Source organism: Camelus dromedarius, chromosome 6 (assembly GCF_036321535.1).
Source record: "Camelus dromedarius isolate mCamDro1 chromosome 6, mCamDro1.pat, whole genome shotgun sequence".
In the NCBI taxonomy this organism is placed as follows: Eukaryota; Metazoa; Chordata; class Mammalia; order Artiodactyla; family Camelidae; genus Camelus; species Camelus dromedarius.
Genome location: NC_087441.1, coordinates 59,946,913 through 60,008,721, shown reverse-complemented (window position 1 = coordinate 60,008,721; position 61,809 = coordinate 59,946,913). Strand labels below are relative to the sequence as shown.

Here is a 61,809-nt window from a genome sequence, read left to right as displayed (position 1 = left end):
CATATAAAGTCCTGAAATTAGTTAAAATCTTACATTTAAAAATAAATAACCTAGTGACAAGATTAAATCCTAGACTCTAGATAAAAAATTTGACCTATCCCCCCATTATGTTTGCAGCTGCAAAATACCAGCTGCTATACAGAAATTATTTGTGTATTATTCATGGGAAGAAAGAAACAAGCAGTCTAGTGGCCACTTTATCTTCTTTGACATTAACTTTTTCTCTATGAATCCTGAACAAATGGAGGTAGGCAGTGTCCCTACACTAAACTGCAAGTACCTGAGTAAATATATTATCTTTAAAGGAAATGATCACAGATGTGTAACATTTGCTTTATTTTACAGACAATCTTACCCTAAGTATCCTCTCTTAAATGGCCTAAGAAACAATTCCATAGCAAAAGTGAACCCCAGAATAGGTATGCTCAGAAGATAACTTTCCAGGCTCTCAGCACAACTGCCAATCAATTTCCACTCAGTCACAGACCCCATTTTCACTGAAACCTATAATCTTCTCCTAATTCTATTCTCTGCTTTCCCACTAAACATTATCTTAGTTTAGCATATATCTTGTCAAAGACTTGTCTTCCAAAAAGGCAAGCACGGTGTTCAGGGAGGGCTGTATGGAGCCCAGCCATCCCCGAGCTCTGAAGTCTGATGGTTGTGTGACCTTGTGCATGAGGTCAGTACCTCTCTGCATCTCACTCACTGTACATGCAGTGGTATTGACCTCATAAAGCTGTTGTGATGGGTGAATTATGTAAAACTATAGAGCAGTGCCAAGCACACGGTAAATAATGAAGAAAGTTTGAACTATTACCATTCCAGTTTTTCCATCAAAACAAACAGTATCCTTCTAAGCAGACTAGGGATTACAATGGAAAACCAAATCAGAGGTAAATTAAAGGATTAAGCATGTTCAGAAACATTACCTTATAGCCTTTTACTAAGATAATGATTAAATGCAGAGTAAAGACACTATAATCAATTCCTAGTTAGTATTTGGAATAACTACATATGTATGTGTGTAAACTCAAAACATTTATTTAGAAAATACAAAAAATTTCTATTAATATTTGTCTTGCTCTTTTTTCAGACTATCCTTTCAGTTTTTAATAGTGCCACATAATTTTATAACTAAATTTTATTACAACCAAACACTTCAAAGAGTTGTAGTTTTGAAATAAATTTTGCTATGGTTAGAGAAAATCTATTCAGAAAGTACAGTATACATGAATTTATGGTACTTGTCCAAATATTACCAGAATATAAATTAGTTTGTAAAGTTGTTTCTTACACATAGGATGTAAATTACAAAAAAAAAAGGAATTTGTATTCAAAAACAAATAGAAGCAACATTAACTCCTATATGCTAAAAATATGCTTAAGCACTCTACATACAAATATTAACTGTATGGGCTGAGAACTTTTAATTTTCATATAATTCAACAAGGTACACCAGTAGAGCTCTATAAATATATCCCCTATAATTATCATTTGCAAAACCATTTTAGCACAAATACTACCAAAACCCTCTGAAAAACGTAAACTACAAACACATTTTTAAAGAAACTCTCAGTTTTAACAACTACAAAAGCAATGAGTATCAATAAAGTTATTTGGCTTAAAAAAATGAAGGGCAGTGTAATGTAAATCCCAATACTGCAAAGTTGTTTTTTGAGAATGCAGTCTTGAGTTTCTTAATACAAGAACACTTAAACAGTTTCAAAAATAAATAAGACTTATTCTATACAACTTAATGTCTTGAGCTAGAGCTCTAAAAAGAAAATATTAAGCAGTAGATGAAAAGTAGGTAAGTAGAATTAATGGTATAAAATGATTTTTATACAAAATGTACCACTCTTCAAATGTATAAGGCTTAATATGAATATTTTTGGATTATGAGCATTATACACAATTTTTAGAGTAGTTTCAAGCCACTCAAAACTCAGTATTTTTAAAACATTTTGATATTTATGAAGTGAGTGAACATGGTACAGGATGCAATTTAATGTCAACTTCTCTATACTGTTCCACCCAGTAAAAATAAAACTTTTGAGCTCAGGAAAGAATATATCTTTTTCATGTTTGATGTCTACATAATTCTACTTTGAGAAATGTCAGAATTTTGTAATATGAACTAATATCCATCAGGGACTGGCCCAAGTTTAAAGAGAAAACACAAAGGAGACAAAGAGTTAAACAGTTTTAAGTTTGCACTATGCAATAATACAATTACTTTTTACATGAAAGTAAAGTGCTTTAAAGTAAAAAATATTTTTGTAAAAGTTATTATTACTAATACTTAGTATCCAAGTAGAATTTTCTCAATTAGTTCCATTTTATCTATTTCCTTTGAAAAAGTACCCTTTTGCCACAATGTAAACAAAAAATGGTCCATGAAATGGGACATTACTCACATCGTAATTTGTGGTGTGGGCCCTTAAATTGAGACCAAATCTTTATTAACCCAAGCTAAAGAGATTTTATTTCTTGCACATGCCCAAAGTAACTAATGTCAACTCACATTCTCTGTAAGCCTTGAAGAATTTTTATTTAACATAATGAGGTTTAATAACTTATATTAAAGACTACATAGCACTCTTCTGTTGCTGTTCACCAACTGTTTTTATGACGATAACTCCGAGATCTGGAATGTGATCGAAAATGAGAGTGTTTTGCTGTTTGTGCTCTAGTTTCAGAATTGGTGTACCCTTTGGGAGATTTACATGGGGATCTTGCTATGGAGTCAGAATGTCTTCCATGTGATCTTGATTTTGTTCCTGAGCTAGTCTGCTTTTGAGGTGAGCTTGATTGTGATTTTCCTATCGACTTGGACCTTTTTTGTAAGGACTTGGACCTTGACCGTCCTCTAGAGCCAGAATTCCTTCTTGGAGTTCTTGACTGCCTTGCTGAGGTAGACCGCCTTGGTAGTGATTTGGAGCGGGATTTAGACTGACTGTAAGAAAATCGCCTGTGTCGAGACCTGCAAATATCCATAATGTTAGAGTATATATTTCACACCAAAACAGTTAACAGGTTAGGAAACAACACTTTAGGGAACTTACATACTTTATATAGTATTAGTTATGTTTTTATTGGGTAAGCTAAAAGAAACTATTCTTAATTTTATCATGCATGATTTTGGTTCAAACATAAGTACTAGTTTGTAATATTTGACCAAAAGATTTCTACTTTGTTAGATATATCTTAAGTTGAGTCAGTTCTGAAAAATATATTTGCATATTTAGTCTAGGTTACCTAATTCCTAAGAGGTACAAAAATCTGAAGGGAAAAAAAGAGAAAGAAAATAATTATTTAAAGTTGATCAAATAATGTTTATAAAAACAAAAACCTAGAAACAACTTGTGTGCGTGTGTGTTTTGTTTTTGTTTTTGTTTTGTAGGAAGAGGTAGTTGGGTATATTTATTTTTTCAGTGGAGGTACTGAGGATGGAACCCAGGACCTCAGGCATGCAAACCATGCACTCTACCACGATAGCTATACCCACCCCACCAGATGCAGAACTTCTGAATCTTGCCATGACAGAGCAGCGTGTTCTAGACTAATCTTCCCATAGAAAAGAGCCACATATAACAGCTAGACAACATTTATAAAACAACCGTTAGGAGGCATTGGAGAATAACTAACACAACCATTACTGAGGGGTAAAATCCGTGGCTTTTTTCCTAAGACATTTTCCAAATGCCAGCATGGGGGAATTGAGCCTAGTTAGAAAATAGCTATTTGACTAAGAGACAGAGGCTAAAATTCAGAGTCATCAAATGGTTAGGACTTGGGAGACAAAATCCCAGAGATGAGGAAATTACAGCCCCAAAACCCCCTAAAATCTGCCCACAAATTCTCCTCAAGTCACTAGCTATCTTCTAGTTGCTCAGACACAAGACAAGACTCCAAAAGGTCAGCAAAGACAGCAGCTAAAATTTTCTCAGATACACATTGTGCTAAGAGAGGCTGGAATTCAAGTCCCCAAAAGATCAAGGAGCCTTGAGTAAAACCCAAGCTTTCAATTAAGAACCCAGAAGGGCCTAATCCTACAGGTAAGGATCATGCCCTAGAAGTAAGGGTAAAGCTGGAATGGATCGGCCATAGCAATGCCTCACGCCAAGCCTTGACAGGATCAAGGTGATCTGCCAGAAGAAAACAACATCCTCTGAAGAACATCATCCAAAACCTCTATAATTTTTCATCAATAATGGACAACATCCAATAAAAAAATTATGATGTATGTGAAAAACAGATAAAGATGACTAAAAATTAAGGAAAATAAAAGACGAAGAGACCCCAATTTGGATACTGGCATCATTCAGAAAAGAATTTTTTAATTATGATTAATATGTTCAAGAAAATAAGAGGAAAAGATAAAAAAGATGAAAAAGAGAACTTCATCAGAATATCAGAATCTTTAAAAAGAAACAAATGGACATTTCAGAACTGAAATTATGATATCTAAACCTAAGAAGTCATTAGATGGACTTAATAGCAGTCTAGATACAGCAGAAGAAATAGTGAACTGAAAAAAAGATTAGAAAAATACTATAGTGAAATACAGTGAGAAAAAAAATTACAAGAAATCCAGAACAGAGCATAAGAGTTATGCTGTGCATAGTCACATGACCAGAAGGAAAAACTGAATAAGGCAGAAGCAATAACTGAAGAGATAATGAATTTTCCAAAACTAATAAAAGGCATCAACTCACAATTTCAAGGACCTCAGTAAACCTCAAATAGAATAAATTCAAAGAAAACTATGCTAGGCATGTCACAGTGAAATTGCTGAAAACCAAAGTCAGAGAAAAATCTGAAAATCTGCTAGAGAATGACACATGACCTTCAAAGGAGCAACATTAAGACTGTCAGCTGACCGTGGATATCAAAACAATGGAATGATATTATTAAAGATCCTGCCAACTTATAACTATCTCCAGCAAAAATATCCTTCAGAGATGAATATAAAATAAAGATGTTTTCAGACAAACAAAAACTGAAAGAATTTACTCCATTAGACCTGTATTCTAAGAAATAGTAAAAATGCTTTAGGATGAAGGAAAATAATCCCACGTAGAGCCTAGAACTACAGAAAAGACTAAAGAGCACTGGAAAATATAAATATATTGATCTAGAATTTATTTTAAAATAAAAGCACAGTCTTTTTTTTTTAAAGCACAGTCTTCTAGATTAAGACAAAAGTCCTTGCTCCTCTAAGAGTTCACAGTTTAGTGATAGCACCAAGCTAGTTTGTTTCCACATCCACTAAAAGCAAAAGAAGAGACCTCTTTTTTAGTCCAAGGTAATACATCATACATACTCAATATACCTACAGTATATGTTAGACTTATATATATATTCTGATCCATACACACACACACACAATCTGATCCTTATGAACCTTAAGAGCTAGGTAAGATATGCATTCTCTATCATGTAACTTTACAAATGAAAAACACTGAAGTCAGAGAGGTTAAGCAATGGTCTCATAACTAGTACAAAGCAGAACATCACTGTCTTCAAGAAAATGTGGTTCTTTCTACTCCTGATACTCCATGATGATTGGGACAGTTGACAGACTTTTTTTCCTCCAGCCCAAGCAGTATACTTTACTGCCACTACACAACAGACAATGCTGTAAATATTCACCTTTTTTAGATCAATCAAGAGGAAAACTAGTTAACTAAGCTCTAATGCATTTGGAAACAGCTTATATTCTTAATAAATCAGATGGGCAATTTTTTTTCCTTTTCTTTTACAAACTAAGTCTTTTTCACCAAGGCCAGTAGATACTATTCAGTAAGTTAGGACAGTACTGCTTTAGGCACCATTCATTAATCTATAGTAATGTGAGCTGCTGAACATCACTCTCATACTATTCATGTCCTTTGTGAAGCCAGAAGCGGTACCACTGGAATTTTTGTGGCTTTCCTATACCATGGCATGTAAAATCTTTCTAATCTGAATTTCTTCTCACCAAATTTTAAGTTCTATAAACATAATTTGTATTTGAGTATATCAGTGTCAAAATACCAAACAATCAATAGGAAAATGGCTTTCCCTTAGCCATGGGACAAAATGGATTATTCTCCATAGATCCAAGGGAAGTTTACATTCTTATACTATCAGAGAAAGTATGATAAAAAGAATCAAGTTCCAGAATGATATGACTATTCCTATTTCTACATCAATCCTGGTGATAGCTCAATCCTGACCTGGGCTCTCCTGGCTCATAAAAGGAGCTTAAGGCCTCCTCCCACCTTCATGCCTCCCTAAGAATGAGCCAAAATCAAAGCATTTGGTTCACACCCAAGGAGAGGGGCCGAACTGACATGTAAGATTCTAGGGCTCTCACTAGGCCACATTTTCTAGCAATCAGCATTCTTGGATATGAAAAAGTCACAGAATGTGGACATGGTTCTCTCTTCCTATCTTTTCTTTCCACTTGGCTGGAGGGATTCGAGCCAGAGCACTTCACAGCCTTGTTTTTAGAATTAGGGACTTGGGGCAAAGACTCTCTGTCTAGCTCTGGTATGTACACCCCAGGCTCTTAGAGTTGAGGAATGGAGGGATTGGAGTGAAAGTGAGCAGCTCTAGTAATCAGCTTTGACTTGCCGCTCTGATACATAGCTTAGGTGTACTGCATGTGGTCCAGGAGAGCCAATTTTTATTACTTACAGAAAGAGGATCCTAGTGTAAATGCTGACCATTCTTTAAGAACTGGCCTTAAAATTCTACATGCCTATGAAAAACTTACAGCATTAAAACTAAAGATAAATAGTCAAGGTAAGTGTTTAAGAATTTAAGCTAATACAATTCTACTAACACAATTTTAGTTATTATTTAAATAGGTTCACCAAGTAATTAGTTTCCTTTATGATTTACTTTTAATCTGACAGAAACAAACTCTTGCCTAGCAAAATAGATAACTTGCAAGTATCTTTTTCTGAAAAATCTACTAGTTTCATGTCTTCTTCCTATAATACTACCAAACTTAGAATTTATTCCTGAAAATAATTTACCTTTTATAAATATACTGATTTATATTAACTTTAGTCAACTTTCTTTCACAAGTGATTATATTATATTTTTAATGAGTTTTTAATCATCAGACATCAAGATTCTTAATTCTAGGGTTAATTTAGGGAAATTTTATTTATTTAAAATTCCTCATTTTATTTGTCAAGTATTACATTTTAAAATTCTTTGCTTTCTCCTCAGTGTATATTATCTTTCCATTAAAATGGTTAAAGTTAAGTCTGTCATGAAATGAAACACTGGATGGTGTCTAATAAACCCAGGTTAAAATAATAATACATAATAAACAGAGAATAGCATATCCTTCTACAAAACTTGACTCTCTATGTATATTAAAATAACTCTGGTGTCCTGTTTTTGAAAACTCTTTTAAAATGTTTTCCAGAAAAAAAGCAGAAAATTAAGTTTTGAATCCTTGTGTATTTTGTACTCACTCTTTAAGGCTATCAGACCGCCGTCTATTTCTCCCCCATGAAGAACTTCTACTTCGAGTTCTCCTTTGGCTGGGGCTTCTCGATCTCCGGTGATCGCTTGGAGAACAAGGGTGACGTTCTTTTGATTTCATTTGGCCTGGTGCTAGAATATGAAGTTCAAGACTTATAATTCACTATCAATAAATAACCATTCAATAAATAAACCATTCAAATAGTATTATTTTCTGAAAGATTTTTAAATAAAAAAATCTGTCATTGCTGAAACTCATTCTGCTGAATAAACAAGATCTACTATTTGGTCACACTTACTTTTGCGATCACCTTGTGCAAACTGTATTTCAATCTGACGGCCACAAACCCACTTTCTATTGAGGTTATAAAGAGCATCTTCAGCATCACGAACATCTTCAAATATGACTAGCTGTTAAGGACACTTTGAACATCAATATCAAGTAAAAATATTGTTTTTAAAAAATTATTTACATGTAACATGAAATTAATCAGAAAAACAAGTTTGAGTTACTAAGCTCACATCTCCAATATAAAATGAATAATCAGGTAAGAAGTTACTTTTATTACCAAATGATCTATTATGATTCAAAAGAGTAAATCTAAAAATTAAAAAAAAAACAGAAACAAATGTGTAACTACATTTTTAATGTATTCATTAGTGTAGCTGTAGTATGTATGTTTAATTTGAAACATGTTATGAGGAAAAATAAGTCCAACATTGGCTAGTATTATTAAATAAACTGTTTAGGACTCACTCCTTTCTTTCAGATAAAAGATTTATCAGGTTTTTCACTGAAAAAAATCAACATGCAGAACTCTTTATTCTGAAATTAAAATTACTCTTTCATTAAAAGGCTTTTTAATTCATTTAGGAGAAATTACTTATAAACAAAAGTGCAAACACGTAAGTGAGCTAAAACATTACATTCTCAAAACTGATATGGTCCTTTAAAAATGATCATATCTAACTTTGAACCTACTGCTTTAAAAACACCTTTATGTTTTTATTACTTGGGATAGAATTAGAAACATAATATCCCACTAAACTCCCTTATCTATATAAATTATATGTTTAACCTAACTAAAAATGGAAATAAACTATATAAAATGACTAAATAGCTGTCAGGAAGTTGTTCACTTGTTTAGTTTTTTTTTTTTTAAATAGAAAACAGAAAAAGCTCAAGTACTGCAAAACAAAATGAGACTTTGGCAATTACCTCCATGTCACTTGATCTTGACCTTGACCTTTATTCTTTAGGGCTTGCAAGATGGACTTTATAAGAGACGCAGAACCAACAAAATCAGACTTGGCTTTGACTCTGGAACTCTGAGTAAATGTAGGAAAGCCGAAGTCTCAACCTGGTGTTGGCTTTGTCTTTTGCTTGATAAAGACTTCCCCTCTTCCAGGTCTTTATACTGTGTCCACCCTCCCTTTTTACTCCTTGATGCTTCAACTTTAGGTGTCTTTTGTCTCGCCTGCTTGGTTTATGCTTGAATTCTAGCTAACAGGTTGGTTCAAACTGGGGGGCGCTTGCCAGCTACTGTGGACTGCTTTAGATTTTCTGAGATAAAGAAATAAACACATTTAATTAGGCAATATTAATCTCATAACACATGCTTCTGAATACACATATGTATATGCACATGTATGTAATCTATTCACACACAGTAAAATAAAGGATATTGAACATAAGCAAATCCTCTTGGGCGGCGGGTGTAGAAGTCAAGTGGAATGTAAACGTCTACTATAGGGCCATATCGACCAAATTCACGGCGCAAGTCCTCAGGCCTGAAGTGTTTTAGAAATAAGGCAAAGAAATATGAATAGCTGGATTAAAATACTGTGCCTACAGAAGACCCACTTAAAATCTTCAAAAGAAAGTGTATGATCCAGATTAGCACTATCTACAATCTCTCTGGGGTTTAGAAAAGAAGGAAAAAGAAAAGGATACAAATTCTCAGCTCTCACCTCTGGAGATTCTGATTCAAGAAGTCTGGATTGGGGTTGGAAATTTGTATTTTTACCAGCACTGTAGGTGGCTGTTATGCTTAGTCAGGCTGGGGAACCACTGACCCAGCATATCCACTTTTGAAAGTTAATGCTATTGCAAGACTTTTCAATTGTCAATATAAAGAGTTCTAACTATTAACTATTTCATTAAGAACATATTCATTTGCCTCACTATAATTTCACATTTATGTTAACTGTTTTCAGATAGCAAGAATTAGATTCTAAAGAAGTCCTAAAATTATTTCTCAGGCTTTAAAGAAAGATGGACGTTTTACTAGTAAACATAAAACAAAAATAACTACCATATTCTCAAATTTGACAAGTATTTTTGAGTCACTTACGTGACTTCTCTGTGATAGTACTAAAGAGGGGATACCAAAGAAATACATAGCATAATATTTGTCTTCATGGAGCTACAACTTAACTGAAGACACAAAATACTTGGAATTAAGAGCTCGCCGTTACAGTGTGTTTATATGCCAGCTACTGTTAACCTTAAGACCACTTAATTCCCAGAACAAGCCTACTGTTGTTTATAGATGAGGGCACAGACAGATGAACTCACCTAACGCGACCGAGGTGAAATCAAACTCCCAGTCTGACACTAGTCTGTGTTCCTAACCACTGAACCCTACTGCCTCTTGAAGATCTGAGAAATCAGCATCAAGCTATGAGCACAAAACATGGCTTAGAAGATGTAGCATATTTCAAAACACTGTGCAGAAAAAGACCCAAATGACTGCAAAGCTTCTAACTTGGGCAAATAAAAGAAAGATGGTGTCTATGAAGAAAATTAAATAGCTGGAAAAGAGATTTAGGTTGAAGAGGAAGGAGAGAGGCAAAAGAAGAAACTTTCAGGTTTAGAAATGCTAAAATTGACGTGATGCTGGTACACCCATTCTGTAAGAAACTGAAAACTGCCACTATACAAATTACACTAATTAATTTTATTTTCCTTCATGACTAGAAGTTAGTGACTAAAGCCAGATATGTGGATATAGGAGTTATTACATAAAGATTCAGCTAACACTGACTAAGCTGAATACCAGGTGGTGCAGCCGATGTTATGACAAGCTTTATTATACTTTTGTTATTTATTATTTTATTTCATGTACTACTCACTATAACATGTTTAAGTGTCTGCCTTCCCTGAGAGACTGTTAACTTTAAATTTAGAGGAGAGTGACAATGTTTTTCTTTCATTTATTCATTCAATAAATACTTATTGAGTACATACTATGGGCCAGGCTCTAGGAATTTTTTTTTTTTTTTTTGTATTTTTGGTGTGACCTATTTTGACATTCAGAAATGTATAGAGATAATAAAACAAACATCCGTGTATCCACCAACAAGATTTATTATATCTCAATACTTGCCATATTTGCCATAATTTTCAGTATTTTTAAAGAAATAAGATATTATATCTTTCTACCTTAGAAACAATCATTGGTGTTCATCATTCCTCTGTATAACTTTGTACTTCTACTACAAATGCATATAAATGGTATCAGACTCCCCATATAATTTTGCACCTTGCCTTTTCCTCCCATGAGATTTCACCATGTAGCTCTAGTTCACTCATTTTAACTCCATATTGGTATAGTTATGAATAAACCACAATTTATTCATACATCCTTCTGTGGATGAACATTTAAGATGTTTCTTTTTAATGCAAACTGTGCCAGAGCACACATTATGGTGCGTGTGCTTCCTAGAGCTCTTCTAGAGTTCTCTGAGATCTATCACTAGCAATGCAATTGATGGGCTGGAAAGTATACATATCTTCAGCTTCACTAAATGTTTTCCAAAGTGGCCAAATCAACTTATACTCCTCAAGATATGCATCAGAATTCCTAGCGATGCAATTCCTTATTAACATCTTTCAATCCTTACCATTCTGAAGGACACAAAGTGAATGGGTATTTCATTATTTGAATTTTAATTTATTTAAACAACAGTGAAGTGCAATATCTTTACATGCTTATGGGTCATTTATTTTGTGTTAATACCTAGGGGTGGAATTTCTGGGTTAAAGAGGACATATATATTTAATTTTTATGAAAAAGCCAAACAGTTCTGTAAAGTCGTTTACTGTTTTATGCCAAGGATGTGTAAGTTTCAGTTGTGCAAAACTTTGTCAACACTTGGTACTGTCAGTCTTTTTAATTTTAGCCATTCAAGTGGGTGTTGAGTGGAATCTCACTGTGGTTTTAGTTTGCATTTCCCCAATGACAAATGGTGCTGAGTATTTTTTCATGAGCTAATTGGACATTTATATATTTTTCTTTGTGAAGTGTTTGCCCATATTTAATAGTAATGTTTGTCTTTTTATTATTGAGTTGTCAAAGTTCATTATTATCCTGAGAAAAAGTCCTTTGTGAGATGTATGTTCTGTGAATATTTTTTCCCAGTCTTTGGCTTGCCCATTTACTTTCATAATGGTATTTTTTAATGAATAGAAATTCTAATTTTGATGAAATCTACATTTATCAATTTTTCTTTTATAGTAATTACTTTCTTTGTTCTATAAGAAATCTTTGCCTATCACCAAGTCATAAAGATATTCTCCTATGCATTCTTCTAAAAGCTTTACAATTTCATCTTTTACATTTCAGTTGCTGAACCAGTTCAAATTATGTGAGGTAGAGGTTGCAGTAAATTTTTTTCCTATATGGATATCCAGTTGTTACAGCACCATTTGTTAGAAAGACTTTCTTTTCTCTAATGGCTTTAGTGCCTTTGTCAAAAATCAATTGACTCTATAAGTGTGGATTGTTTATGGCCCCTCTGTTCTGCTCTATTGATCTCTTTGTCTATCCTTAGGCCAATATCAAACTGTCTTGATTACTGCAACATTTTAGTAAGTCTTTAAGTCAGACAGTATAAGTTCCAGCTTCAGTGATCTTTTTCAAAATTATTTTGGCTATCTAGATACTTTGCATATTGATATATTTTAGAATTAACTTGTTAGTTTCTTTAAAAAAAAAAACCTTTGATCAGGAATGCTTTGAATCTATAATATAATCAATTGGGAGACAACTGATAACAATATTTTGTCTTCCAACCTAAAAACATAGTATATCTATCAATTTATGTTGGCCTTTGATTTCTCTAGGCAACATGTTGTAGTTTTCAATGCAAAGATTTTCACAGGGTTTTTTTGTGAAACTTATTCCTGAGTATGTTTTTTGATACTAAAGTAAATAAAATTTTTTTAAATTTCATTATTTGTTTGCTGTTAGTATACAGAAATATAATTTTCTCTAAGTTTACCTTGTATCCTGATAGCTCACTAAAACTCATTATTATTTACTATAGCTTTGTATAAACAAATGTCATCTAAGAATAGGGACAGGTTTTACTTCTACCTTTGTAATTTTGTCTTTATTTTTCTTGCCTTGTTGCACTGGTAAGGACTGCAATAATAGCTGAATGGAGGTTGTGAGAGTGGATATCCTTGTCTTATTCTGATCTTAGGAGGAAAGCATTCAGTTTCATCACTAAGTATATTATTAGCTATAGGTTTTTCATAGATGCCCTTTATTAAACTGAGGAAGTTCCCTTCTAATCCTAGTTTGCTGAGACTTTTTTTTTTGGTGGGGGGGAGGTAATTAGGTTTATTTGTTTATTCTTGGAGGCGGTACTGGGGATTGAACCCAGGACCTCATACATGCTAAGCATGTGCTCTACCACTTGAGCTCTACCACCTGCCCCTCCGAGACTTTTTATCATGAACCTGGCTGAATTTTATCTAACACTTATTCTGTATCATCACTGATATCAATATTCATGTAGCCTCAGACACAGTGTAACCAAAGAATGCTACTAAGCCTGTCCAACAAAGTACTTGATCAATGCTCCCCAACCTAACATGATGTTAAGCCTCAAAATAGCAATGTTTTATTTGGGATTTGGATATTACTTTGTTCCATTAGCAAACTATATCTGAAAATTACTCTACACAGTAAAAAAGCAAAGATTTAAAATTAATATTCTTCTGGATCCACATCTTGCTTCACCAGTGAAAAGAAATGTGACACAAATTATAAAACTGTAAAATGTATTTTTAAATCTGTCTTTAGTTCTTGTGCTCCATTTCATTACTAACAAATTTTATGCTAACCTATAATGTGTTTTAATGTCTTGTGCTTTATCATATACAAAATGGCTACTTCAAAGAAACATTTAAAATAAAATTTGGCTTTGTTATAAAACTAACATTAAATAAAGTTTGGAAACAGGATAAAGAAAACCACTTAAATGGATTTCTTCCCAGGCTCATTTTCTATATATAGTTTTTTCATTTCTTTGATTTTTATATAACTGAAATCATACTGTATATATATAATTGTAAACCATGTTTAACATTTATTCCAATGATTCTCTTTATAAGCATACTAACTGTCAAAGCTAATATAAAATGTGTCTAGGTGTCATACTGCTATTTAACCTATACTACATGCCACCTGGTTTAAAAAAAAGCTATTAACTGAGGTTACATGCGATGATTTTACTTTCATAACACTATTCAACAGCTGTGCAGTTTTAGGCAACACCTTTAATCTCTCTAAACCTCAGATTCTTATCTGTTACATAAGGTTATTGAAAAATTTAATAAGGTAATATATGTAAAGTTTTTAGTACAATGCCTAGCACACAGTGAGTACTCAACAAATGTTATCAATTATTACAGTTTCATTAATACAAACCTCCTAGATTTTGAATGCCACCCTCCCAGTGACAATGTTAAAAAGTGGTGGAAAAAAATGGAAGAGGAAATCAATAAATCTCAGAATCAGTCTTGGTTATCTAGTTCAGCGGTCACATCACCTGCAGATACGTTTTATTTGGCCTACACAATGTTTAAACATTTTTTTAAAAGTGTTGAAACTGTCAACATTTTACAGCTTTTATATCTACAAAAATGGAAATTTCATATGATTCAACTTAATAAATGCCAACATTTTGAAACTGAGTTTACACACACAAAATACAGCCTCCTGACTTCTTTTGAAAATTAAAAAGATGTGGCAACAAGTTCAAATGTCCCCCCAGTAGTCACCAGCCGAAGCTTAGTAGCAGCCACTGTCCTTTTGAGGTGGTATAAGTTCTTTTCCATTTGCCACAGTCCACACTATCCTATTGTCCCTTAACCTGACAACTTCACTTATTCATATTACCCTGGCTGGCCCCTGTGGCCATGAGAATTGGAAACCTTTCTTTTTTTTTTTTTTTTTTTTTTGGTAGGCATACTAGAGAGGTTTTATCTTACTCAGTATTCAAGTGGTCTGTTTAAATGTGGACATTTTAAAAAATCTTACCCAAGTTATGAATTTTGCTTGTTCATAACATTGATAAACAGATTGAGAGAAGAAATATAAACACAGACATCTTTTAGATGTTAATTAAGGTACATTAACTCATAGTCTCTAGTTGTGACATATATAATAGTAGGGATCAAATTTTAAAAACCTTAACATTTACTTCTCAGATGTAAATGATGATTACTCCTGATGGCTCTGGAGTCAAGGGCTCCAATATCTTTCTAGTCATGAAGCCCAGGTAAGTCATTAGAACTCTGAGTTTCAGCCTTCCTTTATGTACAATAACACAATTTTGAATACCTAAAAAGACTGGGGGGGGAGGGGGCTGGGGAGTAAATTAAGTGAGCCCAAAGATACGAATATGTCTATTAGTGCCCCGACTCCCTTCATTCCCGGTGGTTCCTATTAAGGGAGAAAGACACTGCTAGACGAAGAAGTCAATCCTTAAGATCCATGTTTAGGTACTATGGAGACAATACTCCAGTGGGGGGCAGGTGGACTGAGAGCATCAGAATCGACCAGGGAAGTCTATCCAAACCATTTTGACGGGTGTTTATATTGCACTGAGAACTTTAAAGAAAAGCATATCTATCTCATTCACTGAAGTTATCCTTTGTATGTACGATAAAACTGTGCAACAAATAAAATTCAACCAGCACCACCTGTAAGTAGACCAGACTGCTTACTACAGGCAAAGGGAGTCACAAGGCCCAAGGTACGCATTATTCTATAACGCGTTCTCACCATCCCCAATTCCTTCTCATCTAGGAGGTAAGGCGCGCGGCTTTATCCGGGCACGGCGACAAAGGGGCCGAAATGTAGGCGCCTGCCCGCGGAAAACACTCACCGCCGGAGGCGGGGAGGGACCCGGGTTCCCGGGCAAGAGGCAGCCGGCGCTCTGCCGATTCTGGCGGAAGGAATGGGCATCCGCCGGCCGCCGAGGTGCAGGGGGCGGCCAAGCGCGGCGGGGCCGGGACGTGGGGCTGCGCCGGGGCGGAACGCCGGCCCAGAGGGCGGAGGCGCGAGTCCCGACCAGGCCCGAGTGGCCCGACGGCTCCCACCGCCCCCGGGAAGGGCTCCTCCGCGGAGAGCCCCGGCCCGGCGGGCGAGGAGGTGCGGGGCAGACCCGCAGGGCTCCGCGCCGCGGCCGTTGCCCGCCCCTCCCCCGCGCCCCTACCTGCGGCCCCGCCGCCGCTCACCTGGTGGCGTCCGCGACGTTCCTGACGAACAGGGAGGTGTTGGGGGGCCTCGTGTAGCGAGACATGACCGCCTCCTCCGTTTCCTTCGGGTCTGCCCGCGGCCGCCGGGCTCACTCCGTCTCCCGCCGCCGCCGCCGCCGCCGCCGCCGCCACAGCAGCTCCGCCGGCCCCCGGCGCGACCCCCTCCCCTCGGCCTCGGCCCCGCCAGCGCGCAGCCGCAGAGGCGGGCGCGAGGGGCGCGCTGTGCTGCGCGAGCCTGTCCGTGAGGACCGCGGGGGGCGGGGCCCGAGGCCGAGAGGGATGAGGGGAAGGGGGAGCGCGGGGGTCTCGGAATCCAGTGGGATTCGGGGAGGCGGCGGCTAGGGTCAGAGTGTGCCAGGAGGGCAGGGACCGGAGGGATCCTAGGGGCTGAGGTGGGTGAGCCGGGAGTTAGCATCCGGAAAGAGGGTCGTCGCGAGTGCGAGGTGGGCGAGGTGAAGGCTGCTTTCAACCGCGCCACAGCCCGATGGCCCCGGGGGCCTTCATTCCTGCAGCCTCAGCCCAAGACCTTGGCAGTTGTTCCGCCTCCTGGCTCCTTTAGGCTTGAGCCTCATTAAGCTTTCAAATTGAGGATTTTTTTTTTTTTCCTATGTTTTGATTCTTCATCCGTTATTCGTTTCGGGTACGCCATTCAGCTGTGAGTACATTCATTCAGATGTTTACTGAGCACCTGCTATGCACTGGGAACTAGTCTAGGTATGGGATTGAGCAACAAATAAGACAGGCCAAGTCCCAGCCCTCATAGAACCACATTCTTGAGAGAAGGGTGGACAATAAACGAATGAACAAATACGTGATGTAGAAGAAAGCAATGAAAATGCAGAGGCAAACGAGCAAATGTAAATTATCTTCTCTCCTTCTCTCCAAAATGTTTTAGCCCAGTCCTTTCTGGGCTATCCTCCTGCCTTCATTTTTGTGCCTGTGGTCAGTACAACTTGTTACCAGGACTGTAACCAGGTAACTTGTAATTATTAACAGCACTCCTTTTCATTCTCAGAAGTGGTCAATTCTGGAGGGTAAATAGTATGGTCACCCTACCTCCCCACTCACAGCTGTCTCAAAAGTCTGTGAGAGTTTACTAAGGTTTGCAAATGCTTCTGCAACAGTGGCCATTCATTCAAAAAAGCGATTGCTATGACACAGCAAGCCCAGGGCTAGACCCGGAATATAGCGAGGATGGGCAGGGTTCCCATTCTCACGAAGCTTCCAATTTGGTAGAGAGACAGAATCTAATTATCACACTAATAAAGATACAAACTATGTTAAGGGCAATGAAAAGGACTATATGCTGCTGAGAGGGGACCTTATGGGGACTGGCAAGGGTTAGAGGGTCACTGAACTTCTCCCTGAAGAAGTCTTGGAGGGATACTAGGAGAAGGAAGAGGAGCAATCCATGCACTGGAACAGCATGTGCAAAAGCTTCAAGGCAATATAGGAAATGAAGGAGGCAAACAGGAGGATAAAGCTGGAGAAGAACAGGAAAACGAGGCTGGAGAGCAGGCCAGGTGGAGAATTTGGAATGCTGACTATATTGATTTGCTAGAGCTTTTGAAACAAACTGTCACAAATTCAGTGATTTAAAATGACATGGGGATGAGGGGTATAGCTCATTGGTATAGCATGTGCTTGGCATGCACAAGGTCCTGGGTTCAATCCCCAGTGCCTCTGTTAAGGGAAAAATAAAATAATAAAATAAAATGACAGCAATGTATTTTCTCATAGTTCTGGAGGCCAGAAGTCTGAAATCAGGGTGTTTGCAGGGCCACACTCCCTCTGAAGGCTCGAAGGGAGGATTCTTCTTGCTTCTTCCAGGCCTGGGTGCTGCCAATCTTTGCTTCCATCTTCCTGTGGATTTCTCTTTGTTTTATAAAGACACCTGTCATTGGATTACCCCAGTAATCCAGGATGATCTCATCTCAAGATCCTTAACTGTATCTGCAAAGAGCCTTCTGCTAAATAAGGTCAGGATTTGGACATATCTTTTCTGGGATCATCATGCAACCCACTACGCTGACCTTGCAAAGAAAAGAGACTTGGTGAGAATTAGTAATAAACCTCTTGCCTGACATATCAAGTGGGGTAAAAATTCACTAGACTTTCTGTAAACCATGAGCCTTTTTAGTTAAAAATATATGTACTGGTATGTTCATTTATAAATAGAATTGTTTCTAGCTGGAGGCATTATGCTCTGATTTTCACTTTCTTCTTCTTACCTTTGGTACTGTCAGATTATTTTTAAAATGCTTTCTGTAATTGGAAAAACCCTACAAAGCTCTTTACAGTTTGAAAAAAAATGTTTTATAGGAGTATCTGAAAAGAGTGGATAGGGAGCGGGTTTTTGTTGTTGTTGTTCCTGTTAATGGAAATATTTGAGGAAAGGGTCTTAAACTGTGAAAGGAGGTTCAGTTAGAAACCTGAACTTTAAAGGTAGCTGGAATTGATTTAAAATAGGTCATGGAAATGGTAAGTATGTGAGGAGATAGATATGTTAATTTGCTTGACTGTAGTAATCATTTCACTGTGTATATGTATACCAAATTATGTTGTACACCTTAAATGTATACAACTTTTATTTAAAATAATAAACAAAACAAATTATGGAACTCTAATTATTTGTATTACATGACAGCATATGCGCTTTCTATTTCCAAATCTGATTCCAGCCAATGAAGTGTAAAGAAATGTAAGTAAACTATTTCCCAGTTGGAAGTCCGGAGGAGGGATGTTGTCAGTCAGGCAGGGGCAACTGAGGAATGTTACACAGTACTAGGCTTGGGCCAGTGTCTTGATCAGGTCCTTAAACCAGTGGGGATGAGCAGCTGATGCGGCAGTACTTTCCCTTTCCCTTGGTGCTTTGGGGTACTCTTAAAGAAGCAAGGAAAAGGCTTAGGTGAAGACTAAATACCCTGCCTGTCACCAGGCTCACAAACATATTCATATTTACCCTAAGTCCTAGAAATTAGCTAGGTGCATTTTGTAAAATTATCGCTTTAATGAATCATTGCTTTAAGGCATTATATGGTACCCTACAGGCTTGGGAGAGTTCATCTTCTCTATAAATTGCCAGAGAATTCCCAAGGAGTATACCACTGGCAAAACCCTAACAACTGTTTAATTACTATCGCCCCTGTTGTACAGCAGAGTTGAATGTATTTGTTCTTTGCTGCAACTACTACTTCCTTTCCTTTTAATAAGGTTTTTAAATTACACTCTGTCCTCGCTACAAAAAGGAAATAATCATGTGATGTGATAGAAGTGTTAGCAAAGGCAACCATGCTGCAGCATATAAATCTATCAAATCGACATGTCATACGCTGGTAAATAAATGTACACAATGTTATATGTCAGTTACATCTCCATATAAATAAATAAATAAACAAATAAAGTTACCATCTAATGCTTCTTGGTTTTTCCCTATAAAAGAGAATTCAATTGGAAAATATTTTAGGAAAATAGTTAAGGTTATTTCTCATTTAGATAATATCATTACTTTGTCTCACTTTTCAAAAGTAAACAGATTTTAATCTTTTCCACTGAAATCACAGTTCTGTAAATAATATAGCAAGAAAAATTCAGAATCTTTTCAACTTGTTAAATTTGTCTCAGTGAACAAGTCTTTAAAAATCAGTTGTCTATAAGTTAGGTTTAAAATAGAGGCACATATGAATTTATCTCTAATGTTTCAAACTTTACTTCTAAGCCCTGTCTCTGGGGAAATTGCTGATTATTAACTTGTCATTTAGAATCTAAGCACTTCGGACTTTCGCCCTCATTGTCCACCTACCTGCACACACTCAGCCGACTGTCTCTTCTCTCTTTGTCACTCTGGCACATCTATTCCAAACAATAAAAAAGAGAAACACAACCCTCTCAATTTCATCAGTAGATTTTGGAGAAAGGAGTTTAAAAGTAGAAAATGACTGTGTCTGGGTTATTAGGAAAGTTTAAAATTTAAGGCTACCCCTATTTCTAATGATCACAGATAATGAAGAGATACCAAGGCTGGTTTATAAGAACAATGTATTTATTTTTGTTTTTCACTTTGAATATATATTTTTAATTGAAATATAGTTGATGTACAATATTATGTTAGTTTCATGTGTACTACATAGTGATTTGACATCTACGTACATTATGAAATGATCACCACAAGTCTAGTAACCATCCATCCGCATACAAAGTTATTACAGTATTATTGACCATATTCCATGTGCTGTATATTACATCCCTGCGGTTTATTTACTTTATAACTGGAGGTTTGTACCTCTTAAACTCCTTCACCTATTTTGCCTACCCTTCTGCTATCCTCCCCTCTGGCAGCCACCCATTTGTTTTCTGTATCTATGAGTCTTTGTTTTGTGCAACACTTTATTCTATTTTGTTATTCTACAGCAAACCTATAACGCATATGGCTGTATAATATTACTAACTTTTTTTCCATTTCTTAAATGAGTGAAAATAGGCTAATTATCAGGTCTGTAAGGAAGGAGTCAAATCATGAATAACTAGTATTTTTAATCAGATTAATTAACTGATTTTGTTTTTGACTGTTAGAGTGGAGAACTAGACCTGACTGAAAATTAAATTGTACTTGGTTGGGTATGTATGAGTGTCTTGAAATTTGTATGATGAAAAATACTTTGGAGAAATAAATTACAGGGTGGTGAATATCATCTTATGCTGTGAATTCACTCCCCAACAGATGGTGCTAGCTCTCTTCTAGTGAGAGCTGCTCTCTGGTATACCCTTTCTTCATGACCTTGAGGATAAAGAGGGATGTGGTAATTTGAATAGAACGTATGGTAAACATCCTTCTGTTGCCCCTGAACTTTGGTTATAAGACATCATTCTACACAATCCAGTTGGAAAATCTATGATCGTATTCTCATGAATTTGATTTCTCCCATGGGAGCCACAGGAAATAATTTTAAAGGTCATTTATATGATAAAAATGGATATTATTTAACTTTTTCAGAAAAGTCAACTTAGAGAAGACCTGTCACTTTAACTATATATCCCCAAAAATGAATGACACTGAGTCTTGAAAATGTTTGGTGGTGGGTATTTCTTCCTAACCCAATTTGAAAAATGTTTAGTGATGATCTGCTATATATTAAACATAGTACTAGGAACTGGGGATGAAAATAGAATTATGGTTCCTAATTCTGAAGGACCTAGCCCAACTAGGTCCAGAGTTGTCATTTTCACATATCCTACAAGATTTTTGCCATAATGATGCACTTTGTTACCATTATACATTTACTGTTTTTCCTTAAATTAGCTCGCTTTTATTTTAAAAGAAAAATCTATCATCAATATTATTTTTTAAAATTTCACAGACAGAAAGTAATCATCAGAAAATATCATTAAAAATATATAAATTCTAGCCAATTATTTTTATCTACAAAGTTCCAAGCCTGAGGCCTACTCTCTCTTAAAAAAGGGAAATTAATCACACAATAGAGAGACCTTAAAGCCATACTTGCACCAAACTAAAACTTTCTCCCAAATGTAAAGCATTAAAAGGGGAATAATTTTCACATGATGCAATTCAATAGTTAACATCTCATCAGTATAATATATAAAACTATTTAAGTACCACCAATGGTAAGTGTTCTGCATTTTGGGAGACATTCTAGTTAGAGAAAAAGAGATGCATGTAAACAAATCATTATTATACAGTTTCATTACTGCTACATAAAGATATTTGAGAGTACTATGTAGGACATGATGGAAACAGACTAGTTCTCCATGGGGAAGGGAGACCACAATTTATTTTAGAGAAAATCGATATTTGAGCTATTTATTGAAGGATGAAATATAAATTCACCGAGAAATAGAAAAATCAAGGCATTTCAGTGAAAGTGAAGCAGATGAGCAAAGGCACAGTGTGGAGGAAGCAGCATGGTGTGCTATGGGGGAAGGAAGGATTAATGGTAAAGAGGTCGGGATGGAGACTAGGAACCAAGTTTTGAGAGGATCTGTACATGTACCATGCCAAGCAGCTTTGGCTTGAGTCTTTTGGCAATGGGACTCCAACAGAAGTTTTTAAACAGAGGATTAAGAAGATCTGATCTGTATTTTATAAGGATGATTATGATAGAAATTCAGAGGATGAATTGGAGTGAATAGTGAAGCAGAGACTTTACAAGCAGATCTTGTTAAAAGGCTCTTGCATGTCATATATTTTCTCTTTAAAAAATATCTCTTAAGTCACACGGAGACAGACAAATACTATATGATCTCACTTATATATGGAATCTGAAAAAAAGGACCTCATGGATACAGAGGACAGATTGGTTGTCACCAGAGGCAGAAGGTAGGGTGTGGATAAAATGAGTGATCAAAAGGTACAGATCTCCAGCTATAAGAAAATAAGTCCCAGGGATGTCGTGTACAGCAATGGTGACTATATTTAACAATACTGTATTATATATTTGAAAGCTGCAAAGCGAGTAGGTCTTAAAAGTTCTCATCACAAGAAAACAAATGTTTGTTATCTGTGTGTGGTGATGCGTGTTAACTATACTTTTTGTGGTAACCATTTCACAATATATATACATACATCAAATCATCATGTTATATACCTAAAACTAGTACAATGTTTTACGTCAATTACATCTCAATTAAGAATATTTCTTAACTTTGTCCACTAAAAAGGCTTAGAAGCAATGACCAGTCCAGGAGCATTTGGCACCCTGGAAGCTCTCTAAATATATTTTCTCCTCAAAGGAAGCATGACCTTGGAAGAGTGGCAAATGCTAGGTTTGGGGCAGGAAATGTACCAGATAAGCCTGGAATATCTTAGAAGGAAAGAAGCCATCAAAGGCTTCTGGGGTCCTGTCAAAAATATTCAGAAGATAGTAACTTTCCCCTAAAGAGGACAATAATAATAAATAATAATAATAATAAAGAGGACAATAATTGTCCCCTAAAAAGGGGACAGTTTGAGAATCAATAAGAATAATAACTGCAATGAATGAAAACATATCAAATATTTTTAAGTGTACAAGGTCACAATTATACTATAAAAAAACAAGCCTAACTGATCACATTTTGGTCCTAACTTTTCTGTACAAACTTATACCTCAGGGTAGGTTGTGACAACTGTGGCTGGTGACAGCTCTGGCTCTATCAGTTTTCAGGTAATACAAAGGACAGAACACATTAATGGCATCACAGGAAAGCAGTCAACACCATCCACTATTTGAGACTCTATAGGACATCTATATTAAATATAATCAATTTGTTAAAGAAACATAAATTGCAAAAATAAAAAGGAGGGAAGCTAATGTGAACTAAGCCAGAGGATGTGGCAGCCTCTCATTTTGTGGTCAAAGACCCCTTGACACTCAGTGTGGGGCTCTTGCTGCAGAGCCAGGGGGCTGCTTCCTCCACGTGAGGATGAGTGAGAGGAAGAGAAAGGAGAAGGGGGCCGGGAGGAGGTGCAGTGAATGGAGAGCAGAGGGGTGGGCTGATGTCCAGTCATGTGTGCTTGTACAACAGCATTCAACTCAGAATGAAAGAAGGGATTGACCAACATGGATGAACCCCAAACACATGAGGTTGAGCAAAAGAAGCCAGAGACAAAAGAATACATTCTGCGTGATTCCATTTATATGAAGTTCAAGAAGAGTCCAAATTAATATATGTCAGTAAAAACCAAAGTGATGATTGCCTTTAGGGAGCAGAGATTACTGGAAGGCGGGATGAGGGAACTTTCTAGGGGTGATGAAATTGTTTTACATCTAGATTGGAGTGTTGGTTACACAGGTGTAAATATTTGTCAAAACTCACCAAAGAATACACATTTAAGATATATGTGTTTCATAGTATGTATATTTTACCTTAATAAAAAATGTTTCACAATTTTTTAAAATTAATAAGATAAGAAGGGTCACTGGACAGTAATTTTTAAAAACTTTTTAAAATTGACCTATCCATCCTCTGGACCAGCTCCACTAGTGGCTTGCTTAAGTTGCCAATATGGGATGTTTGCAGGCGTAACTAGAGGAATCTCAGAATTTTTTTTGTGGGCCAGTAGAGGCGTGGCTTCTTGGCAGAACTCTGTGGTGGACTTCAGTGCCACAGGAGGGCTTCAAGCCATTGCAGAACTTGGCTTCAGGCGTCCTTGGGAAGCCACAAGCGGTGGTGGTAGAGCCTCGGCTATATGACGGGAATCCAAGTCCCGCTGCCTACAGATTCTAGCCAGAGTCTGTGGTGTGCGCACCTGTCATTGGCCTTCTGGTGGGTCTCATATTTGTTCAGACTTGCCTGCTTGGCTGGAAGCTGACTTTATGTGACCTGGAAAATGCTGCTTTCACCAACACTGACTGAAAATTTCACAAACACTGGTGGCATTTATTCAAGAGAAATGTCAGCTCCTTGACGAGGCTGGCATTGTTCAAAGAGGAGATACAGGGACTGAGTCATCTTTGAAGGATACTAACCTAGAGAAAGAGTCAACAAGAATTCAGAATCTAGTGGGGGAAGGTATAGCTCTGTGGTTAGAGCATATGCTTAGCATGCATGAGGTCCTGGGTTGAATCCCCAGTACCTCCATTAAAATAACTAAATAAGTAAACCTAACTACCACCCTCCCTAAAAAAAAAAGTTAAGAATTCAGAGTCTGGAGGGAGGGTATAGCTCAGTGGTAGAATGCATGCTTAGCATACACAAAGTCCTGGGTTCAATCCCCAGTACCTCCATTAAAATAAATAAATGAATAAACCTAATTACCTCCCCCCAAAAAAATTAAAAAAAAATTCAGTCTGTTGCAGATACTAATTATTATATATAAAATAGATAAACAACAAGTTTCTACTGTATAGCACAGGGAACTATATTCAACATCTTGTAGTAGCCTATAATGAAAAAGAATATAAAAAGGAATATATATATATATATATATATATGTACAGGTTAAAAAAAAAGAATTCAGAGTCAGGCAGACAGCTGTGGAATGCTGAAGTGTACCAACTTCATCCTGAAGGAGGAAATAATTTCCCCAATAAAAGAACTAGATAAAGAGAGATCTAGACACTCAAGAAAAAAGGAGATGATGGCTGAAGTTACAGGGATGATGTGGTCACTGAACCAGGAGTCACCGCATCCCAAAAAACTTTTCCAAACAATAACTCCCCAGTTGTCCCTCCAGATGGTGAGCCTTGGTCTGAAAGCAGAGCTGCTCTTTTCCCCCCTGTAGCTCAGGCCTCCTGTGCTGTCAGGCCCCACTCACCCACCTAACCAGAAATGGCCCCAGACCCAAGGAAACAGGTCCTATAGAGACCTCCTTTTCCTTCTCATCCTCTTCTGGGATGCACTTATGGAGCCCCCTTCTTGGGCTGGAGTTTCTCCTCCACCTTCAAATCCTCAAAACAGAAATGAGTTCCTTTGAAGTTAATACAAACTTCAAATGGACCAACTCTTAGAACCAACATCAAGAAACCAGAGACTTTTAAATTCCTGTTTCTTCAAAATGAATTTTGATCTCATTCTTCCACATTTTAAAAACTGATGCTACTTTTAGAAAGTGTCTAAAATTCAGAATCAGGCAGATCCATCTCCTCTGACCCTAAACAGGGCCCTAAAGTAAACTACTTGGGGAAATTGGATCCCAAAGATTACAGGCGGGGAATTTCTGAAGAGTGTCCATATTCTATTGAAGATCAAAGAAACCCAACTAAAAGAATCGTGGACCGACTGACATCGCAACTTTGGACTGAGCAAAAGTCCTTTTTTGAAAGAGCTATCTTGAAGATTATGACTCAAACATTAGAGGAACTAAGGTGATGGGCAGTGGAAGGAATCAGAACATCCGAAATTCCTTAAAAATTTATGGACTTAAATAATTTTGCCTTTTGCCTATGTTACACATAATAAAAACCTTTATACTTAAATTTTTTTAATTTTTAAATTAAAATAAAAATAAAAACGGATGCTACTTGAAGGACCATATTTGTGCTCAAATGATCAATCAACAAATCTTTAATTCTTAGAAGAGTGTTTTGTAAAATTATTTTTATATAAATTTTATAATTAAGTTATTTCTATTTTATTTTTCTCTACAGATAGTATAAATTCTGTGTTTTACTTAATTATATGTGCAGTTTATCAATAGTGTACAATTCCAAGTGGATTCTATAGTTCTTCAGAGGGTCCCAAGCAGGATTAAGCCCTCGCTGGGCATGGTGATAACCATTCGATAACACACATTTTATTGGCTTTCTCTCCTTGCCTGTGTCACTCTCCTGTTTAGGGGGAATTATCTTCCAAATGAGTCACCAACCCTGCTTTCAGGAGAAACTAAGCTAAGACTCTGGGATGTACAGCCAGCCACATCATATATAAGTGGGTCTTCCAGGCTGACTTTCCCTTGCCTTCCACTACAAGGGTTGTGGACACTGCCATCAATAAATAAAGCTTAGTCGCATCCTTCTTCACTCCAGTTCCTGTTGTCAGAGAGACAGCATGTAATGGGGACAATGCCTCTGGTCCATGAGTTCTCCAGACCCCTCCTGTGCTGTCCCTTTCCCATGTTCCTGAACGTATTGGTCACGTTAATTCAATGCGATTGACTGGGATGCTCCTTCCTTATTCCACTGTTTCTCTGACATCACCCAGGAAATGATTGGAACCTTTTGTTTTAGCTGTCCGTCAATTGTGGTGCCGTCTCAACCAGCGTCTGGTAGCAGGTCAAAAATTCATTTTCAGTACAGAAGTAGCAGCAGCTGCATTGGTTAATTTTAGGGGTTGAAAGCCTGAAGCAGTTTTGCACTTAAGCCAATCCTGATATATGTCAGAGACCATCACACTAGAACCAGGAGTACCCCCCCCCATTAGTCTTGGGATGTACAATAAACAAGACAGAGCACAGTGCAGCACAGGGTCTGAGCATGAACACAGTCTTTTTCATTATCACCTTCCGCCTCTCGGGGCAACACATGCTTCCTTGAACTCAGAGCTTCAGAACTAGCACTAGTGTCGGTCGCAGGCATCTCTGGGACTCAAGCTCACACGTCCTTAGATTGGCAATAGGGCGATCTTGCAGAGACGTTCTTCAGAAGTCTAGTGATTCTTGAGATCTTGTGGTAGCTCACAGCAAAAGAAAATGTGACAATGAATATATACATGTTCATGTATAATTGAAAAATTGTGCTCTACACTGGAATTTGACACAACATTGTAAAATGACTATTACTCAATAAAAAATGTTAAAAAATTTTTTTTAAAAATCTAGTGATTCTTGGCTTTCTGTTCTTATTCAAGAGAGAAGCACCAAAAATGTCTTGGAAGCTTGGCCAGGGTGTTAACTGGTGGCTTCACTGTACAGTTTACTATAGACCTGTACTCAGGCTTTACCTGGTAGACCCTCAGGTATTAGCATCTGCAGATTTTTCTCTTGAGCTGGCTTTTTATTTGTTTTGTCGTAATTGTTGTTGTCCTATTTTTCGGGAGAGAGTGTAAGCCTGGCTGCTACTATTCTAAGAGTTGAGTAGGGGCAGGGGAGTAAGGTTCTCACAACTCGGTATGTAGAATTTAACGGAACCTCCCTGCTTTACCTTTTGTCTTCCTTCCCTGACATATCCCAGAGGCTAGAGCTCTGTTTCAGTTTTTCCGGTGAGAACAGATGTCTTTTTCTACTGGGGCGGGAAAGGTTCAGGCACCTGGCTGTGCAATGTTAGGGCTGGCATCTAGAGATCTAGCTGCTTCTTACACAGACTTTCAAAAAATCTCGTTTTTCGTCCACACCACACTCAAAGTGACAGTTGCCTCCAATTCCAAAGCCATTTTTTGTTGTTTTTTGGCTTTTCCAACATAGATGCTTAAATTTCAGCTTTCCCTGCTTTAAGTCTCCACTTGTCTGCCTGCTTGCCATGTTCCAAGCTGTTTTCTAGCAGCAGATCACCTATCTGAAAAGACTACACATCTCAGCCTCCTTTTGCATCTAGCTGGAGCAACACAACCAAGTTCTGGCCCAAAGGGAAATGCTATGAGAAACTCCTGGAATGGCCCCTTAAAGGGATTTGATTCAGCAATGGGGCACATCCTCTTAGCCTTCTCTTCTTCCTTCTTCCTATTGCCTGGAATGTGGACGTGATCCCTGGAGTGCCAGCAGTTACCTTGAACTCACAAAGGAAGCCACATAGTGAGGATGACAGAGCAGAAATACAGGAGCCTTGGTCCCTGTGGCTGTGGGGTTGCCCCAGACTAATACCAGACTTCTTTTATAGTAACACAGTAATTCTGATGAGTTCTATCATGCACAACCTCCTTCAAAAGAGGGGGAAAGACTACAGCACATTTATAATTGTGTACATTGCATTACTGAGTATGTTGCTGACAGGGCTGACAGGATAGAACTCTTTTTTTGACTAGGGAGATAAAAATAGGCTACTCTCCTTAACAATTTGACATATCTAGTGACTGGACGAATTTCTAATAGACTGACTTTTTTACTTGCTTTCATTTTTTTCTTCTTTTATTTTTTTTAGTTAAGTATAGTTGATTTACAATCATACATATACCTATACACAAATACATATACATTATTTTCCATTATAGGTTATTACAAGCTATTGAATATAGTTCCCTGTGCTAAACAGTAGGTTCTTGTTGTTCGTTTATTCTGCATACAGTCATCTATATCTGTTAATTCCAAACTCCTAATTTATCCCCCTCCCCTCTTCCCCCTTAGTAACCATAAGTTTGTTTTCTATGTCTGTGAGTCTGTTTCTGTTTTATAAATAAATTCACTTGTGTCATTTTTTAGATTCCATATATAAGTAACATCATATGGTATTTTTCTTTTTCTGTCTGGCTTACTTCACCTAGTATGATAATCTCCAGGTCCATCCACGTTGCTGCAAATGGCATTATTTTATTCTTTTTTATGATTGAGTAGTATTCCATTGTATAAATATACCACATCTTCTTTATCCAATCACCTATCATTGGACATTTAGGTTGCTTCCATGTCTTGGCTATTATAATTAGTGCTGCTGTGAATATTGGGGCATATGTATCTTCTCAAATTGGTACCTCCTTTCATCTTAAACTTTGTTTCTTCTCCACTCCCACATACTTATGGTGCCATCCACTGTAGGATAAGGTCACACTGCAGTATAACCTCTGGCCCTGCATCTTTTCATGACAGGATCCCATGTGACTTGGCACAGCAGGCAGTAGAAATATTCCGGGAAGCCATTTCTATACCTGGACGGTTAGCAATACTTCCCTCTACACAGAAATACTGCATCACACACGATCATATTCTACGAAACCCAAACCAGTGTATGCAACTTCCCATTAACTAGATGCCAAAATGCTTGGTGATGACATGACTAAGGGGAAGCTTATCAGAGGGAATGTCAGAATGAAAAGAAATAGTGGTCTTAACTGACTGTGAATGAAATTATCTTTGGCAAATTTGACCCAAACATATGACCATATGAAATCACTTCTAGGCTCTTAATGGGCTTGGAAGGGGTTTGTGCAAGTGAGGGGTCCTGAGGCTTAAGCCCCATTAGCTTCACAATATATTTGCTCCCAGGTGGGACAGGTGGGATAACATTTACCCAGGAACACTTTAGTTTATTTAGGCTTTTGTAATCATGGCACGAGGGAAAACAACAGCCACCAAGCCCCAAATGTTCTTGAGTTGAATGAGACTCGGGAACATCCTTTTATTCACAAACCCAACACTTCCCTGTGATTTCAATCATTGGCTTCTGCCTAATTTCTCCTGTTTCACTTCTGTTTCTCCTTCTTTTTTGTGGTTGCAGGAACTCCAAACTCTGAGGTCTCATTCTCTTTATTGGCCCGATTTCCAAGCACCTTGCTGACAAAGACACATTCTTACCAAGTGAGTCATGTTCACCTAAATCTGCTCATTTAGTACAGTTTATTTCTAACTTATTAATCAAGTATTTTTCAAACATGTACATCCACATGATGCTTTAATGCTTTGTATAACTTCTAATCAGATACATCATGCAGATTTTCTTTTAAAATATGGAATGCTTCACGAATTTGCACATCATCCTTGCGCAGGGGCCAAGCTAATCTCCATATCCTTCCAATTTTAGTGTTTGTGCTGCTGAAGTGAGCACCACACATACTTTCATACTCAGAAAACACCCATGTTTTATACACTTATTAATTGTATACATTTCCTCAGAATATATTTCTCTTTTGGTCAATTCTACACTTCATCATAAGTTAAAAAAAGAGGCAGTGTAGCAAAGGGATGGTGGACAATTTCTCTGATATGAAATTATAAGGCTAAAAGTAGAATCCAGCACTACAGTGCTTTCACCTTACAGATCAATCGATATTCTTCATACGATGTTTCTTTCGGATTGTTCATCAGCTTTTAAGGTTTTTCAACTTCCACAGAGCCTTGCTGTCCTGTCAAAATCATGGGTTGTTAAGCTGATTCTGTGTAATTCCCTGTAATTTCCTTACATACATGGGTCTCAATTCTACTGAAGCTTTACTAGTAATTGTTTCAGGTACCGAGTCAACCAAAGTTAAGCAACAAATATTTTCTGGATTTCTATATGGATTTAAAAACAATAAAGCTCTGGAAATATTAGTACTCAAACGCCAAAAAAGGGACATAAGAAGCACTTTATAGAAAGAATTTGGAAATTTGAAACTAGAATCTAGGTTAAAGTTTGTGGAATTTGTTTAATTCACAGCGTTTGGTATTTGTTTTATTTTTTGTCTGTTTTGTCCTTTTAATGTTTTTTTCATTTTGCATTAGGTATTTGAAGATCAACTTATCTTGGATTAGCAGTGATGATAGATTATCCTACTGTGCAATGGTAGAAACTCTGGTTTAATATGATTGTGCATAAAACTTATTTAGCCATTTATTGAAAGCAGACAAATAGGCTGGTTATAAATTGGCAGTCTTGGCCTCTTCACTTATTTAATTTATACTAGTTTGTTTTCTTGTTTTAATTTTTAAAAATTTCCTACTTTTGTGGGGGAAGGTGGTAATTTTTTTTTAATTATTTACTTATTTTTAGAGGAGGTACTGGGGATTGAACCCAGGACTTCATGCATGCTAAGCACACACTCCACCATTGAGCTATATGCTTCCCCCACCTAGTTTGTTTTCTTAAACTTCACCTTTATTGTGTATTCCCTGGGCTAAAAATATGTATTTTTGTGTCTGTATTTTACAGTATTTATTGCAGACTTAATTTTTAAAATAAAAATATTTAGACAAGACTATAGCAATGTAAAAATGTCACAGCTAGAAAATGTTTCCTTACTCCCTTTTTTCTTCTCTTTTTCATACGCGTTGCATTGTTAGTTTATTTCCATAGTTTCTCTATTATTCACAAATTATCTGGTATAGGATTTGTCTCTTTTTTTCTATTTTTTCTTTTTTCTTGTTTGTTTTATTTATTTATTTATTTATTTATTTATTTATTTATTTATTTATTTATTTTAATTTTTTGCCCCTAAGGGTCTGTGTCTTTTAATGATGAGCATAAACCTTGGCTATTTCAGTGTAATAACTTTGACTTTAGGCCTTTTATTCCCACTTTAGCTAAAATTTTGGTTCACCTCCACTCAATAGTATACACTGTTCCACAATTAACTTTGTTCTGTGCTAAACTCTGGTATTGAATGTTATGGTCCAATCCGGGCTTGGAAGCTTTCAAAGCAACATGATAGATCCGTATTACATGTCCTCCTGATTGCAGATCTCTGCATGGTCAAGTGTTCCTGGAGAAAGAAGCTGACCTCTTGGCAACAACAACACTTGGGTAAAATTATAAGCTAATTTTAGACGAGAAAAAAAAAAAATGAGAGCAACAATTGCTGCCATTTGGTATGAATCAGACAACGAATAAAGTATTTGTTTTTCTGAAATGATAACAGAAGTGACATTTCAGATTTCCTAAAACTGGCGAGCTATCATATCTGCCCGAAAAAAATTAAAATATTGAATTAACTATATCTTTTCTCATAATTCAGCTTGAATGAATTTTTCTTCTAGGCCATATTAATAACATTTTATAACAATTTATAACAAAGGAATCTAGTTTTAGTGAAGTCAAGAAGCTTATAATAGTAACAATAATTAAATTTTTGTTAGTTGACATAAATTTTTTTTTAATTCTTATTTTTTATTGAAGTGCAGTCAATTTACGATGTTACTTTCAGGTATATGGCAAAGCGATTCAGTTATACATATGCATACACATTTTTTTTTCAGATTCTTTCCCATTTCAGCTCATTACAAGAAGCTGAATATAGTTCCCTGTGCTGTACAGTAGGTCCTTGTTGTTTATCTGTTTTATATGTAGTAATGTGTATCCATTAATCCCAAACTCCTAATCTATCCCCCACCCCTTCAACCCCTCCCACCCCACCCCTGGTTAACCACAGTTTGGTTTCTATGCCCATGAGTATATTTCTAGTTTATAAATAAAACTTGTATTTTTTTTTTAGGTTCCACATATAACCAATATCATATGATATTTTTCTTTGTGTGATTTACTTCATTTAATATGATAATCTCTAGGTCCATCGATTTTGCTGCAAATAGCATTATTTCATTCTTTTTTATGGCTGAGTAATATCCCATTATATATATATATACACACACACCACATCTTTATCCAGCCTTCTGTCAATGGACACTCAGGTTGTTTCCAGTCTTAGCTATTGTAAATAGTGTTGCTGTGAACAATGAGGTGTATGTGTCTTTTCAAATTATAATTTTCTCTGGACATAAAAATTTATTAGAGCAAATAGGACTGTAAAATATAGCTTTTGAGGAACCCTCTAATTTGATTCATACTTATCACTATGAAAAAACATGAAATTTCAAGGAATGATGTCTTAAAAGGAAATGAACATTTTCAATTCTAATATTATCATAAGTGCACATTAAGAATTTCCAGCTTCTCAAGGAAAATATTTGGGAAGTCTTTATGAATAATTTATCTAATTCTGTGTATGTGTTTATCATAGATGTTTCCTTTTAGAAATACTTATTATTATAGCCTATAATGAGTATTTACTTGAAACAAATTGTCTGCTTTACTGATATGTAGTTATTTTGGACTGCTGGTGTTGGGTAGATGTTATGGACTGTATTCCCCCAAATTCATAGGTTGAAGACCTGACACCTCGTGTGACTATCTTTGGAGAGAAAGCCTTTAGGGCAGTAATTAAGGCTAAATGAGGTCAGAAGGATGGACTCCTAATCCAATGGGATTGGTGTCCTTATTAGAAGAGGAAAAGACACCAGATACCTCTCTTTCTCTTTCTCTGCCCCACGCCCCGCTCCCTCCCCAGCACAGAGGAAAGGTCCTTTGAGGACACAGTGAGAAAATGGCTGTCTGCAGCCAGGAAGAGAGAGCTCACCAAATACCAATCCTGACAGCAACTTGATCTTGGGCTTCTAGCCTCCAGAACAGTGAGTAAATAAATTTCTGTTGTTCACGCTACCTAGTCTCTGGTATTTTGCTACAGCAGCCCAGGCAGACTAATACAGTAGATAAAGGCACAGAGGCATAAAAGGACTGCACATTATATGAAATTCTGCGTCTGCAGATGGCATGGCCTGGTACACAGCGTTGGAGATGCCAACGCCAGATTCACCTTGGAGAGCACTGAAATGTCACTTTTGAACAAAGGAGATATTTCCAGTTAAAACATTACTACCTAAGTCATTTGATGGTGGTGATGCATCTACTTCAGTCAGCAGGTCACTGAGTTACAGATGCTGTGTTTTAACAGTATTTCAAGAACTGCAGAAAAGACTGGAGATTTGTGATTTCTAATACTGTTGCTATTTCTCATGATTGCAGAAATTCTATTATTTTCTTTCAAAGCACTTTGGATGCCTGGATTTTTGTCAGTGAAGAGATGCAGGGGAAGGGCTTGATATACCTAATAACTAACATTTTTGAGTGCTTATACAATTATATACCAGGAACTGTTCCAAGTGTTTACATAAACTAACTTCATTTAATTCATGTAACAATTTAGCTGTGAGATTTTTATACAGGGACCATTATTTCCATTTTATAGATGAGGAAACATTTATGATGGATTACATTTAAATGTGAGAAATAAGAAAAATGACATTTTAAAAGAAAATAAAGAGCAAAAAGGGAAAGGGAATGGGAGGAAACCATCAGAATAATTAGATTGTAATAGGTCCTTTTATTCTCCCCATCCATAAGCAACTAAATCAAAGAGAAAAGTGTGTCTTACTACTAAATTGTGCTTTAAAAAAGAAAATATTTTATTGAAGCAAGGAAGCAGCATGATTAAGGAATGGGATTCCAGAGGAGTACCTTTATCCTAGAATGGGTCTTACACATAACTGAGTCCAATGTCCTCACTTTGCAGGTGAGTACCTGAATGGCCTGAGGGGGCCCAGGTAGTGTCAGGGCCAGGACGAGGTCCCTGCCTCTGTCACTACATAAACACAGGCCACCCAATTTAGAGGCATGTTTTCAAAAATGCAACCTCACCTATAGTTTGTTACCATAACTACTAATATTTAAATGTTCTCAGCCATTACTTAAGCTAAACTGGGAACCATCCCTAGAGTTGATTCAAATCCTCTAAACCTTTTAACTTAGAAATCACCATGCTCTGGAAGAAATTTTTACAACACTTGGAAGGCTTTGAGGTTCTTACAGGCATTTCTTTTTTTTTAATAAGGCACTTTATTGAGGTATGATTGACATACAAAAAGCCGTACATTTTTAGTGTGTACAACTTGGTAACTTTGGATTTAAGTATATACCTGTGAAACCATCACCACAGTCTATGCCATAAACATATCTATCACTTCTCAAAGTTTCCTCCTGCCTTCTTTATTTTATTTTTGTGTGTGTGTGTGTGTGTGTGATAAGAACACTTAATATAAGATCTACCCTCTAAGCAAATTTTTAATATTGTCAACACAGGTACCAGGCTGTAGAGTAGATCTCTAGGACTTTTTCATCTTGCATAACTGAAACGTTGTACCCTTTGATCACTTCTCTCTAGCCACTGAATCTTCTACCTTTGCTCCAGTTTCAATTTAACCAATTGCCTGAGGTTTATTTTGTGCCATATTAACAAATAGTAAATATTTTAAAATGTTAACTAGTAAAAAGACTTAACTTGGCTTTTGTATCTTTTTCTGGTTAGCCAGAAGTTTCCACCAGTGTTTCATTTTTCCCTATTTTGGTCTCATGCCTGGTAGCAAAACAGAAGAGGAAGGCACTTTATGCAGAAGACCTTGGGGAACATTGCAATTGTATTTTCTTAATCAGTTTTATTGTAAATGTCTAGTTTGCTTCCTGTTTCATCTTCCATCATGTCTCTAATTGCTAGGTATTTATTTATTAATTTTTAGACCACACATTTCTAATTGTATTAATGGCTCTTCATTACATCTTTCATAAAATATCTTGAGAATTTTAAGCACTCTGTGACCATCCATGCCATCTATTCCTGCTAGCAACCACCAAAATGACCGAGAAGTTTTGAGGTGAATGCTTTAGTAAAGGTAATTATTAACTACGGTATGATCAAGGTCAAGGTGTACACATTGTTCGAGAGAGGAATTGCTTGAAGAACCCTCAAGCACTGCATTGGCTCCAAGCTCTCAATGCTGTATCAACAAGGGTAGGGGAGCCATAAAATTTCTCTCCGTTTTCCTGGACTCTCACTTTAGTAGAGAAACGATCTCATCCAGCACAAGCCAGGTTGTGTGTTCTCAGTGCTGTAGTATCAGGCCCTAGGAAATTGGGCCGAGAAGCCTCTCCTCTATGACAGTACCTCACTGTCCTCATCTCCAGGAACAGTTATGGTCAGCAGAGCAGTTAATCTCACCGCCAAGGGGGAGGGAAGTCAAAGGGAGCCTCAAGTAACTTAGTACCAGGACATTCCAGGCTTTAAAATAGCTGCCTTTACCTCATGGGTCATTTGAAGAAATCTATACAGAACTTGAAAACAAGTTGTCATAGAACCTGACCCAAGAGAAGCAAGGTTCCCACCAGATGTTTTTGCTCGTTCCTTTTGTTTTTGTGCTCCAGAGTTTCTTCCTCAGCTTAAGATTTTTCCTGCCTACTCATTCACTCCCTGGATGGTTTAATTCTCCTCTAGGTGCAACCATTATGCATAGTAGGTACATGGACATGCACTTTCCTGACTCTCCCTCTTTCCTAAGCCCACTGATCGTCTCCTGGCTGGCGGCATCCACTGCCTCTCAGGCATATCCATCACCTGGCCCTTCACGCTCCCGTTGCCCCTGTTTTGTTGAATGACTTTACCCTCCAGCTGTTCACACTAAAAACTTCAGTCATCTTTCCTTCTTTTCTCCATCATGTCCCCCTCCTCCAAACACATTCAGTCAGGCATCAGGTCTGATCACTTCTGTCTATGGAAGGTTCCTGGATTCCTGGGACTTTGCGAGAAGCTTTTAGCTTCTCTCAGATCAAAGTCTCTCTGTTGCCAACTTATCTTCCACCTAGTCATCAATTATTCTTCCAGAACAAAAATCTGGTTTTACTTCTCCCCTATTTAACAGCATCGGGTAGTTACTCATTGTCTGGATAAAGTTTTATTTCCTTAACAATGAGTACACAATTCCTCTGTGTCCCTTCAGCCCCAATCAAAATTTCAGCCCTCTGTTGACCTACTTTCTTGGATCACTACTTTCGGCCAAATGACAGCCAGCTTTTCCAACATCTTAGCCCAGAATTAATTTCTTTTCTTTTCAGAAGTGATTTCTTAATGTGCTATCTAGTTTTTCATTCAATTTCTTTTTCTGGGTTCTCAAAATATTTTTTCTTCTCACTGAGGTCATGCTTTGCAAGCCTAAGTTGAAGATTTTACTTTATTATCTTATTTTATCCTAATTAAAAGAAAATAAACCACATCAAAGTCTGTTGTCTTGCCAAAAGGAGTTCTGAATTTGAAGTCCAGAAAAATATCCAGCATAGTCTTGTACAGTTTGGCTCGTGTTTCAGTCATGAATAACACTGCTTTTCCAAGGGAAAGGAAACATTCAGTCTACTCTTCTCACCACAGCACTTATTTGTCACGACTTTCTTGTTCTGAAAGTTATGGAGTCAGGTGTCATGGAGGCTTGCTTTCTGAGCAGTGAGAGAAGATGTATCTTTGTACTTTAAAACCAGTTCTTCAATGAGAACTCTCTCTACCCACCTCTCCTCCAAAGCAAAGATCAGAATTAACAGCTTAATACTAAATTCTGGGTACTGTATTATTTTTTCCAGATATAGCCTCAGCTATATCTGGAAGCATCCTATACCTCATACCTGATTTTTTTAATGTTTCTAGTAAAAATAACTACAGCCTCCTTAGCAGCAGCTCATAGAGGTAGACAGTGGTATGAATGTTATGGATATAAATGAAAATAATAGTAAGAATTACTGAACTGCCCAGATTCAAGAAGGCCCTACGTCCAACTCCATCAGTTTCCAGAAGCCACTCTTCCTGCCCCTCAACTCCCACAGGTAAGGGACTGGGAAGTCTGGGGAGAAGCATGAACACTGATACACACAGTGTGTGCAGGTAGTTAGCACAGGTGAGTGGCTAACTGTGCCCATAACGCAACTAGCTTATTAGATGCAAGCGGAATAATCAGCCAGCAAACACTTGCTGATAAGGAAGGGCTGTGTCACCACCATACCATGCTAGTTAGGTGGTAGAACATGGCGGGGAAGCAGAAGAGTTCAAAAACTGGAGGGGAAGATATACCTTCAACAAATTATTACAATTTATTAAATAAATCAAATTAAGGATACAAAGCACTAAATGTAAGAAGTATAGGTTTCTTGGTAACTACATTCAATATCTTGTAGTAACCTATAATGAAAAAGAATATAAAAACGAATATATGTGTGTATATGTATAACTGAAACACCATGCTGTACACCAGACATTGACACAATATTGTAAACTGACTACACTTCAATAAAAATAAATAAATATAAATAAGTCAGGAAAAAAAAGAAATCTAGGCCGCCAACAACGGAAACTCAACACATATATGCATGCACGTGCACATCCACTGAACAGAGCTTGAAATGAATCTATCTCCTCCACCTCAAGTGACAGCTTTGTTAATTCATAACAAGCAATATAAACAGCAGCTTCTATCTAGAATTTATATGGAGCCATTTTCTGTTGTTTATAGCTGCCTGATAAAAGCAAGCAAACATGGGTACTACTGATGTCAACAGGCAGGGTTGCTGCAGTAAATTTATTTACAATGAGTGATTGTTATGGGTTCTGATGTAAATAGACAAACCGGGGAGGCGTGTAAGAATTTGGATGTCTACTTACATAAGCAATAGAGAGCATGGTGGCTGAAAGTAGGCCACTGGAGCCAGACTGGTTTCTGTTCTATACTGGATTCACTGTTTACTAGCTGTGTAAACTTGGACCCCCCTCATCTGTAAAGCGAAGATAAACAATCACATTAACAAACTCAAAAGCTGTTATGAGAATTAAATGAGTTAATACCTGTAAAGCACTTGGCGCATGCCAAGTGTCTGCCACAGACTGCGTGCTCTACAAATGTCACCCATTGTTTTCGCTCAAACAAGGCCGTTTTTTAACTCAACCAACTGAGCACAATTGAATCTCATAGACACAGAGGGATTTTTCTCAGTAGTGTATCTGGGTAAGCATATTTATTAAGCATAGACAAGAGGGTCCAGGAATTTAATACCATATTTGTTGTCTTTATGGCTGTGTTTCAGTTAGGGTGTTAACCGAGGACAACAGTATTTTCAGATTTAAAATGTGACATTCACTCTGATATTGTTAGTATATACAGTAGTTAAAAACAGTAGTAGATAGTCTTTATGTATGTTAGCTTCCTTTTCAAAAACTAAATTTGCCATATTATATGAATATACTACTTTCCATTTAACCCAATTGTGACAAATTAAGGAAAGAGATGATAGAGTATGAAAAGCTGATGGAAGCTTTCAATATGTGGAACACTTTAGAATATAAATTTCCACAGTGCTATTAATAGTTATATCATCAACAACAGTTTTTCAGACTTTGTGCTTCACTCTGGAGAAAAACAAGAGTATGACGTCTTGAATTTCTTCATTGGGTTATTTGAAACCGAGTTATAATGTGAACACCAACTGTGCACATCATGTTACTTGAGTTCAGTATCAAAGTCATAAACAAAACTAGTCAGAAAAATATTTTCTCTCTCAAAGCTGTTAGTATTTTTAAAAACCCATCAAGTCAACAAAATAGTGAATATCTATGATCATAAATCTTTTTATTAATTCTTTGGTTTGGGCTTTATTAAAAAAACATTTTAAATTCTTAGTTTTACTCTACTCAAATAGACTATAATAACGAATACATATCTTGCACCTACTACATTCCTGATGCTGTTCTAGACAATTCTAAACTGCTGCAGTTGTTAAACAGGTCTAAACTGTCGTAGTTGCTGAACAGTTCTAAAGTGTTGCAGTGTTTTAAAAGTTGCAGCTTTTATATAATACAGCAACGTCAAAGAGAAGAAAGCAGGTGCAGTACCGAAAACTTAAGTTCGCAGAGTCTAACCAGTGTTCTTCGTATAACATTTACACTGACACTGAGATTCATGAACTAAAAAACTTGTATCAAGTTTTTATTACCATTCTAGAAAGGAGTGACGTTTTTCAGTGGACCATATTCCACTCCGTCCCTGATGCCAATAAAACCGTTCTCATTCTGCTGCTGTGGGAAATAAGCAACAACGGAAAAGTAAAAATGAGTTTAGAGCATAAATCAGCTGTCAGTTAAGTCAAGGGGATGGAACCACGAGCCCCCAACCCGGGCCCTTCCCAGCACCCCCTAAGCCCCCAAGGTAGAGCACCTGCCGGCCGCAGAAGGCGCGGAGCACGTTTCCGGCGAGGCGCTGGAGGCGGGGCCCCGGGGCTCGGGGCGGGTCTCCGGGAGCTTTGGGGACGACCTGAGCGGACGCCGGGCGCGTGCGCAGGCGCGGTGGGCCGCAAGGAGGGAGCGATCCAGCGGGCATCCAGAGGAGCGTTGACCGGTCACCGGCGCTGGGCGCTATGAGACCCGGCGAGGAGCGGCCCGTGGAGGGGGGCGCCTGCGCCAGCCTGTCGGAGCTGGAGCTGCTGAAGCTGCGCGCCTCGGAGTGCATCGACGAGGCGGCGGAGCGCCTGGGGGCCCTGAGCCGCGCGATCTGGAGCGAGCCCGAGCTGGCCTACGAGGAGCACCATGCCCACGGCGTGCTGACGCGCTTCTTCGAGAGCGAGCCCCCAGCCGGGTCGTGGGCGGTGCAGCCGCACTACCAGCTGGCCACGGCCTTCCGCGCTGAGTGGGGGCCGCCGTGGGGCTTGGCGGCGCTGCGCCCGCTGCACCTGGGCTTCCTCTGCGAGTACGACGCGCTGCCCGGCATCGGGCACGCCTGCGGCCACAATCTGATCGCCGAGGTCGGGGCGGCAGCCGCGCTGGGCGTGAGAGGGGCCCTGGAGGGCCTCCCCGGGCCGCCTCTGCCGGTGAAGGTGAGGTGGGGCCCAAGCGTGGGACTCCCATCGCCTGCCCAGGCCGGGACCGACCGGAGAAGGGCGGATACCGGCGCTTCCCGTGCTCATCCATCCCCTCCCACCCTGGGAATGTGTAGGGGACCACACTCGACGTCTTGGCCTTTGCTAGTAGGCAGAATCCCAGCATCAAAGTCGGTAGTCCATGAGTTTCCGACCTAGCGACATTTTGCAGAGTTTTGCTTTTTCTTTCCTGTGTAGTCGTAAACAATTGCGTGGACTCTCTTCCTTGGGAAAGAACTTAGAACCATGCCTGGTTTTCGTTACGGCTTATTTTTGGTGACAGAAGCAACCGCAATTTGCTGACAAGGTGGTGCAATCTGAGGAAGAAGTAGTTATTGTAGGGAAACATACGGCCCCCCTTTGTTAGGCTCCAACAAATCTTTGTTTGTGGCAGTCCTAGGAGCTGTTGTGATTCGAATCATTGGTATTTGGGTAGGAAATTTTCAGTCGTTAGAACTACAAAATCTGTACAAGTATACCAAAAAATGGGAAGAGAGTGAACATTAACTACATAGATGAGTTGATCCTTAAGTTTTAATGTGTATTTCGCGATTTAAAAAAAATAGCTAGATCCTTTAAACGGGGAGATGTCGTTTATGTTAGTCGTAGAGCCAGTTTAAACTTGTGTTACTCTTTTTCCAGATGGTATGTTCTTCATTCTGTGAGCTAAGATTCAATCAACACCATTCAGGTTAAGGGAAAGACTAATGTTGTATTTTAATATTCTTTAGCCTATGTTTATTCCCAGTGTTAGTAACCTTTCTCTTTTATCTTAACAACTCCGTCTTTTGTGGCTTTTTCTCTTTAGCTGCCTTCTCTTCTCTGCCTTTGGGCCTTGTCTTTAATCTGGCTAGGTTTTTGTTTTTTGAGGGGGAGGGTGTATCCTTTGCTTTTTTGCATGAAACAGTGGAGAGATTTATCTTTAACCAGGTTTATGAAAGGTTCAGAGAAGTCAGCAAGATTTAACTTGGAAAGTCATCAGATTTAATGAGTCAAGGGTTAAGAGTAAAAAGCAGCTTGATTTAAGAGTTTGGGTGCTTTCTAATTTCTAAATAAAGCAAGACTTTGGGAAATGTACACACTTAAGATTTTGAATGGTAATACTCAGCTTCAGCAAGGTTATCTGTCTGATCTGAAAATGGAATTCATATGATTCTCTTTGCAAGCGAAGACTTTCTGTCTTGTTTCATTGTGTTCTTTATGTGATCTTGAAAGTGTATTAGTTGTTTATAGATAATTTTTCTTTGTTTTTAAAAATTATTTGAAGAAGTTAAGCTTAAATATCAAAGTAAAACGTTTATTCTGTAAAGTTTTCTTTTGTTTAATTAGGTGTTTGGTGACCAATAAGTCTGCCTGGTTGAGCTGGTGGAATCGAATTAGTAAGTTTGTGTAATAGTTGGCCGTTTCTAACTGTGGTATTAAGATTTATTTAATGCTTTTCATAAAGGATTAATGCATTAAGACCTTTTAAAGAGGTAACTTGGTAAAGATTCAGAGTTCAGGCCTGAAGGTTAGGATATCTAATCGCAGCTCTGCCTGAAGACTTGCTCTGTGACCTGTGGCAAGACACTTCACTCTATGCCTCAAAACTGCCCTCTCTAAAATGATGATCCACATCACTCACCTACCTCACAGGGTTGTTGTGAGGATAACTGATAAGTAATTAGAAAGTTCCTTACCAGAATAATTACATATATATACTAAAAGACTTAGTCAAAAAGAAGCTCTAAGAAGTTAATCCTAAAGAATTTTGAGGAACTTAGTAAATAGTATTTATCTTTTTTCATCTTTAACATTAGTTACATAAAATTGTGTTATAAAATTAGGGACAGTTTCCTGTAGAGGCTTTAGTACATACTTTGCACCAAATTGATATAATAATGTAAATTGAAAGTTTGTGATTATTTTAGCATCACAGATTTATGCCCACTGCATTATTTAAAGGTCAGAGAACAAAATCTCTTTGTATAGTTTGATGTAGATTGTGAGTAGAGAACCTGTTTGAAATTTTCCTGCTAGGATTTTTTATTGTCCTTTTGCTCTGACACAGATATTTCTTTCTAGGTAATTGTCCTGGGAACCCCTGCAGAAGAAGATGGTGGTGGCAAAATTGATTTAATTGAAGCAGGGGCTTTTAAAAATCTTGATGTTGTTTTTATGGCCCATCCATCTCAAGAGAATGCTGCTTATCTACCGGATGTGGCTGAACACGAGTGAGTGATAAAGTTGAAATAAACTTCTTAGTGGAAAGCAGACTATTAGAATACTTCAGTGTCTTAACTGGAGACTAAAACACCATATTTATATATTTAAAAAGTAAATTGAAAGATACGATATTATTTCATTTCCATTGACATTTGGTAAGCCTCTTCTAATTGAGATTTAATATGGTGTTCATAATTGGACTATTAAAATAGTACCTAAAAAGCTTAAGAATAGCAAACAGAATATATTGACATTTATGTTCTGTTTTGAATTGAGAATAATCTGGTTTCTGGACAACAGCTATCCTTTGATATGAAGTTACCTTTGCAACTGAATAGATTTGCAAGAGACTGCTTTATTAGACTTGGGAAGAAAACACACTTTTCTAGTTTACTTATTTTGAGTTCTTTGCAGAAAGGATTAATTATATTCCTGAGAGAGGGTACAGAAACTGACTAGCTATGGCTTTGATTGGAATTTGCCAATCTGTGCTTTTCTGTTTTGCCTGGAAACCTTTTATCTTTCTCTGTGTTGAAGGGCTCACTTTTTTTTAGTACGTAGGAGCATGCATCATTGAAGTGGTTTAAATTTTTTACATCAGAAATCTCAACCATAATAGTTAGTGGTCCATTTAGTGGTTTGGTCCCAAGGAGCCACTGCTCAGCTGCTTCAGGAAAGCCACACGTTCTCCTCTGCAGTAGCTAGAGGGTAATAGTAGAACCATCCCAACAGTGCTTCCAGATTGTAGATTGCATTCAGTTATCTTACATCTCTCTGTATCCCTTGTTTTCAAAGGGTGACTGTTTTAACTGTTCTGGTATCTTTGTTCTTATCACCAGGAATTGGTGTTATGACAGTAGGAATAATCCTTCAACTTTGGTTTCAGAGTTGGTGTACAGTAGTATACCTCTGGAAAACCTTAGTGATTCGAAGTCTCTGCCAAAGCCTCTGGCTAGAAGGGACCTGTGGCTGCAGGCAGGCTTGCAGCCCATTTGCCTTCTAGGATTTAAGGTTAGGTAGGCTTCTTGGCCTTGATCCTGAAGTTAGCCCGTTTGGCCTCAGGTCTTTCTTAGTATCTAACTTCTTAGTTTTTTCACTGGCCATCTTTTAAGATGGAAAAAAGAACAAGTAAAAAATTAAATTTAAAAAAATTACCAATCTGTTCATCCTAAAAATCTCTAACATTAAATAAAATAAAGCACTGTGTCCCTGTTAATCACCTTTCCCACATCCAGTCCCTTTTCTAGACACACATATTCTTCCAGGACTTTTGAGGTATATTTATAGACATAAAATTGGTACATGTATAAATTAAGTTTTAAAGGAGGATTTTCTCCCCTGAAATATTCTGCTAAATATATTGTTGATCTGACCCTTGCTTTTTAAAATTAAATAATGTGTCTTGAATATCATCCCATATCAGTTTTTTTTAAATTAGCTTTTTAGGCCTAAAATACTAATGCTGATACAAAACAAGCATTAACATTTCATTTCCTGTAGTTTATTGTGCTTTAATTGTACATAGATTGGAACCCTAGAAGAAATAGTGCTAGAGCCATTTTCATAAAGGACATCCTTTTCCATTTTATAGTATTTATCACCAGTTTTGTTAAAATTCCAATTTCAGGGTGATGATGATAAGATGTATATTGAGGAAATAACAAGTATCCTAAAATCTTAAAAATGTATTTGGATGCTTCTACTTGTTTTTATTTTGCTAACAAAGTGTTTGGAATCAGTAAAGAAATGTCTTGAGCCTCCTGAATCTAGCTCATTAAAAACAAATTAAGTCTAGAGTGACTTTTTAATAACTTAAATGTGAGTACTATTAATGGGGCTTAAAAAGTGTTATCTAAGCAAGTCTTCTTTACCAATAACTATATAATATGCAATCCTTTCTCTAAACCTTATTGTTTTTTATTGTAGCTGAGTAGTTAGACCAATATGAGAACTATTTGGAAGTGGAATAACAATTTACAAAATTGTAAAGTATTAGTGATACAGCTATTTTGGAACACTAATAAAATACTGGTAATGAACAAATGACTTAATTCTAGAATATCTTATAATATTGTGAGTATAATCTGTTTTTAGAGATTGTCTTAACCTTTTTCAGCTGTCACCTCCTTTTTGTCTTTCCTTGACCTTTCCTCATCCTTAAGACAGAATTATCTGAGTTTTTGCAGACGTTTGATATGAAACTATCACAATGCAGTGTAGAAGGAGGTAGAAGCCACCTTTTTTGTAATTCCAGCACTTCACACAGGATTGCATTGTTTGAATTGTGTACAAATGTAATTTGTACAGGAGGTCAATAGAGCAAAGTTCTTTTTCACTGTTTGTTTTGGAATGCCTTCTTTGTGTCAGTCACCGTATTACATAATAATAAACTATAAGGTATGTAAATTGCTACATTATTGCTACAGATGATTTGCAAATAAAAATTCCAGCAGTGTGAATTAATTTTGGATAACAGTTGGATAGTTCTGATTACTTGGATTTTCTTACTTTGGTGATATTTAAAAAAGTAATTCCAAACGATATATTTTTTTTTCCTAGTGTGACTGTGAAATACTATGGAAAAGCATCTCACGCTGCTGCGTATCCCTGGGAAGGACTAAATGCATTAGATGCTGCTGTTCTCGCCTATAACAATCTGTCTGTGTTAAGACAGCAAATGAAACCAACCTGGAGAGTTCATGGTATGAATGTCAAGTACTTTGTGTAATAGATGGTATTTAATATATTTCAGTGTAATGTAATTACTTAAAATTTGATGGAAAAAAACATTTGGGAACACTTTATGTACTTTATGAATATTACAAAAGTTTTAAACATTTTCAGAAAGTCATGAGACAGGATACTGGATATTTGTCTGTATGTGGATAACAAGACAGCTAAGATTATTTATGTATAAATGGAATGGTTATTTTGAGTATTAAAAATAATGTTTTTCTGTAAAGATCTGTGTTCTCCCCATGGGTATTTGAAAGTTCCAACCTGATTTTCCTGTTATCCTCACTGTCTCTTAATTACAAAATTTAGTCATTTCCTCATTTAAAAAAAAGTTATGTTTACTGGTTTTATTTACTCAAGTGCTATTAATCCTAAGTAACATCTTTCAAAATTATGTGCATCACCTTAATATAAATACAGTAATAAAGTACTGTCATAAAGGTGCAAATTCATTTCTTAGTTTATTTCCTTATAATTTGGGAAATTATTACACTTTAACATCTGTTCTTTACCTGATTTTGCTATAGGCTGAAATTAGTTTGTTAATTGCACTTTTTACCAATCCTCTACCTTAGTTTCTTTAAAAGGAATAAACAGGAATTTGTAAAAACAATTTTTAAAAACCAGGTCATATAAAATTAGATTTTGCATATTTATTTTAGTTATTATTTTGAACGGATATATCTTCCCTCTCAGTGTAGTTCCGAATAAATGCATTTGTTTTGACAGTTGATAGTATGCTTTGTGATATTTTACCTGCATTGGTTTCTTGTTGGCATGAAAATTATTTTCCCAAAGCCAGATACCATTTAAAATGGATTCTTGAGTTATGAGAATAACTATAGAACCTCATACCACTGGGTTTTTTTCTTATTTCAAAAGCTCAGCAGAATGTACAACTGTAATAAAATCCACTGAAATAAAAGTCTTTTCTAGAAAGCTGTAAGATAATTGTAAAAATTTCAAATAGTTTTTTATAGTCAGAAATCATAATTGCTTAACATCATATAAATTCCTTAGACTATAGAACATATAGAACAATTATTTTTTTCCTATTAATCAAAAAGTATACTATGTATAGAAACTTGTACAACATAAAAATCTTTGATTGGTATATATGTGAAGCTAATAGTTTTAAATTATTTTTCTTTATGTACATATTGGCTGAAAAGCTTTATGGGTGTATTTAAGCTTAATAAATGGTCTCCAAGCTCAATTTCAGTAATTTGGTTCTCTTTATAGGTATAATAAAAAATGGTGGTGTAAAACCCAATATCATTCCCTCTTATTCTGAATTAATCTATTACTTCCGTGCACCCTCAATGAAAGAACTTCCAGTTTTGACCAAAAAGGCAGAAGATTGCTTCAGAGCTGCAGCTTTGGCTACTGGGTGCACAGTAAGAACTTTAAAGCATTAATCTAAGTTATAATCAGAAGTTGTAAGAACTTTAAAGCATTAATCTAAGTTATAATCAGAAGTTGTGTATGTGGGCTGGGGTGGTTATATTAAGTGATGTTAGAACCTCACTTGCCTCTTTTTCATCTGGCAACGTCTTGAATATGCAAAGTCAATTGACTGAATAGTTGATGTGAAAGTCTTTAATTCTTATTTATTTTACTCCATGTCTGCATAGGGAAGACTACAATCATCTGGTTACACAGTACTTAGAATAACTGATACTGCTGGGCGAGAATCCCTGCCTTTCTGCAAGTTTTATTTTTCCTATTGGCAGTTATGCTTTCAGAATTGCTCTATGTAGTCCCCACAAAGGGAACATTATGGCAAAATCAGCCAAACCTGTTTTTGGTGACGTTACAGATACGTGTAGTAGTGATATAAATACTTACGGCTTGCTGGAATGAAAGTTGAAATAGGCACAGTCATCAAGAGGTTTTGTTCATTTGAATCATAAAGTCAGTAACATTTATGCCCCAGGCATGTAGGCACACGGTGGGATGAGAAGTCCCAGAATTGCATAAATCTTGCTCTGTAGCCAGTGGGAGCCTGTAGTCTAGTTGGAGAGATCCAATCCGGATCTGTGCCTCTCAGCCTCACTGATTCTGTAACTTTTGGAAATGTTATTTAGTATCTCTGGGCTTCCATTTTCTCTTGAAAAATGGTGATGATAATATAATCTATCTTAGGGTTCTTGTGAAAATTGAATGACATAATATTTGTAAAGAGTTAGGACCTATACCTCATACCTGATTTTTTTCTGCCCTCAGAGGCTGGAGATGTTACGATTTATTCAGACAGTAGTGGTGTCTCACAGGGGCAGTGATTCTCAGACAATATACATTGTGTCCAGAGTGAAAAATAAAGCATTCATCCCTTTATAATTATAGATATTTAAAATATTTACTTATAACATTAGTACATGAGCTATTAATCATTGGTTAATATTGCAAGGTTTAATATTCCCTTAAAATATTGTTATTAGATTTAAATCTATATTTTAAGTATCTCCCCCCCCCAGTTTTATTGAGATATAATTGACATACAGTACTGTGTGAGTTTAAGGTGTACGACATAATGGCTTGACTTACACACATCAAGAAATGATTATCACAGTAAGTTTGATGAACCTCCATCATCTCATATAGATATAAACCTTAAAGAAAGAGAAAAAAATTTTTTTCTTTGTGATGAGAACTCTTAGGATTTACTCTTAACAGCATTCATGGATAATGTACAGCAGTGTTAATTATCTTGTACATTACATCCATAGTACTCATTTATCTTATAACTGGAAGTTTGCACCTTTTGACTACCTTTGTCTAATTCTCCCTCCCTGCAACACCCGACCCTGGTAGCCATAAATCTGATCTCTTTTTCTGAGTTTGTTTTTGAAGTATGCTTGACGTACAACACTGTTAGTTCCTGTAATAACATAGTGACTTAGTATTTCTGTATATTTTGAAATGATCACCATGATAAGTCTAGTTGTCATCTGTCACTGTACAAAAACATTACATCATTATGGACTATATTCCCCACACTACATTTCATACCTGTGACTCATTATTTTGTAACTGAATGTTTGTAATCTCCCTCACCGATTACTCTCCTCTCCGCAGCCCCCTTCCCTCCAGCAGCAACCTGTTTGTTCTCTTTATGACTCTGTTTCTGTTTAGTTACATTTATTCATTTACTTTGATTTTCTTTCTTTCTTTCTTTCTTTGGTGGGGGGAGGTAATCAGTTTGATTGATTGATTTTTAATGGTGGTACTGGGGATTGAACCCTGGACCTCATGCATGCTAGGCACACACTCTACCAGTGAGCTATACCCTCCCCTCCATTTATTTTGATTTTTAAATTCCACATATAAGTGATATCATACAGTATTTGTCTTTGTGTCTGACTTGTTTCACTTAACATAATACCCTCTAGGTCCATCCATGTTGTCACAAATGGTTTCATTCTTTTTTATGTCTTATTAATATTCCATTGTGTATATATATGTGTACTATTCTTTATTCCATCTATTAATGGGCACTTAGGTTGCTTCCATATCTTAGCTGTTATAAATAATACTGCAGTGAACATAGGAATGCATGTATCTTTTAAGTTAGTGTTTTTGTTTTCTTCAAATACCCAGAAGTGGAATTGCTGGATAGTGTGGTATTTCCGTTTTTAATTGTTTGAGGAATCCTCATACTGTTTTCTGTAGTGGCTGCACCAATTTATATTCCCACCAACAGTACACAAGGGTTCCCTTTCCTCTATGTCCTCAACAATAATTGTTATTTGTTGTCTTTTTGATAATGGCCATTTGGACAGATGTTAGGTGTTACCTAATTGTGGTTTTGATTTTCACTTCCCTGATGATTAGTGATGTTGAGCATCTTTTCATGTGTCTGTTGGCCATCTGTATGTCTTTGGAAAATGTCTGTTTAGGTCCTCTGCCCATTTTTTAATTGAGCTGTTTGATTTTTTTGATGTTGAGTTGTGTAAGTTCTTTGTATGTTTTGGATATTAATCCCTTGCTGGATATATTGTTTGCAGGTATCTTCTCCCATTCAGTTGATTGGCCTTTTCATTTTGTTGATGGTTTCCTTCACTGTTCAAAAGGTTTTTAATTTGATGTAGTCCCATTTATTTTTATTTTTATTTCCCTTGCCTGAGGGGACGTATCCAAAAAAAAAAATGCTAAGACTAATGTCAAAGAGCATACTGCCTATGTGGTTCTTCTAGGAGTTTTATGATTTCAGGTCTTAAATTTAAGTCTTTAATCCATTTTGAGTTTATTTTTGTATATGATGTCAGAAAATAGTTCAGTTTGATTCTTTGGATGCAGCTGTTCATTTATCCCAGCACCCCTTATGGAAGAGATTGTCTTCTCTGCATTGTATATTCTTGCCTCTTTTGTTGTAGGTTAATTTACCAAAGGTGCATGGGTTTATTTCTGGGCCCTCTATTCTGTTCCAATGATGTATGTGTCTGTTTTTGTGCCAGTGCCATACTGTCTTGATTACTGCAGCTTTGTAGTATAGTTTGAAATCGGGGAGCATAATACCTCCTGTTTTGTTTTTCTTTCTTAAGATTGTTTTTGGCTATTCATGTCTTTTGTATTTCTTCGCAAGTTTTACAATTATTTGTTCTAGTTCTGTGAAAAATGCCATTGGTATTTTTATTGGGATTGCATTGAATCTGTAGATTGCCTTGGGTAATATGGCCATTTTAACAGTATTCTCCCAAGCCTTGAGCATGTTATATTTTTCCATCTATTGTTGTCATCTTCAGTTGCTTTCATCAGTGTCTTATAGTTTTCCAAGTACAGGTCTTTTACCTCCTTAGTTAGATTTATTCTTAGGTATTTTATTCTTTTTGATGAGATTATGAATGGAATTTTTTTTTCCATTTCTCTTACTAATAGTTCATTGTTAGTGTATAGAAACGCAACAGATTTCTTTATACTAATTTTGTCTCCTGCAATTTTACTGTAATCATTGATGAGTTCTAATGATTTTTTGGTGGTGTCTTTAGGGTTTTCTATGAATAGTGTCATGTCATCTGCAAACAGTTGGCAGTTTTATATCTTCCTTTACAATTCAGATGCCTTTTATTTCTATTTCTTGCTTGATTGCCGTGGCTAGGACTTCCAATACTAATTGAATTAAAATGGTGAGAGTGGGCATCCCTGTCTTGTTCCTGATCTTAGAGGAAATGCTGTCAGCTTTTTACTGTTGATTATGATGTTGACTGTGGGCCTGTCATATATATGACTTCTATTATGCTGAAGTGTGTTTCCTCTGTACTCACTTTGTTGAGAGCTTTTATCATAAATGGATGTTGAATTTTGTCAGAAGCCTTTTCTGCATCTATTGAAATGATCGTATGATTTTTATTCTTAGTTTGTTAATGTGGTGAAGCACGTTGATTGATTTGTGGATATTGAACCATTCTTGTATCCTTGGGATAAATCACACTTGATTGTAATTTATGGTCCTTCTAATGTATTGTTGAATTCAGTTTGCTTCTCCTTTTTCATTTCTGATTTTAGTAATTTGGGCCCTTTTTTTCTTGATGAGTCTGGCTAAAAGTTTGTCAATTTTGTTTATCTTTTCAAAGAAACAGTTCTTAGTTTCATTGATATTTTCTCTTGGGTTTTTTTTTTAGTCTCTATTTCATTTATTTTTGCTCCGATCTTTATGATTTTTTTTCCTTCTACTAACTTCAGGCTTTGTTTATTGTTCTTTTCTTGTTCATTTAGGTGCACTATTAGGTTTTTGCTGCATCTCATGGAATTTGCATTGTTGTGTTTCCATTTCATTTGTCTCCAAGTATTTTTATTTCCTCTTTGACTTCTTTAGTGACCCATTGGTTGTTTAGTAGCATATTGTTTAGCTTCCACATGTTTGCATTTTTTGTAGGTTTTTTTTGTAATTGATTTCTAGTTTCGTACTTTGTGGTCAGAAAAGATGTTTTGATATGATTTCAGTCTTTTTAAATTTACTAAGACTTATTCTGTGGCTTAACATGTTATCTATCCTGAAGAATGTTGCATGTGCATTTGAAAAGAATATGTATTCTACTGCTTTTGGATGTAATGTTCTGCTATATATATATGTAGTGATTTGGGTTGATCCTGTTTGGGATTCTCTGTATTTCTTGGCCTGTATGTCTATTGCCTTTCCCAGGTTAGGGATGTTTTCAGCTGTTATGTCTTCAGATATGTTCTCTGCCTCTTTCTCTCTTTTCCTATTGGGACCCTCATAATACGAACATTAGTACTTTTGATGTTGTCCCAGAGGTCTCTTAAACTGTATTCATTTTTTAAAATTTATTTTTCTTTTTTCTGTTCAGCTTAAGTGATCACCACTACTCTGTCTTCCAGTTTGCCTGTCCATTCCTCAGTATCATCTAATCTACTGTTGATTCCTTCTAGTGTATTTCTTATTTCAGGTATTGTATTCTTTAGCTCTGTTTGGTTCTTTTTTATATTTTCTCTTTGTTAAAAACTTCTAACTTCTCACTCTGTTCAACCGTTCTTCTGAGTTCTTCCAGCATCCTTATGACCATTACCTTTATCAGGTAGATTGTGTGTCTCCTTTTCTCTTATATTTTAAATAATAGCCTTTTAATAATTTTTTGTGTTTTGGCTGACTTGTATCTGCTTAGGTTGTCATTGTTTCTCATTCTTTCTAACTTAAATATTGCTAAGAATAGAAGAATTATCATCTCTGCCATTCTATAATTGGTTTTTGCTAATGTTTTTGGTATTAACTTTAGTCTGTGGTAGTATGCCCATTTTGATTTAATCAAATCTAAATCTGTAAATCCTCTTAATTGGGTACATATAAACTGCTTCTGTATTTTCATGCACTGAAATGAATAAATGAGTACCACAGTCAGCCCTTCTGCATCATGAATCTTCTGTGTTTCTCTCAGGGTCCTTTGTACCTTTTAACCCGGCAGCGGTGTCCTTGTCAGTTTGTATACTGAATATTAGTAAATCTTGATTTCTTCCTTTCAGAGGCTACAACGTAGAGCAATGTTTTTTAAGAGTTAAGAGAGTGTGGTTTTTAGACCACCTGCTTCAGAATTACATGGTGGTGGGGTGCTGGTTAAAATGGAGATTCTTGGCCTTACCCACACCCTGTTTAGGTGACTAAAGTTGGGACTCACTGACTAGCAGAGCTAGGTTAGCTTGGTGTTTATATAACACAAAGGAGATAGGGTCTTAGGAACTCTCATTATAGAAAAACATATTTTTTTCTAAGGTAAAAGATTTGAGAGACTTTATATCCTGAAGGGGAAGCACCCTCTCTTAAACTTCATTCTGTTAGAGAACCATTGCTAGTTTGAAAATTAGGTAATGAATTTGAGTTTCTTAATTCAAAATTTGTTTTATAATTTTTAACTAGGTAGAAATTAAAGGTGGAGCACATGATTATTACAATGTTCTTCCCAATAAGAGTCTATGGAAAGCTTATGTTGAAAATGGGAAAAAGCTGGGAATAGACTTCATTTCAGAAGATGCAATGTTGAGTGGCCCTTCAGGTAATTAAGTTCTTTCAAACATACGATACTGTTTAAGGAAGGGAAGTACCATCCATGGTTAAATGGTTTTGTTTAACAGCTTGGGAGGGTGTGGGAGGGATTGCTCATGCTTGTTATTGATATTTTTCACAAACTTAATAGTTGAGGGAGAGCAATTAATGAACTCTTCGGTGAATGTAGAGTGTAAAATGAGCAGATTTGTTTTTAGAAATACTTTTTGCTTTATAGTCTGAATGTTTCTAGTGTTTAAATTTGCTTAGTTCTGATTTCTAAGTAAGCTACTTAAAGGGGAAATAGAATTTTAATTCATTCTCTGTCATTAGTAAGCAGATTACTAAGGACTTAGTTATATGGGGGCATTTTCGGTTTCTGAGGAGCAACAAACAACTATTAGAATTTAAATATTAATAAGTATAGCGGGTTACTTTACAGTTTTTTCCTTTTAAAAGCATTATCACTAATACATTTGCATGTCAGAGATGTGTCTCCTAAAATATAATAATAAATGTTGATGAAGTAGATTCAAAAGGACTTGGTGATTAAAATGCGTTGATGTCATTCAGCGAGATACAAGTTAAGGAGAGAGAGCAGCCTGGAGTAGACTGGGTCAGTATCAGTTATTAGTTTGTTAAATTTGGGGTGTTCACAGGACTTCTAAGGAAAGCTGTCCAGTAGCCCATTGAATCTGGAACTCCCAAAATTTGTCTAGGTAGAGATTTAGAGGTTGTCAATACTTGAGAGGTAACTGAAAATACAGGTTTCAACATTGACGATGCAGCCCAGGTACACGGAGGGAGAAGTAGCCCAGAGACGAAAGCCCCGGGATCACCAGTGCTTAGGGGACAGGCAAAGGAAGTCACTGGAGAAGGAGACAGAGATGGTCAGAGAGGAAGCCTGGCAGTGAGGAGAGAGTGGAGTCATGGAATCCAAAAGGTCAGGGAGTTTCTAGAAAGGAAGGAATAGAAAACCATGCCAGGTGCTGTAGAAATTAAGGTAAGTGTGGTCTAGTGTCCACTGGGCAAGCAATTAGAAATTCATGGTTTGTCTTCTCTTTCTAAGGATCTACTGATTTTGGAAATGTTACTTTTGTGGTTCCTGGGATTCATCCATATTTTTACATTGGAACAAATGCCTTGAATCATACAGAACAGTATACTGAAGCTGCAGGTAAGTGTTATTAGAAGTGAATGTTTTGGCATCTACTCTCTTTTCATAGTAGTAGCTGCCTTTCTAACTGTTTAGTTTAGCCTAGTGTTACTTCTTTACCTAGCATCACCTCAGGAAATACTATATTGTGGTGGGCAGTTGGAGAGGCAATTTAGATATTGAGAGCCAACCCGAAAACTAATAAATTAATTTGTAATAAATACGAAGTTATCTTTATTCATTTTCTCTACCTTTTAGGATCACCAGAAGCTCAGTTCTATGCTTTGCGAACAGCCAAAGTTCTGGCAATGACTGCATTGGATGTTATTTTTAAGCCAGAGTTGTTGGAAAGAATCAGAGAGGACTTTAAATTGAAACTTCAAGAAGAAGAGTATTTAAATACAGTAGAATAAAAGGAAGATTTCGGAGCCGCTGGTGGATCATTAGGAAGTGATTTTTTTTCTTTAATCTTTTTTAATGAAGGGGGAGGGCATGGCTTGTTTTTCAGTCTTAAAGGAGTCAGATTCCTCTTACCTGAAAAGTGAGGACATGATGTGGAGAAAACACATTACCTCATATCTAAAATGAAATTTCGCAAGTCTGTGTCTGATAGAATTGTGATCTCACAGAGCTGGTATGTGATGGCATTTCTTAAATAACCTGGACGATACATGGTTTATCAGTGATGATATTTTATAAATTCTTATGCTGTGTGAGTATATTTTAAAAGATCCAAGAGATTTCATACCTTATATTCAGAATTGACACATGAAAGACTTTTTTTTTTTTTTTTTTGGTGTAGGGTGGTAAAATTGTTCTATAAAGTTGTTTTAAAATTCAAGTTCTAAGTCTAGGGAAGGTTCATTTGGAATATCTGACTGTATCTGCTTTGCTTTGGGGAATCTCTTCATTGATAATAAAAATAGGTTTTTAATCAGAAATGCTGTGGGGAGACAACCAGAAGCTCAGGTACAAAGAATAAGTTTTAGTTTTACCATTTGAAGGAAAATGAAAATGTTCTTTTTAACATATAATTTACTCTAAGAAGTGGCATTAAAGTGCTATTCCTCATTCCATATGCCTGTAAATAGGAAAAACTACAGATGGATAGGATTAGACTCTTCCTGTAAGGTGTTTGCTTGGTAGCCGCATGTGTTCTAGAGGAATTTAATGAGAGGGGAGCGATGTCTACTTAATCTTGAATGTTAATGTCATATAACTGGTCCCCTCTACCCAGCCAGCTCTATTCAGGCTTCTCAGAATTTTAGCCTGTCCAGCCTGGCTGGACAATGTAGTTGACAGAGTTTAGGGGACAGAATTCTAAGCCTCCTTAAGCCCCGTGCTAGCCCAATATAAATTTAAAAGTATTACAAGTTTTTCCTGGTGTGAATTTATTGAACATGATAAAAGAATGTGAAAAAAGTATCTGGTAAAACAAGTATTTAAAGCTGTGACTATTTTTAAAGAAGAGTCCTCCAGTTTGAATGTAAGCATTCCAAAAATGGAAGAGAGGAAAGAGAAGTGAGCATTTGGCCTCTGCTGTAAGCAAGTCACTTGAGTGCTCTCAGCCTTTGGCTCCTCGTTTGGGAAGTTAGATTAGGTCCCTTATCCTTACAGTCCTTTAAACCTTTGATTCCTATTCTATCTGAAATACTTAAAGTTGAAAGAAAGAGAGGGGTATTTGGGGGAAGAGTTAGTGTTTGAGAATTGCTTTCTATATCGGGTCTGCAGACTACACCTGATTTGGCAAGCGGCCTGATTCTATATGGCTAGCATGCTAAAAATGGTCTTTACATTTATAACAAAGCATCAGAGACCAGATCATGTGACCTGCAAAACTGAAAATATTTACTGTCTGGCCCTTTGTAAAAGAAAGTTTGCCAGCCCATCCTATATAACAGTAAAATAAAACCTGTTTCTCTTTTGATTTACATCATACAATCAGATATTCTCCTAGAATAAAACTTCAAGCCTCTGAATTGAAAACATTGAGAAAGGCAATTAGATGGCAGTGCCCTGGTGTCGACCATTATAATGCGTCAGGGATTTGTCCTCACTGGGGCTTCTGACACTTTAGAAGTTTGCTTTCTTTTAGCATTCACTTCATTCTGGGATCCAGCTACCCTACTGCCTTAAGACTGTCTCCTGTGCAAGCTACTCTTCTAACTCTTCGTATCAGCTTTTAGAACTGGATCCTCCATGACACTCTGTATCTGATTATTTATAATCTCAAAGAGTCATGGTATATATTTTACAAACAGGAAAGGGATCAACAGAGGCTTCACGCTGAGAATTGGGTATGTCCAAGACCTCTGGTTTATAAAAAATAGAGTTTCCTAATTATCAATTTAATAAATTTCTCAACTACAAGCTTTAAATTTCTTATATAAATCCTACGCCCTAAGGAATGTGGTTTTATTTTCTAACGCCTTGATAAAATTCTAAAACATTGACTGTTGGCTGGTATCCCGACACACCGATGTTCTCCTGTCTTTTGTGAACTGTCACAAATTAATTGTTACTTGTACTTATTTGTTTGTGATAAATTTACTTTTTAAAAGCAAATTAGAGTGAAGTTCAGGTTAACATTCTGTTGTTACCTGTTCACTTGTGTTCTGGTAAGTATTCTGCCTGAGAGCGAGGTGTGGAGCTGCTGCTGGTGTGCAGGGAATATGTGTATCTGTCCCAGCACTGTCCTCCACAACCCCGTCTGAGGAAGTGACATTGATGAGCTGCTAAGATTTGTGTCACCTCTGAGTTTCTATCATTTTATTTTCCTTTCAACATTTTTAAAACTTGGTCAAAACATGGCATCACCCATGGGAATATGTCCTGGATTTATCATGTCGGAAAAGAGGTTGAGAACTGATACTCTGGAGTCCGTCTAGAAGTATGTTTTTTTTTTTTTCTCTCCAGATCTCACCTTGACATTTTACATTAATTCACTTTAACAGTTATTTCGCATAATTCAGATTTTTTAAATCCCTTATTACTTTTTGTATACCAGTGAGTTAATTGAGCCATATTACACTAAAATTTGTAAATAAATACATAAATAAATGCTGAGTCAGAATCACATGTCCAGAGGATCCAACTGTAGCTAATCTTCACTGTGTCATTTGAATTCAGGAGACTTCTTTTGTAATGGTAGTTTTTCCTTTTGGAACTAAATTCTTTCTTTACCCTCATACATCAATGCCATGTTTCTATTGTGCTAAATTCTCATAAACGTTTATACTTAGTTTAAATTAGCCTTGTTGATTGGTCCTCATATTTTGTCATTATAGCCTTTTTTTTTTTTTTTTTTTTTAGTGGAGGTACTGGGGATTGAACCTAGGACCCTGTGCATGCTAAGCAGGTGCTCTAAAACTAAGCTGTTTATCCCTCCTGGGCCTTAGATTTTGGATTATGTCTCCAAAGATTTTGGTAGATAAACAGAGGAGCACCAGATTACAGGTGAACAGTGTCACTTTTAGATAAAAATGTTTATATATAGCTCTTTATTACTTAAAAGATGAATATTTGTTTTTAGGACGTCGACAAATGGATAGGACTTTTAATAATTTATTATTTTGTTTCCTGTTTTTGAGAAGGGGGACAACTAACTTTTTCTCCAGAATTAGTTTGAGTGATGACACTTTGCTTTCACTTAGATTCAGTGATTATATGTTACTCCTCCACTAGATTGTATATTCTTTGAAGCCATTGTCTTTTCAGTATGCTTAATTTCCTTCAGGTATGCTAAAACCTGATTTATTTGGGGGGAAAAAAAGACCAAGCTGAGTGAGTGTGAAGTTTAAAGTAATATGATTTTCAAAATATTGAATTAGCTTCTGACCTAAACTAGAGGTATAGGTGGGCCTGCTTGAGGCCCACTTGTATCCTTGTTTTTGTAGAAAGTGCTTTTATTATGTGCCTTTTTTACAATCTTTCATTGTTTGCACCCAGAACTGAAAGCATTTTCCTCAGATACCAGCTTTTGGCTATCTTTGTTAAATTAATAGACTTTAAAGGTATGATCCAAATTAATGATTTAAATTTAATTATAGATTGAAATTTTTTCTCTTTTGTGACTTAATTTTAAGAGCAGTCCTGACTTAATTTGGGACCTGTATAAAACAATTATGTGGTACTACTAATTACTGAGTGGCAGTATAGTATATAATACGATTGAGTTTAGCTAATATTTAGCTCGCCTCTGAGAATTTTCAGACTACTTTTCAGTTTTAAAAACTACCCATATTTTATGAACTACTCAGGAAAATTTTCCCTTTTCATTGCTTCTTCCTGTAGCACTCCCAAGGGCTGGGGCGTTTAGGATAAACTAGAACATTTTCATGTGTTTATGAATACTTGTATAAACTGAAAGTATTTTGATTTCCCACAATCCTCCAAAGGACTGTTTATTTATTGGTATGTTGTATTGATATTTTAACTGTTACATTGTCAGCAGTTGAGTTCAGTGAACATTTGTCAAGGAGAGCCTACTTCTAAACACTGGAGACTAGAAGAGTAAGATATGGTCCATGCCCCAAAAAGCTTGTTTTTGGTGGTAAGTTCTCTTAAGATTTACTTTATCTGAGCAACACTGGGATTGAGGGAACATACGAAGGCTACTGTCTTGGAAATTTATAAGGAAGTATTTCTATAATATTTAAAAATGCCTGAGTCACATCAGTCTGAATAGAACAAGTTCATGTGAAAAGTCTTTTCTTAAAGAATGATTGTCCCATTTTATAATACATTCTTTTTAAAAAGAAAACCTTTCGATGTGTTTTATACTTTTCTTACTTTTTATCTGAAGCATCCCTTTAGTCTTCTGGAAAATGTCCTACATAGAGCTACCCTACAAACTATCAAAGTAAATTTTCATTGTAAAATTAGACAGCTGTTTTTGTGCTAGCTAGCAACTCTATGAGTCTGTAAGATATGAAAAACTACTCTTTATTTTTTTTATATACTTCAGCAAACATTTTGCAAACCAATTATATAGTTGAGGATGGTGCATCTTGATATGTATGAAGTTAATACTTTGAAGTAAGCAATCAGTCTATTACCATCAGATCATAGTTATTTTAAAAATATTTTAATATGTACATATTAAAGTATGTATAGAAAAATGTTAATAAACATGTTTATCAGGTAGCAACTGTCGTGGGTTTTTTCAACATATATATGAAGTTTTGAAATTATATGAAGATAAAGCACAATTACGCAAATACACTGTGATTTGGTATATTCTCTTACTCATCAGTATTACAGATGTTTATTTACTTTGAAACTGTAAATATATTATTTATATCAGAATTTAGAAAGAGCAGTTAACTCCTTTTGTTTAAAAATAAGTGTTTTACTAGTCTCAGATGCTGAAAAATGCCAGCGCAAGTTCATGGTAGAAGGTACATTATTATAGTATCGAATTTTTAAAAATTTTTTTCAACTACTGGACAAAGGAATTCTGTGTAATAACTCAAATGCAGTAGAGCAGGTTTTTAGATTCTTATCAATGGCTAAAGAATAAGTGCCTCAAATGAGAAAAATTGTAAGTGTCCTTATTTTTTGGTTTAAACTGGCTTTCAAAATAGAGTCCAAGTCTGTTCTTTTGTCCAGTGATTAAAATGTTAGATTAACTTTGGTTAGTTCAGTGGATCAAAGCATTCAATCACCTTAAAAAATAAACCTCAGAGATGCAAAATAGAAAAGAATATCAGGTCAGTGTCTTAAATAGACAAGAATCTTGTTTAGGTTAAAGACTAAGTAGACATTGCCCCACTGAGTAAACAATAAATTGCATTTGAGAGAGTTTGAACTTTGGTCTGTTTGTTATGTCACTAATGCCTGACAGTCTTGTTTGGTTCAGGAGAATGGAAAGCAGTTCAGAAACTTCATGTTTTCCCACTTGAGCATAGCTTATTTAGGGAATACCAAACCTACGTGCAAGCATTGTTACTGCCCATAAATGATGTAGATTCAGGATTAACCGTCACTTGGTGCCTTGTCATCTGACCGGACTCTTCCTCCCTGGAGGATCGCGTGTTGCATATGAGAACCTTAAAGAGTTTGATGTGAACCTGACTACCCCTTGTTTGGAAGTAGAGTTCAAGTTTGCTTATAGCTGATAGCAGGGTAGGATGACGCCTCTCAAGAAGTAGGCTTAGATGCAGTTGAAACCTAAAGCTTTAAACTATTGTCCAAACCCAATTAATCTCTGAAAGTGGTAAAGGGTACTAAGTTATTGTTCAGCCTAATGTTTCTTCAGAGATGGAGGGGTTATCCATAGCGACTGCTTGGTATACCTTACATCGCCTTCAGAAGCTTTTAGCTTCTGCCCATCCATCCCAAGTCACAGAACCCACTTAGGTGGGTTGTGTGTTTTTACAGAAGATCCTTTGTAAAATATGTATACACATAAGAAGAGCTTATAATAGAAAATCCCAGCCAGGAAGAGATTGCAACCATGGTTATTTTAGCTTTTTATCTCTAGGTCTCTCTTTCCAATCAGATTTTAGCCTGTGTCCCCCAGCTTCTGATACTACTATTACCCCTCCTACCTTCTGCCACTTCTTAAGTTCTGGCCTGAATATGATTTGTTCTATTGTCCAAGGTTGGGCAAAAAAGAATTTAGAAAATCAAGGGGAAAATATTACAAAGGTTTAGAAATTAATTCACAAGGCACAGATTTCTTATTCTAAGATGACAGTAGCATAATTTGACTAATAAAAGTTGTTTTCTATCATTACCTCAACATGTCACAACCATATTTATTACCTTTTTATATGGCCTGATCTGCCCATTCACACTGCCAAAGAAATCTATTTTCTGTGTATTTAAAAGCATTTTCCTCATGTTGAGCCAGTTGCTGATGTTTCTGTTTGGTTGGTTTGTTCTTAACAGTGTGAAGGATCCCTCTAGTTCTGGCCTCGTTTGCAGACTGCCATCATTGAGCTCAGGGTAGGCTGAGTAGGAAAAATCTTACTCTGGCTCTGGTTACTAATTCCTGTCACATCTCCCGAAGGACCACCTTACCCTTTTCAGCTCTCTTGAGGACTTCACAAGCTGAGATGGATTTCTGATAAGGGTAGACAGACACTTTAATTAGCTCTCTTGGGAATTCAGAATTGAGGTGAACTCATTTAGATGATGATGAACCCTGGAACTTTAAGGTCAGTAAATCGAGCTGAATGTCATGTGTGAGCAGAGAAGGACAATCTTCATGGCGAATAAAGCAATCACCCAGAAGAAAGGAACAGTAACTGCCTAGAAAAAGAAGCTGTCTGAAATCTTTCCAGTTTTCATCAGGCACAGCTGGACTTCCATTTTCTTCATACCTGTGAGATTCCCCTGTGTTCTTCTTAAGCTAGTTTGAGTGGGTTACTCTTCCATACTATCAAATACCACTAAGATATCATCTAACACTATTTATAATTTTTAAAGACTTAAAATGTAAGAACCTGGAATTACACTCCACACTACGTATTCAACATAATAAAGAATATTGATCTCAAATCTATCCATTCTATACGTCCATTGTTTTTTTTCATAAGATATTTCCAGCTCATCTTTT

General features: G+C 36.6%; 2 protein-coding genes, 1 long non-coding RNA gene and 1 other non-coding gene across 5 annotated transcripts; 1 reads left to right on the top strand and 3 right to left on the bottom strand.

Annotated features, from left to right (window-relative positions):
• Positions 1–918: 918 nt before the first annotated feature.
• SRSF12 (serine and arginine rich splicing factor 12) lies at positions 919–16,171 on the bottom strand. Of its 2 annotated transcripts, XM_064486869.1 has the most exons (5): positions 16,028–16,171; positions 9,161–9,282; positions 7,791–7,898; positions 7,482–7,623; positions 2,617–2,986 (listed from the first exon to the last, which is right to left on the bottom strand). In XM_064486869.1, the coding sequence occupies exons 1-5, from the start codon at positions 16,090–16,092 to the stop codon at positions 2,617–2,619; spliced, it is 807 nt and encodes a 268-aa protein (XP_064342939.1). In that variant the 5' UTR covers positions 16,093–16,171. The 2 variants fall into 2 exon arrangements, with proteins under 2 accessions (XP_064342938.1, XP_064342939.1); XM_064486868.1 differs by lacking the exons at positions 9,161–9,282; positions 16,028–16,171 and adding an exon at positions 8,711–8,790 and having other exon boundaries at positions 919–2,986; positions 7,791–7,902.
• A 13,902-nt stretch (positions 16,172–30,073) lies between these two features.
• On the bottom strand, positions 30,074–30,177 carry LOC116154530 (U6 spliceosomal RNA). Its single transcript, XR_004138505.1, has one exon. It is a non-coding gene; the product is annotated as a U6 spliceosomal RNA (small nuclear RNA).
• A 7,554-nt stretch (positions 30,178–37,731) lies between these two features.
• On the bottom strand, positions 37,732–39,940 carry LOC135321501 (uncharacterized). Its single transcript, XR_010381314.1, has 3 exons — positions 39,736–39,940; positions 38,411–38,520; positions 37,732–37,930 (listed from the first exon to the last, which is right to left on the bottom strand). It is a non-coding gene; the product is annotated as an uncharacterized LOC135321501 (long non-coding RNA).
• A 76-nt stretch (positions 39,941–40,016) lies between these two features.
• PM20D2 (peptidase M20 domain containing 2) lies at positions 40,017–59,390 on the top strand. Its single transcript, XM_010987701.3, has 7 exons — positions 40,017–40,611; positions 42,718–42,866; positions 45,418–45,560; positions 46,837–46,991; positions 52,964–53,099; positions 54,159–54,266; positions 54,504–59,390. The coding sequence occupies exons 1-7, from the start codon at positions 40,156–40,158 to the stop codon at positions 54,656–54,658; spliced, it is 1,302 nt and encodes a 433-aa protein (XP_010986003.1). The 5' UTR covers positions 40,017–40,155; the 3' UTR covers positions 54,659–59,390.
• Positions 59,391–61,809: the final 2,419 nt, after the last annotated feature.

What these genes read in the sequence shown, in the direction of transcription:
- SRSF12 (XM_064486869.1), bottom strand. Translation starts at nt 16,092, where the DNA reads ATGTCTCGCTACACGAGGCCCCCCAACACCTCCCTGTTCGTCAGGAAC. An exon ending in AACGTCGCGGACGCCACCAG is followed by an intron (nt 9,283 to 16,027) that starts GTGAGCGGCGGC and finishes AAAACACTTCAG; the next exon opens with GCCTGAGGACTTGCGCCGTG. An exon ending in TGCACAAGGTGATCGCAAAA is followed by an intron (nt 7,624 to 7,790) that starts GTAAGTGTGACC and finishes TTCATATTCTAG; the next exon opens with CACCAGGCCAAATGAAATCA.
- PM20D2 (XM_010987701.3), top strand. Translation starts at nt 40,156, where the DNA reads ATGAGACCCGGCGAGGAGCGGCCCGTGGAGGGGGGCGCCTGCGCCAGC. An exon ending in GGCCGCCTCTGCCGGTGAAG is followed by an intron (nt 40,612 to 42,717) that starts GTGAGGTGGGGC and finishes ATTTCTTTCTAG; the next exon opens with GTAATTGTCCTGGGAACCCC. An exon ending in CCGGATGTGGCTGAACACGA is followed by an intron (nt 42,867 to 45,417) that starts GTGAGTGATAAA and finishes TTTTTTTCCTAG; the next exon opens with TGTGACTGTGAAATACTATG.